The sequence below is a fragment of the Talpa europaea genome, assembly GCF_964194135.1.
Source record: "Talpa europaea genome assembly, chromosome: 8".
Lineage (NCBI taxonomy): Eukaryota > Metazoa > Chordata > Mammalia > Eulipotyphla > Talpidae > Talpa > Talpa europaea.
Genome location: NC_140075.1, coordinates 121,844,979 through 121,913,115, shown reverse-complemented (window position 1 = coordinate 121,913,115; position 68,137 = coordinate 121,844,979). Strand labels below are relative to the sequence as shown.

Below are 68,137 nucleotides of genomic sequence, written 5' to 3'. Positions count from 1 at the left end.
TCTATTGTCTTATTTGTTTTCTATTTGTTCCTTTTTTTTTTTTTTTTCATTTTCCTCTTTTTCTGTGTTCCAAAGCTCTGGAATAGTCTCTTTCTGCATTTCATTTCAATTCATTTTTATTTCTGTCTTCAGTCTTCTAACCAGCTCTTCTTTAATACTTAATGCCATCAATCAGAGTCTATATTTTTATCTCGGATGTTGTTATTTTCATCTCTAGGATTTTAATCTGGGTCCTCTTTTATACATTCCAGGTTTCTGCTTAACTTTTGGACATATGGGATCCAGTTGTACAACTGTGCTCATGCTTTCGTCTAAATTCTAGCATCTGTGTCACTGCTGGGTTGGTTTCAGTGATTTATCTCCTCATTATGGATGGATTTTCCTGCTTCTTTGCATGCTTGTGAATTTTTTATTGGATTCCAGACTGTGAATTTTATTTTGTAGGATGCTGGATTCCCAAGCTTTTTCTGAGATGAAGTTAAATCACTTGGAAATCACTGCATCAGTTTGGGGACTGCTTTTAAGGATTTTTTTAGGCAGGCTGACACAGTGCCATCTGGCTGGTGGTCCTCACAGTCACAGCAAGTGCCCTGGCCACAGCCAGGAATCCTGAGTTGTCCTAGACAAACTGCTGGGAGCAGTCACTATTCCTGACACCAGGTTACCTTCTCCTGGTCACTTCCCTGCTGGGGCTGTCCCTGCCTTCACTGGGGAGGCCCTCAAATGACCTGCTCATTGCTCAGCTGAACCCTGAGAGGGGCCCCTGTGGGTACCAGGCTCTCTGAGCGCCATGCTCTCCTCCCTGTTATGCTGGACTATGACTTGCTGCCTTGGTCCCCTTCCTCAATTCTGCCCCACTACTCAGGGCTCTCCTGCATCCTTGCTCCTCCTCCAGGGCCTGACATCCTCTCCAGTCCCACAGCTGGAGGTTGTGGGGCTCCCCAATGGTCCCCAGCCTTCATCACACTCTGTTGTCTGATCTTCCATAGGCTTCCACCCAGTTCTTGCTTATTTCAGGAGGGGCCGATTCCAGGCCACGGCACTCCATCTCCACAGAGCAGAAGTCCCCCGTTTTATTCCACTGTATTTGACTTTAACAGTTACAAGTGACTAGTGTCCACTGAATCCAGCTCATGATGGTGGGTTTCGTGGGACAGGTGCCATCTGGGCTTGCTCTCTTGGGCAGCCTTGGTTCTAGCACCCTGGATGCCCAAGGGTGATTGCATCTGGTGAATGACAAGAACAAACCCTGGACCTGGAGGGAAGATAAGAGAGCTCTGGGAAGTCTGTCCCCAAGGTCCCTGACCCTGCCTTCCCTGGACTTCCCTCAGCACCTGGAGTCTCTCTGCCATGCCTAGGCGCCGCATCTGCTACCCCCAGTCCCCCAAGAGATCCTCTAGTCCAAAGGCACCCAGCTTTTCAGGTCTCCCCTTGTGCAGGGCCTCTACCCCAGAGCCCTCAACACCTGCAGATCCAGGCCCCGTGGTTCAGACTGGAGCCAGCGAGACCCCACCTGGAGCGCTCCGCCCTTTCTGGTGCAGGGAGGGAGGCCCCGTGAAGGCCAGAGCCCCTCTCAGACAGGCCTGGGTGCGAGGAACTGCCTGGGAGAGCTGCGAGCCGGTCAGGGTGGGGGACGCCCCAGAAGCACAGGTCAAAACACAGAGGCGCCTGGGGCAAAGGCATGTGCTGGGGCTGCGTCCAAGCTGCGCTGGTGGCCACACCGGGAGGTGGGCCTCGTGGGAAAGCAGGTTCTTTCTGGGTGAAGCGTTTCCACCCCAGATACACACGTGAACTTGAGCCTATATGTGCACACCCACGTTCCAGGCAGCTTCTTTGCAGCCAGGGGAGGAGCCGGGTGGCCCGCAGAGCCGATGGGCAGCAGGGGGAGGCCTCACACGTGCAAGACCCGCAAGACCTCTGCAGGGACGCCGCCGCACAGCGCTGTGCCGGGCAAACCTGAGGACAGACCCGGGTGATGACTGGTCCAGGCCAGGGCCCCAGTGGGGTGGGGCCTCGGCGGGCGCGGTGGCACCTGCGCTGGCTGGGTGTGGTGAAGGGCACATCACCCCACAGTGGGCCAATGCCCTGCCCCTTGTGGGGCCCCGGTGGGGTCTGGGCGCCCACAGGATGCGCGGGCCATGCTCGGGATGTGAAGGGCCGATGGTTTCAGCTCTGTGCACACCACGTCCCGGCTCCTGTGGAGCTCGCTCTGCTCGGGCCAAGTGCGTCTTCCCAGAAGCATAAATTCAGCAGATGAGCAGGAAATGGCAGCTGCCTGGGCTGAGCACCCCGAGCGCGATCTCAGGGCTGCGGGCTCTGTGTAGGGGAGGGGCAGACGGGGCACTCAGCCCCCTCCTCACAGTCGTCCTGGCAGGCCCTGGCTTTTCAAGAAGGCCCCACTCTCCGCAGCTCCCGCCTTCTCTGGCTTCCTGCCCTGGTCCTGCCTCAGTTTCCCTGCTGCACCACCGAGGGTGCCCTGTCCCTGGGGGGCCCTCAGCGCTGGCCCTCCCCAACCCCAAAACAGGGTGCACACTGCCTCCCAAGCCCCGCTCTGCCCTCTGCTAGGTCCAAGCTTGGAGGACCAGCTGCCCGGCCCACTGCTGATAACCCTGCTGACAGTGTCACCACGCGCGCACACACACACAGACACAGAGACACACAGATACAGACACAGGGACACACACAGACATATAGACACATACACACAGAGACACAGAGACACACACACAGACACGCGCAGACACACATAGATACGCCCCTCCCCCAGCAAGCGGGGCATCCAGCACACTGTGGACACAGCGTCCGGCCCGCGTCTTCTGGGCAGGCGGCTCTGGGGCCCTCATGGCCCAGCCTGCTAAGCCCAAGGCGGGATGTGCGGACACACCAGCGGGGTGGGGCCGCCACAGCCCCCCCAGCAGACCAGCGGACCAGCACGGCTCCCCGTCCCAGGGGGCTGCCGGATTAGCTCTGAGATTGCCTGAGCAGACCCAGCATCTGGAGCCCTGCCTGGGGCCCGTGACCCCGCTTCGTGGGGTGCTCACCCCCACCCCCGCCTGGCCCAGGGACTGGAGGGGCCCCTGCAACCCACAAAGGGCGGCCCCGACCCTCCTGCTCGGTGGAGCCGACGGGTGGGCCAAATGTCCACGCAGACCCCCGCACACACGACGCGCACCCTCCTCAGAGCAGCCGCGGCCCGGCCTCCTCCAGGCGGGGCGGAGCTAGGGGGCGGGGGCGGGGCCAGGTTTATTCTGAAAGGAACTAGGTCATCATCCGTCTCCAGGGAACTGGAATCCTGGGGCCCAGGGGTGTCCGCGCCCCCACCACCCTCAAACCAGGGGCCCAGTGGGTGCACAGCGGCAGGGAGCAGGGCTGGGGAGGCCATCCGCCGCCCACCCGGCCCGGGCTGCCCGCTGAGCCACCAGGCGAGCCGCAGAGGTGGATCCCAAACAGAGCAGCAGCGCGGCATGGGCTCGGCGCCCCCTGCCCCCCCAGTGCTAACTACCAAGCCAGCACAGCTAATGGGCGGTCAGCAGCCGGACAAAGGGCTGCCTGCAAATTGAGCCGGGCTGTGGCAAGACGTGATAATTGGACCCTGCTTTAAGGGCCTGTGGGGGCAGGGGCACTAATGGGGAAGGAGAGACAGGACAGACAAGAAAGGCACCCCGAGCAGCTGGGCGCACCCGCGGAGGGGCGGAGGCCTGAGCTCCTCTCTGCACCCGGCAGGCGCTGGCCTCGGCCTCAAGTGGGCCTGAGGGGCTTCTACAGGCTGGAGCCTAGCCCCCCCATCACCATCCTGGGGGGCTAGATATCTGAGGAGGTCTGAGGATGGGCTCCTGGGCTTTGGTGACGCCTGTCGGAGAGCGGGGAGGGGGCATCTTCACAGAGCCTCTTTGTCCATTGTGAATGCGCAAGGAAGGACACGCGCTAGATGGCTGGATGGTGGACGGATGGTGGACGGGTGGCTGGTGGGTGGTTGGGGGACGGATGGTGGCTGAGCTGCCCACTACATGATGCCTGGCGGCCCCTGTACCCCAGGCTGGTCCTCTGCTTCGGTGACAGGACGGCTTGCATCCTGGCAGCCACCCCTGGGCCACGCCTAAGGCGCCACAGTGGTTTCCAGCCCACAGCTGGTTTCCTCTGGGGCCACGGCAGGGCGACGCTGCCTCTGGGCCTTGGGGTGGGATGGGTCTGGGAAGGAAGGGTTCCCCCCACCCCCCGCACCTGCCGCCCCCAGTGGGCTCCGCGGGGTGACGGCCACAACCATGGGACGTGAGAGTCGGAGCTCGAGCAGGAGAGGCCCTGGCGCCGGTTTCTGGACAAGGACGGAGACGCTGTGGTGCAGCTGGAGGCGGAGGGGAGGCGAGAGCCGGGGGCGCCCCACACAGCAGAGTCGCCGACCCGCCTCGGGCTGCGCCCTGCCCGCCCCGCCAGGGTGGCTCGGAGGGGCCCTTCAAGGAGGAGTGATGAGCAGGGCCGCAGAGTCCTGGCCCGGGCTGGGCCCCCATCAGAGGGACGCCGCAGGGACCAGGAGGACCCGCGTCTCCGCCCAGGCGGAGCCTGAGGGGGCAGAGGCTGCAGGCAGGGCAGAGCCAGTCCCCCCTGGGCCCCACACAGCGGCTGCGGGAAGCAGGAGACCCCTGCACCGCTCCGCAAGCCCACAAGGCCGGCAGGACGAGCAGGCAGCTCGGGGAGACACACAAGAGACATACAGACACAGACACACGGACACACAGACACAGACACACGGAGATACACAGACATACAGACACAGACACACGGGGACACACAGACATACAGACACAGACACACAGACACACACGGAGGCACACAGCGGAGCTGCCGAACACTCACCGCCCCTGGACCTGGGCCCCCACCGGGGCTGAGCGCAGGTTTCAGTGGCGTCCAAGTCCCCGTGGCCGCAGCTTCCTCTCCGCCGAGGGCCGGGACGGGCATTGCCCGGGGCTCCCAGCGCACCCGCAGAGCCAGCGTGTCCACGAAAGAGCCAGTGACGCGCTCCGTGGCTGAGACGCCTCCCCCTTCTCCCGGCATAGGGGGTGGTGCAGCCTGCAGCAGGGCAGAAGCTCTGGGGTCCAGGCAGGCCCCCACCTGCTCCCCTTCCCACCTGGGGGTGCACCCCCCCAAAACCTGCCAGTACACCCACCCCAGCCCCGCCGGCCACAGACCCCCTCCAGCCCCCACAGAATGGCCCCCACCAGGCCAGCTCTTCAGAGGCCTCCCCCCACCCACCCGCCAGCTCCGCTCCATGAGCCCCCTCTGCATGGTGGCGCCGCGGGTGACCTCCATCTTTTCTGCGCCCCACACCATGCCAGGGGCCCAGCACGGCCAGGAGAGGGCCCTGGGTAGCTCAGCATCCCCTTGGGTGGGGGCCTTGTGCCACTTTGGCCCCTGCACCCTCCTGGTCACAACCCGCCACCAGCCTGGTCCTGGCCGGGCCACCCGAGGCCCTGGCCCCTCTGAGGGCCGTGGCTCCCGGTCCCCAGCCGCCTGTGGCGGGGACAGTGGGCCTCGCTCATGCAGCGGCCCCTGCTCTGTGAAGACCATGACCTTGGGGAGCTGCAAGCACAGCCCACGCAGGTGAGCTGGGCGGTCACTGGGCATCGGGTCACTGAGCAGGGCTGGCGTGGGCGGTGCTGGGCCAGGCGCCTGTCGCTGTGGCAGTTCTCGTGAGGGCATCTCTCCGGCCCTGGCCGCTTCGCCAGGGCGCAGTGGACAAGCCCTGGGACCCTGCAGCTCCCAGCACTGCCCAGCCCTGCTCAGGGGACAGCAGAAGACCACCAGGCTGGCCTGAGAGCAGGATCAGTGTTCCCCATGACCACAGCTGGCCTGGCCCTGACGCCTGCCCCGACGGTCTGCCCAGCTCCCATGTGGGGTGGGGGGTGGCAACACCCCTCTCAGCGCAGAGGGCGCATGTGGGGACTGGGGCAGCCCACACCCCACAGCCCCCACGCCCCAGCATCTGCCACCCAAGGACCCCTGCACCTCCGGGCCCGTCCCACCTGCACCGCCGGAGGGCCTGGGGCGGGGCCACGAGGAGACGGGGCGCTGGGGCGTATTTTCGGCCCGGGCAGGAATTCAGAGTCGGGGTGAGGACTAACTGCCGCCGGACAGCTGTGCACGGGGGAGCGCAGCGAGACCCGGCGGCTCGGAGTTTGTCAGGCCCGGTCGCCCCTGAACCCCGGCTTCCAGAGAGGTGGCAGCTGGGCTGAGCCTGGAATGTGGCTCGCAGACCCGTGCCGCCCGCCCCGAGCGCGGTCACATCTGCTTTGCCGGGGAGCCTTGTCCCTGCCCGGCTGTCCGGGCAGCCGTGGGGCCAGACAGTGCGCGGCGGCCAGCTCGGGGAGCAGTGCCAGGCCAGCTCGGGGCTGCCAGGGAGCGGCTGGGGCGGGGACCAGGCAGGGGTATGTGTGTGTGGGGGGGCGTGTTGTGGGGGGACGTGGGCGAGCACTCTGCAGCTGCCCTGCGGCCGCACTGGGGCCTCCACAGGGTCGGCTTTTACGTGAAACAAGAAGGAAGGGGTGAGAAGGGCTCATTCTGGGATTCGGGCTGTTCCGCTAAACCCAAGGCAGCTCCCGCCCACGCCCAGCGTCTCTGGCTGGGGCTGCCCCGGGCAGCGTGGGGGGTCGGGCCGGCCCAGGGCGCCTGCCTCCCTGTGCCAGGACTGCCCAAGCCGGTGTCATGCTGAGCGCCTGGCCTGTCTCCCCCGCGCGGAGAGAGGTGACAAATGGCGTGTCAGCGTCACCCCAGGGTGCCGCCAGCTCCCGCAGCAGGGACCCATGCGGCCGACAGGAAGCAGCAATCAAGACGTGCTGAGCTGATCAATAATTAATCTGAACATTAAAAGGCCTTCTCTCTGCCTGACAAGGGGCTGAGCGCGGAGCCCGTCCCAGGCCACCAAGGGGAGCGGCAGCTGCCAGCTGGGGGTGGGGGGCAGCTGCTCTGCCTCGTCCAGGGCCAGAGGGAGCCTCAGGTCCCACCCCGCACTGCCAGGCCAGAGCCCGTCCCCGCCCCATACCCCTGCCCGGCTGGGTGTGCCTCCTGCGCCCCAGACCTCCCTGGCAGCGCTGCTCCAGTCCCTCCCCGGCGACCTTTGCCCGCCGCCCCACCAGCCCGGCTTCCAGGGGTCAGCTAGGAGGCCATCCCCACACGCCTGCCTCCTGGCCCTGCAGGACGAGGTGACGTGCAGCTGCCCACAGGCCCCCCGGGGCCGAGGAGCTGGGCGACCCAGGACCAACCGGGGCCACCTTTTCTGAAAGGGGGGGTCTGTGACTCTCCGTGTTAAATACCAAGGGGGACCTGTACTTGTCCCCAAGGAGGGGCGCACGAGTCCCCAGGGAGGACGTGAGGCCCGCGGCCAGCAGCCCTGGGCACGTGGCACTGGCCCCCACCCGCCTGCCCTCCTGCCCCAGTGCTGGGGCCTGGGCTCAGGGGAGGCCCGGAGGTCACCCTGGCAACAGCGTGAGGACAGCAAACCCCACGGCTCCGCTCCCAGCACCCCAGCTCTGGCCTGGCTGTGTTGGGAAGGGCCTCTCTGCTCACCGGGAGGCAAACTGGCGCAGGCGGCCGCCCACTGGGCTCTGGCTGGCGAGAAACCTGCCCCCTCCTCACGGGCGGTGGGGCCTTGGCCGGGGGTGGGGGGAGGCCATGGCGCAGACGGCACAGGCCGGCGTCCGGCAAAGGGCACCCAACGTGCCGCCAGGGCCCCGGGAGAAAGCGCCCACGGGCAGGCGAGAGCAGGGCCCTCAACACAGACCCAGCGGCCGTCACTGGCGGCGGCTCCTGCCCTGGGCCCTCCGCTCTGCTGCCGACGCGCAAACCCCGGGCCAAAGCTGAGCCCGGCAGAGCCCAGATGGCGGGGCCGGGGCAGAGTCCAGGCTGCTGCGGGCCGAGGGGAGGGCGCCGGGCCTCAGAGAACCGGTCGGCCGTGCGGGTCCCTGAGAGTCTGGGCGCTGGGCCGGGCGAGCAGAGCGGCCTCAGGCAGACCCAGCGCAGAGTGGAGGCCCAGAGGCTGGGGGGCTGGAGGGGCGGCAGCGAGAGGCCCCCCGGGAGACTGACTGGGGGAGAAGCGTCCCCACAGGCTGGTGCCGGGCCCCCCGCAGCAGACGGAGCTCGAGGCTGGAAGCTCGGGGCAGCCAGGGACGGAACCGAAGCGCGTCCCCCATCTCCCAGGGACGGGGCAAGCCCAGGCTTAAGCAGTGCGCCCCCAGCTCGCAGCGGGAAGTTCTGGGCAAGCAGGAAAACTCTAAAGCGGGCGTCGTGAAGGGGCGACCCTGTGCGGGCGTCTCCTCCCTCCACGGGACAGACAGAGCCTTGAGGGACGCTCAGCGACGTGGACGCGGTCGGCCCTACGGGGGTGCTGGCGCGCCGGGTGACACACCCTGTCCCTGCCCGAGGGGCGGTCACCGCGCCTCCAGCCGCACCCGTGGACAGAGAGCCCCGAGAGGCGGGGCCCCGGCCACAGGCGGTGCGGGTCAGTGAGCGGCAGGTCACGCTGGGCACGGTGCCGGAGAAGCCCCTCACCAGCTGGGCGCCTCGGAAGGACGGACGTGTCCTCGCCCGCCTCCCACGAGGTGGGGCCTGGGGGTTCCATCAGGCCCGCGGCCAGGCTCCGGGCTGGCCGAGGCTCAGCCCAGGGAGTGTCAGCTGCTGACGGGGGTGGGGCCGTGGCTGCCCGAGTCTGGCCCCCGCACCCCTCCCGCGGCCCCTTGAGCTGTGAAGCAGCGAAGGCCTCCCGGCACCTGAATCGGCTCATTATCATTCCTAATACGGATCGATGCTCCGGGCGCTGACAAAGCCCACCGCCCCCGCCCCCTGCACAACATAAAAGGCCCCGTCCAGGCCCCTGAACGGCCAGCACCCCCGGCCTCACCCCGCGTCGCGCTCAATCGAATCCAGGGGCACTGCGATCGACCAGGCCCCATTGATCACTCCCCGCCGCGCCCCGCCCCGAGCCAGTGGCGAGCGGGTCCCTGCCTCCCCGGGGGCCTCTTGAAGGGCGCTGGGCCGGCTGCGGTCAGGGCACAGCTCACCCTGTGCCGGCCATCGGGGACACCAGCAGCGTCCCATCAGCGCGTCGTGGGCAGCTGTCACCAGCCTCCGTGGCCGGGGCAGGGTGAGGAGAGGCCGGTGAGTGCGGGACGGCCAGGACAGGGCCAGGCTCCTCTCCCACCCCCAGCTCCCAAACACGCAGGCGTCCGGCGGAGAGCGCGGCCGAGGGGGCAGCAGCCTGGCTGCCCTTCACAGGCCGCTGGCCACACGCAGCCCTCCAGCTGGGACAGCACACGGAGCAGCCGGGCCCTGGCTGGTGGGCCCCCTTGGCGGCGTGGCGGCGACCCTCGTCCCGGCCGCCATGCAGATGCCCCACGCTGGCGAGTGTCCTGGCGGGGAGGCAGGGCAGCCTTGGGCCTTGGCAGGTACCATTCCCCTCTAGCAAGCAGGAGGGCCCCACCTTCTGGCAGCCCCAGGGTCTCATGGACGCTGTGGCCGGCCCAGCCAACTGCCCATCGTGGTGCAGGCCTCAGGCCCCGCATCTGAGCGCTCCCAGGGGCTTGGGATGCTGCCCCTGCGCCTCTCTGCCACCCCCAGCCGCAGCAGGCCCTGGGGTGGCATGACCCCAGCCCAGCCCCATCCATGGCTCAGTGGAAACACTGACCCTATGCACCTGACTGGGCGGCGTGCGCTGGGCTGCAGGAGCAACAGGCCCCACTGTCTGTGCCCCGAGCAGCCCAGTGGCTCTGGCCCCCGCAGTGGCCTCCAGGAGTGGCCGGCGGGCAGGTGGCTGGGCAGCAATGCCGTCACCAAGCTTCCATGGCATCACCCCAGGATGCCCAGGCCAGGCTGGTCAGCAAGGGGTGGGTGGGGGACACCCCCCAGTCCAGTCCCCAAACCCCAGGACCCCAAAGCCAGCAAGGCAGGAGCAGGGCCTGGCCTGAGGCTGGGTCGGGACCGGTCCATGTGGGGTGAGAGATGCAGTCTCGGCTGCCTACACCGGGGCCCCTGGAGCCCCTACATGGGTGCTGGGCTGAGGGCCCTGCCAAGGCCCATGTACCAGTGTAAGTTGGCCAAGCTCCCCACTCCAGCTGAGCCCTCCACTGAGCACCCCACTGAGCACCCCCACACTGAGCACCCCCTCAGTGAGGCCCCCACTGAGCCCCCACTGAATGCCCTCACTGACTGACCCCACCAAGTGCCCCCACTGAACATCCCACACTGAGCACCCCCACATAGAGCCCCCCAAGTTCCCCCTCACTGAGGTCCTCCCACTGAGCCCCCACTGAGCGCCCCCACTAAGCACTGCTACTGAGTGCCCCCCACTGAGTGCCCCCCACTGAGCAACCCATGCTGAGCACCCCACACTGAGGGTCCACCACACTGAGCCCCTCGAGAGCCCCCACACTGAGCGCCCCCTTCATCCTCTCTGGGCTGGGGTCACGACCTCCCCATGCTGTGCCCTGTGCCAGCCCCTGGCCACACCGTGGCAGCTACACCTCCTGCTGGTGGCTCCGGTGCGTTCCGTTGCCGATGCCCACGCACAGGAGGTGCCAACAGGAGGGGCGGAGACCCAGCGGCTCCTCCTCCCGCCGGCAGTGCACCCGGGGCAGCGCCTATGACCCTGCACGCTCCCCAGGACGGTGGCAGCGGCCACCTTGGCCCCTCCATGCAGACCGGCACTGAGTCACACCTGTCCTGGCCGTGCCCCCTGCGGGCCCCTGCTGTGTCCCTGCCATGTCCCCGCCATGTCCCTGGCTGGCAGGACTGAGCTGCTGCTTGTCATCTCAGAGACAACCTGCCCCGCGGCAGACGCCACCCCCAGCCCCCTCTCCTCCCCTCAGAAGCCCCCCACAGATGGGGCCTCACTCTGGCCCTCCTGGGGCCCAGGAATGGACTCCCCACGCCCGCAGGGAGGGAAGCAGCCTCCGGCCACACGCGCGGCTCCAGCCAGGGCTGATAAGCTGAGAGGGCCTCGGCATCGCGGCCTGGACCCGCCCACGGGGGCTCCTGTGTCCCCCGTGAAGGCCCCGTAAGGCTGCCCCCAGAGGACAGGCTGGACCCTCTTCTCCAAGCACGGCTGGGCGGATCCAGCGGGGGTCAGGGCCGCCCACCCAGGAGGGTACAGGGCCTAGCCCTCACATTGGGGGAGCCCCCCGCCCCAGCCAGCTCTGCTCCCCAAACGGGATCCTGTGCTGCCGGCCGAGGGAGGGAGTTACAGGTCGATCTGCAGGCCTGGCTCTTGGCTGCACGTGGTCTGCCCCCGCGCACCCCCAGTCCCCCCGGCCTGTGCCCGCGCACCCCACTTCTCGAACCAGGTGGGAGCGGACGCCAAGTGTCCACCCTCGCCCGGAGACTGTCGCGGCCGCCTTACTGACCAGGCGTGTCGGCCGTGCAGGCCCTGGGTGCTGCGGCCACGGCTGGGGGTCTGTGTCGCCAACCCGGGGTGAGCGGGTTTCTGCGGCCGCCCCCCACACTCCCCACAAGCGACCCCCCCGGGCTGCCTGGCCGCCGTGCAGCCCCCTGGAGCCCCTCAGCCCAGTCCCGCCGCCCCCGCCCCCCACCAGCCAGCAGGACCTCCACTGCGCCTGCGCTTGGAGAAAGCCTCCTCCCCTGCTGGGCCGACCCCCCTGGCCAGCGGCGCGGGCAGACCAGGAGGTGACCCTTGAGGCGGCAGCTGCCCAGAGCTGTCCGCAGCAGAAGGGACAGGACTCATCACCCAGCGTGTCCTCGGCTGTCATCCACTATCGAGCTGCCCAGGGCAGGGGCCAGCGCCCGCAGCTGGGCCGGGCCTGCCCCCCGGGCGCCTCCTGCCCACCCGCTGGAGCCCAGGGGCCAGGTGGGGCAGGAGCCAGATCTGCGCGCGGGCTCTGCTCTGGGGCCCGGCCACGAGGGTCTCGGCGTGGTGGGTGACTCTGCTTTGCCTCGAAGCAATCGACCTACTGACATTTCAGACTTCACGGCAGGCACAGCTGCCTCCAGCCCTCTCTCCGGACTGAGTCACAGGCCGCTTTGAGGGGAGCCCTTAAGACGCCCAGAGGACCCGCGTCTCCCTTCCGTCTGAGAAGGCGGCGGTTGGCTCAGGACAGCGCCGACCGGGCGAGGCCAGGGCAGACCCCCAAGCTGGGGGCCGGGATCCCCGCCTCGTGCAGGACCCCCGCGGGCGCGGGCCTCTGTGCAGGACACGGGGCTCCTGCCTGCGTTGGGAAGATGGGGAGGGGCTGGGCGCTGCTCGCACACCCCCGCTCTCCAGACGACGCCCCTGAGCCAGAAGCACCGGCCTTGGCGGTAGCCCCAGGGGGCTGGCCAGCGCCTCAGCCCAGCCGCTCCGTGCTGTCGTCCAAGCTGTGGAAACTGAGGTCCGGCAGCCAGCACCTGCCCCGCTCTCCCAGAAGCAGGACAGTCCTGAGCCCCTGACCTTCCTTCCTGCAGAAGGGGCCTCCTCGCCCAGCAGGGGGGTGACTGGGCGGGCAGCCTCTGCCCCACTGAGCCAGTGCTGTGGGGCCCGGACAGACGGCGCCAAGTGGCTGGCTGGCACGGAGGCCGACAGGCAGATGCCCTGGGGGCCGGGGCCACCAGCCAGGCCCCCGCAGCTCTGAGGGGATTGCGCCCATCACGCCCGGGCAGCGGCCCCGCCCGCCCTGCCTGCTCCGCCCGCCCTGCCCGCCCCACCCTGGCCCCACCCCCGCCTGCCCCGCCCTGCCCCAGAGTGGTCCCTGTGCCCACTGACCTCCTGTCCTCCTCCTCCTCGGGGCCAGCCTGGACCCTCGTACAAGCCACGGTGGCGGCCCGTAGCGCCCGCCGCCCTCACGCCTGGGGCAGTGTCTTCGGGCTGCGCGCAGGGAGAGCCCAGGGAGTGGGGGGCGCCGCTGGCCGCCTGCGGTCACTCCCTCAGCTCCTGGAAGCGGCCCTTGGAGTCTGGCCCGGTGAAGCCTGTCTTCTTCCGGAGCTCAGCGCAATGAGGAAGCAGCCACTTCCCTCCCTCCACCTGGGGGCGCAGTCACCCCTCCAGGCCCCTCAGCCCTGAACCCACACTTCCTCCCCATCCCCCACCCCGCGGCCTGCTCTGGGGTGTGGGGCTGCTCTGAGGGCTCCCCCACTGCAGGGCCCGCGGCCTGGGGTGCCCCTGCGGCCCGCCGCCCGCAGCCAAGTTCCTGGGGGCATGTCTCACCCTTGCTGCAGCCCAGCCACTCGCCTGGGGTGGGGGTGCCCAGACAGTGGGGGCCAGCAGGAGGCTGGCTGGCGGGGTAGACCTGGCGCTGGGGGGCCGGGGCGGGGAGGGGGTTCTGGTGGGGAAGAGAAGGGGGAAGAAAGGGTGTCTCAGCCCTCTGGGAAGGCGGCCAGGCCCCCCACTGCCCACCCGCCAGAGGGTCCCCCAGGTGGGCCCGCACCGCCTGCACCCCGGGCAGGAGCTGGCTGCGGGGCTGAGGCTCCAGTGCCTGCCAACCACCGAGGGGCCCCGGCAGGTGGGGGCACGTGCTGCGCCAGCTGCTCTGCCCCCTCCTCTCACCCCTGCAGGTGGGGTCAGCGCCTGCCAGCATCGTGTCCACACCTTCCAGCTCATTCCAAGGTGTTAAGAGGTTGTCCCAGCAGGACGGTGAAGGGCACGAAAGCCGCATTTCCCATTAACCCCCTGCCCTCCCGCCAGGCGCCATCCCTCTAGCAGAGATCAAGGCCTGCGCCGGCTGCCGGAATAATTAGCACAAAGCAAAGCAGACACCCCACCCAGCCCAGGACAGGGCCCCTGGGCGCTCAGGCGGGGCCTGGGAGGAGAGGCCCGAATCCACCTTCACTGAGGCAGAGACTTCAAAAGAAAGCGAAGAGTTAACCCTTTGGGAGAAGCCAGGCCAGGGAGTTGGGGTGCGTGGCCGGCCAGTGTCTGTGGCCTGCGCCCCCGGCCAAGGCGAAATCGGGTCCCTCACAGGTGCCCCCCGGCCGTCCAGCGGGCATCGGGAGGACAGCGTTTCACACAAGGAAGGCAGGGAGGGGCGGGGGTGGCGGGCACAGAGGAGAGGCCATGGCAGCAGAGGGTGCTGGACGGGCAGGCGCTAGGTGGCTCGGCCCCGGCCCCCACCCGCAGCCCCCTCTGGGCCCTGACCCCTCGGCGGCCGGCCCTGGGGAGCGCTGGCCTTCACTGCGCAGGCCAGGGGGCCCAAAGAGGCAGCCCCTCCCGCTACCCGCCTGCCTGGTGGCATGCGCAGGACTCCCCTGGGCCCCGGTGCCTGGCCCAGAAGGCCTGTGGGCGCCACACGGGCATCAGTGTCACTTCCCACAGGCCCAGGACTCTGACCCTCGCGGGTCTGCTCCCGTGGCTTCACCCCTGCCCGGCCAGCCACGCATCTTAGGGTGCACTTCTGGGGGACCCCAACTGATAGTGGGGGGCTGGAGGCAGCCCCTTCATGAATGAAGAAACTGAGGCAGAGGTGAGGGTAGTTGCATGTGCGGCGGAACCAGACGCAGGCCACCACCCCCCGCGCAGCCCGGGTCGCCCCACAGAGGCCCCAACAGCTGACCCCGTGGGAGCTCCTACGGCCAGGCCAGGCGGCACAGCGGACGGCGGGGCGGGCTCTGCCCTGAGGCGGGCGGTGCCGGGACCAGCACAGCTGCCAGCCCCTCCAGGCCTCCAGCCGCCAGTCCCGCTAGAACGCCTGGGGCCGCCGTGCAGGTGCCCGCGCCCCGGCCAGTCTCGGGCTGGGCCAGGCTGCCCTGAGTCCTCCTCGCCCCCATCCCGCCCCGGCACCTTGGCCCTCGCCTGCCGCAGGGTCCGTGCCAACGTGTTCCGCACTGGGAGGTGGCAGTCACCTGCGTCTGTCACCGGGCACCAGCCCGTCCTGTGGGGGCCCCGGCCCCATAAGAGCCCGACAGGCTATACTCAGCAGCTGCTCTGGCAATCTGCCTCCCCGTGGGGGGCCAAGCACCCCAGGTAGCAGCCACTGGAAGAGGGGAGCGTGACTGGGCCGCGGCGGATGCTAATAAGGCCCTTAAGGGCGCAGCTGGGCCACGTGGGGACAGCAGCAGCGTCGCGGGCAGCCGCCAGGACCAGGGCTCAGGGGCACGCTCACAAGCACAGGGGCATGTCTGCCCTGGGGCCCCGCCTGGCACGCCCTCACCTCCTCCCGCACCGCCCGCACCCAGGCAACTTTCCCGACCAGTGCTTTGCCCCAGGGAGAGAACTGGGGCCGGGGCCGCGGCCATCGGGCTGAGAGGAGAACGTGGCCACGGCCAGCAACGGCTCCTGGGGGCAGCTCAGGCCTCCCTCTCAGGGCCTCCTGGGCTTCACAGCGGGGCGCCCACCAGGCGGGCATCACAGACCAGTGCTGCTGGGTCCCCACACCCGCCGCTCCCCGGCCCCAGGGTCCATGGCTGAGGGTGTCCGTCCTTCGGCACCGCAAAGGTGGGGTGAGTGCGGCTGCCCAGTCGGCCAGCGGAGCCCCCCCCCAGCAGTGGCAGCCCCCCCGGTCCCCCACAGATGGGTGGAGACCTGGGCCAGGCCACCAACTGGGCCCCCTCAGCTCAGAAACCACAGGTCTCCAGGGCAAGGCCAAGCCGCCTCTGTCCCGCGGTGGAGCTTTGCTTGCCCAGTTGGGGTCCAGCCAGGAGCAGGGGATTCAGGGCCCCCACACTCACTGCCTCTCTCCTCAAGGGGCTATAATTGGACGCTCGGGAGCATCAGGCCCTGCTACCAGGACAGGAAGCTGATCCCCACAGGCGAGACTAGGCTTGGCCCCTAATCCCGTCCCTGGAGAGCGCCCAGGTGCCAGGCCGGGCCAGGCCCCGCTAAGAAGCTCTAATTGGCAGCCCAGGGCGAGGCTGGTCCCCGGGGCCACCCGCAGGCCATGGTGCAGAGGCGAGAGCCAGGCTGGGTCCGTCCCCCATCCTGTAGGCCACCGTGGGCCGGGGACTGGGGTACATCGGTGCTCGGCACACCCCAGGGCCCCTCCCCCCGCATAGGACGGGACACTCACTGTCTGGGGAGACCGACGCCCCTCCAGGCCTGCCAAGGGACAGCTGCCCAAGACAGCCAAGAGCTTCGCTCCAGACTCTACTTTGGGGGAGTCAGGTGAGGACAAGGACACCCAGAGGGAGAGACCCAGCCCGCTCCTGGCCCCACAGGGCAGCTGCCCGCGGGGCCCCGCCGTCCCACCAAGGACCTGCAGGGCCTGTCTGCCTCTGTCCAGAGCCCCGCGGCCGAGCCCCCGAGGTCAGTCTGAGCGGGTCTCAGGAGCCCCCCAGGCTCGTGCCCATAGGCCTGCCAGGCTTTCCGCCTGGGTCCCTGCCTGGCCCAGCAGGAGCCCCGAAGCTGACCAGGTGACCGAGCAGAGTCCTGCCAGGGGCACGCCAGCACCACGCACATGCACATGGGTCTGCACACGCACACATGTACACACACGGGCTTTCACACACACCAACCTGCACACACACTCACATGGGCCTGCACACACACATGCACGCACACAGGCCTGCACACACACACTGGGTATGCATGCATGCTTAGCACTCCAGCTCTCGTGCACACACACACACGGGTATGTACCGACAGACACATGTGTGCACGGTGTGCTCAGCCTCCCTGCACACGTGTGCCCAAGCATGTGCGTCCACATCCGTGTGTGTGCAAATGTACACCTGGGTGCATGCACATGAACCCGTGTGCACACATAGACCCAGCAAGGGTGTGTGTGCATGTGCGTGTGTGTGCGCATTTGCGTGTAGGGTGGTGCCCCTGGCCTGCCATGGGAGGGGCCCTGTGTGTGCTCGGGGCTGCCCCCATCACCTGTGGGGTCCGGCCCGCTGGGTCTCCACGTGGGCACACCCCAGCCCTCGCCCGGCCAGCGGCTGTGAGCAGCCCGGCGCGCCCTGAACGAGGCGTCCCCAGAGGTGACCGGCACCGGCAGCTGTGGGGGGCGGGCAGAGCGGGCCACGCTATCAATCGTGCGCTGCCGCCCAGACAGCCCCCCACGGCGAGACAAAGGCGCCACGCTCCCGCTCGCGCATAATTCACCCTCCATTAGTGCTCGCGACAAGCCGACAAATTAAATCTCTTTTAAATTTAATCTGCCTCTAATAGTGAGCCGAGGCGAGCCCTACCTGGCTTCCAGCAGCCCCGCCGCCCGCGCACGGCGAACCGGGCGGCCCATTAAGGACCCTAATGGCATCTTCGGGGACGAGACCGCGCGGCCCGCTCCCCGCTGCCGCCGGCCCGGCTTTATCTGCGGCTCGCAGGCGGCCCCAGACAGGATTAGAAACCATTTCGTGAAATGGAAACGGGCAGGATTTAATGGAAAACCAAAGACAGTCCAGGACCCATTTTTCTTTAACGATGTTTCCAGCCGGCAGATTCCCCTGAAACCACCTCCCAGGCTGCGCCCCCAGGACGCCTGCCCCCCAGAACAAAAGCCAGGCAGAGCTTAGGGGCCGCTGGGACCCGGCCCCCCAGTGAGAAGAAAGCGGTGGCCCCCAGCCAGCCCGAAGCCAAGCGCAATCGATCCCCCAGTAAAATTCACTTAGCGGCTTGGCTGGGACTCGGAGGCCGAGAACGGCTTAATCCTCCGGCCCGGGGGTCCATCCTGGGCCGCCTGGGGCCGCCCCAGCCCCGGTGCAGGAGCAGGCCCAGCCCGGAAGGCGCCTGACGGTGCGGTCCAGACCTCCCCAGCAGCACGGCCCCGCTCCAGGGCCCGAGTCTCCCACTGCGGCCACTCGGGCTCTGTCCCTGGCCAGGCCCTCCTCACCTGCACCCCTCCCTGCCCACTGCCTCCAGGCCTTCTGTCTCCATGCCCCCCCACGCCCTCCCTGTCCGCCCCTCAACCAGCTCCTCGGGCTAAGGAAGCCCCTGCCTCCCACGGGGCCATGCCGAGCCGGGACAGGTCAGCAGCCCCAGACAGCCACGTCCCTCCGCCGGCTTACCTCGGCCATGTGTGCCCAGTGCCAGCAGGGACAGGCCCAAGTGCGCCCACGGGGCCTCCAGCTGGCTTGTGTCCCTGCAGTCTGGCCATCCAAGCTCGCCAGTGCCCCCTCCCCAGGATGCCAGGTCCTGACCTCTTCCTACTGACCTCCCACCTCCTTTCCCCCTTGAGAGGCCTGGTGTCTTCCTGTGAGACAGCACAGATGCCACCTCCTCCAAGCAGCCTCCCAGGCCTGACCCTAAGCAGAGCCCGTCTTTAGCTCCTCTAGGACCACGGCCTTGTCCTGCTGGTCACCCAGACGTCAGTGGGGTGCGGGCACCTCGGGGAGCTGGGCAGTGGGTGACCGGCCCTGGTCGGAGCGCTGGACTCTCTCCTCTGGCCTCAGCTCCCCATCGGAGCCCTCCTTGCTCTACCCACGGCTGCCCGCTGACAGCCCCAGCCGTCGCCAGCCGCCGCAGTCTCAGCCTCCCCTGCTCTGCCTGAGGCCCATCCCCATCGCCAGGGGACACAACCCTGGAGGCTCAGCACCCTCCAGCCGTGCCTCGCTGGCCCAGACTGCGGGATGGACAGACGCCCCCTGATGTCCGCCAGGGAGCACCTCTGGGTCCTGCGAGGTGGAGAAGTCGGGTGTGGACTGGGAGCGGCCGCGCAGGAGGGGCAGATGCCCTGGAGGGCAGGGGGCAGGGCCCCTCGGGGACACCTACCCTTCACAAAATCAGAGCCTCACCGTCAGGTGGCCTCCTCCAGCTGGCCCGCGCCCCGTTGGGAGGAGCCGCCACAGGGGACCCAGCCAAGGCCAAGGTCTTGGGCCCACTGTCTGTCTAGCTCCTGCTGGGTACCAGCTACCCCCTCCCGCAGGGCTGCCTCTTGGGCACGTGGCCATTCGCTGGCCCTGGCGCTGGCCTAGAAGGCCCGGCTGGGAGCGGGGCAGGCACGGACACAGCCGAGGCCTCAGAAGGCCAGATCCACCCAAGGGGGCCACCCAAGCGAGGTCACCCAAGCGGGGTCACCAAAGTGGAGCCCACCCAAGGGGACCACCAAAGCAGGGCCACCCAAGCGAGGTCACCCAAGCAGGGTCAGCCAAGGGAGCCACCCAAGGGGGCCACCCAAGCAGGGTCATCCAAGCGGGGCCACCCAAGCGAGGTCACCCAACGGGAGCCCAGGCAGGGTGCGGAGAGGCAGTGGGCACTCCAGGAGGGCAGGCCCCCGCAGAGGGGGCGCTCTGGAGCAGGGCTCACGGGGTGGCCGAGCGGGGCGGGGACAGGGTAGCCACAGGTACCCTAGCAGGGTGCTCCCCCAGGGGGCCAGAACCAAGGGTTGGGGGCTGCACTGTGACCCCAAAAGCCACACCTGAACCCGGACCCCAAATCTAGGCAGGTAGAGAGGGGCCAGCAGGTGCCGAGGGGCCCCCTGGGCCTCACCCAAGGGCGGGTCTGTGTGGGGAGCTGGACAGGCTGGGTCCACGAGGGACCCTACCTCCACCCCGGGCTTTGTCCAAGCGCCCGGTGCACAGTCCCAGCCCTGCCAGCAGAGCCAGCCGGAGGGCAGCAGGCTGCAGGCCAAGAGGGGCGGTGTGCGGGCACTGGAGGGCGGGGCTCAGCCGGCCTTCTGGCAGTGGGCGAAGGGCTGGGGAGGGGGTTCTGCCGCCCCCCCCCTCGCAGGGGTCACAGCCCTGCCCCTGCTTCTGTGACTCAGGCTGCCCGTGTGCCCACGCCCGTGCCACCCGCAGCTGCCCAGAGCTAGTGGGGGAGGGGAGGGTTTCAAGTGCCTCCCCGCCCGGGCACCCTCTCCACCTCCCGCTCCAAATGCAAATTTTCTAGTTAGGTGCCAGCGCAGCTTCAGGGTTTAAACCTCCTGGTTGGAAAACTGAGCTTTCTAATGGGTTCGGCTGACGCCGGCACCATGTGTGTGGGCGTCCCTGCCCCGACCTGGGGTGCTGGCTGGACCAGGCCAGGCAGGAAACTGCCACTGAGCAAATGCCCCCCATCGTGTGCCCCCCCCCACCGTGCGCCCCCCCACCCCGGTCCCCACAGGTCCCCCTCCCTGCCCCCCTCTCTGCCCCCTCCCTGCCCACTGCGGTTCCTGGTGAGGGAGCAGAGGGGAGGGCGGCCCAGGGCACAGGAGGGGTCACTCCCTCCCGCTGCCACCCCCTCTCCCCTCGCCCAGGTCCCTGCGTCTCCCGCTGCCGCGCCTCAGGCAGGGAGAGCCCCGGGACTGTGCAGAGGTCAGCTCGGGGCCTCCACTTTGGGCCTTTCCCGCGGGAGCCGGGCCCTGCCCCCCACACCCGGCCTGGGGCCCCGCACGCCGCCCTGCTGGGTGTTCTCCAGTGACCCCGGCGCCCCAGGCCACAGCGGGGAACATTGAGGCTGCCCGCAGCACCCTCAGCTTGCAGCCGGGGTCCCGCGGGGGGCCTCCATGCCAGTTGTGGGGTTCGACCCTCGGTGGGAGACCAAGCAAGCAGGGGTCCCCAGGAGGCTGAACCCCTCTCTGCTGCCCTTTGTGCACCCGACCAGCTCCACCCACCTCTCCCTCCCACCCCCATGCCAGACCCCTTCCGAGCCATCGCTCCTCACCCCCACTGGCACTTGCTGCCTCCAGCCTCTCCGTCCTTGGAGCCGAAGGGGAGCCCCGTTCCCACACCGTGGACCAGCAGCAGGCTCGGAGGCAGGTCCGGGGCGGAGCCGGGCGCTGGGCAGCCCCTGGGCGGCCTGTGCTGCGCACGGAGCTGAAGGGGGGCCCCCGTGGGCCGTGGCTGTGGCTGGGTTCGGACACCCGGCCAAGCACCCCCACCTCCGCAGGCGTGTCCTGAGGCCATTCCCGAGGCCGCCCTGGGCTCGCCCACCCAGCGGCGCCCGCACCCCGGGTCTCGCCAGCGACAAGCTCACTCTGGCAGAGGCTGCGGTCCCCCCCCAGCGCCGTCCTCTGAGGACAGGGGCCGGGGGAGCGTCCGGCACGAGCGGCCCCGGAATCACGTGGAGACAACCGGCAGGTGCCGCGCAAGAGGGGAGTCCAGTGAAAAGAAGTGGAGGTCCCGGGCTGTCAGGGGGTAGGGCCGCGGGGCCTGGGGAGCAGGTGCGGGACCCGCAGGAGGCGGGCACCGGGCAGCAGAGGAGTGGACGGAGGGCTGTGGGCTGCGCGCCCCGAGGCCCGGACGCAGCGGGGGGCAGGGGTGAGGGGCGCTGTGTTCCCAGGAAGCCCAGACCCTGCGCATCCTCCTCAGCGGAGCCTCTGAGCTGGCACAGGCCTGCGTCCTGGGCCTTCTCCCCGCAGACCGCACCGGGGGCAGGACAAGCCCCTCTGAGGCCCCCCGCAGGGCCGGGGAGGGGGCTGCAGGCTAGAGCGCTGGGGTGGTGGGGTCGGGGTCCTCCAGGGCAGAGCTGGGCCCTCCCAGTGTCCCATGCAGGGGACGCCCCGGAGGCTGGTCATGGGCAGCTGCCAGGGCTGGGGATGGCCACAGGCACCGGCACAGTCTGAACAGTGTCCCCCACCTTCCCGCGGGGAAGGTCTGGCCATGCACCTCAGAATGTGACTGTGCAGAGGGGCCGGCCCCCCGGTGCAGAGCCGGGGAGGGGTGCGAGGGGTGTGGGCACAGACTGGTACAGCCGGGGAAGGCCCCGGTGAGGAGCAGCCTCCAGAGCCCAGCCTGGGCCCCGGGCAGCCGAGACTCGGGCTGAGCTGAGCTGCCAAGTCTGGGGTCAGTGTGGCGCCCCGTAAGTCCAGATGGGGGTGCTGGGAAGCGAGGCCGAGGCTGGCCGGCGTGGGGGCGTCAGGGCTGCTCTCAGACTGCTGGGGCCAGGCCCCAGGCCCCGCCCCGCCCCGGCCCAGCCCACCCTCCCTGAACCCCAGGCAGCGGCCCGCAGAGGCCCAGACCCCAGCGGGCCCTGCCACACGGCTGCCCTCCCCGCCACCCCCACTGAGCCCGGGGGGAGGCAGAGGCTCCCCAGCGCCCCAAACTGGCCTCCGTGTACCCCACCACAGCCCGGGGACACCAGAGGCCAAGCCCCTCCCTCCCACCAGCCTTTTGCCAAACACAGTCAATAAATTATTCAGTCTGCGCAACGCCCTGATGTGTGAGTTTACTTAATTGAATAGAATAATTTATGGTGAAACCGGGGAGAGGAAGATCGATGCGACGGCACAGAGGAGGGGCCGGGTGGCAATTTGATTTTTATCCCTCATTATAATAATGTTCAGGGGAAAACATCGTGGGTCAGAATCAATATTTGCCGAGAGCCGGGCCATGAATCGCAGCTGCGGGCGGGAGGCCGGCCCTCAGCAAGGACGGCGGCCACCCCGACGCCCCGGCGCGGCCCCCCGCGGCTTCCGAAGAGTCACCCCACAGGTGGGGCCGGGTTCGGCTCGTCTGCCCGCCTGGCACCCTGCACCCCCAGGCCCAGGACCCCGGCCGCGGGGGCCCAGCACAGAGGGGCCGCGGCTCCGCCTCCCGCCGGCCTGGGGCCAGGGCCGCGGCCCCTGAGCGGAGCTGCCCCTGCCTGTGAGGGGCCCGCTGGCCCCGCTGCCCAGCCCCTGGCTGCCCGGAGCTGCTTCCCTCGTGCCGCAAGCGCCCCAGAGCTCCCTGGACACGCGCCCTGCCCTGGCACGGCCCCGCGCCCGGAGACCTGGAGAGCAGCGGCACGCGTGGGAGACGGCCGAGGCCGGGCAGCGGGGCCACCGGGCACCGCTGCAAGTGGCCGAGCAGGCCGGGCCTCCCGACACCCATCCACCGTGCCCGGCGCGGCAACCAGACTCCGGCGAGGCCACGGCCACCGCTTTGGGCGCCTTCGGAGACCAGCGTGCGTCCGCCCAAAATGGAAGTGGCAGCCAGGGCCGCCAGGGCTCACGGGGGTGCCCCTCTCTGGCCTGACCCCCACTCTGACCTGGGCAAGCCTGGCCGGGGCGGCAGGAGCTGGCTGGACTCGCCCCCTCGCAGGCAGCGCCCCCCGCCACGCAGCAGAGCAGTCAGCGCCCTGGCACAGCGCCCCCAAGGGCCAGCCCTGGCCCCCCGACCAGGGGTCGCCTCGCGCCCTGAGCAGGCTTCCTGTGGAGCCGCCCAGGCTGGGGTTCCCAGGGCCAGGCCCCACTTCCTCGACCTGTGATCCCGCTACTGGCCAGGGCCCACTGGGGAGGTGCGGCTGGCTGGGGCGGAAGGGGGTGGACGGGTGGACGGCGGCTAGAAGGGGGCGCGGAGGACAGACCCGGGCCCCTGGCCCGTGACCCGTGCTGGGGAGGTGGGGGACGGGACTCGGGGGGGGCGGAGGAGGACTGGGCGGAGGGTGGGTGGGGGGAGAGGCAGAGGTGACCCCAGGAGGACAGGGCTGTCTCCAGCACTCAGCAGCCACCCGAGGGAGGCGCGGAGGGCGGGGGGCGGGTCAGGGACCGGCAGCTGCAGCCCAGCCAGCCCGCCGTGCCCGCCGTGCCCACCGTGCCCGCGTCTCCCGCTGCGCGTGCTGAGCCTCTCCACACAGCGGGCCAGGCCCAGGGCGGGCAGGTCCCGGGGGCAGCCAGAGGAGCGACCTGGTGTCCCCACAGCTCAGAGCCGGCCGGATCCCCCGAGCGGGCCGACGCGCCCCTCCCAGCGCTGCTGGGCAGACGCAGAGGGAGGGAAGGCTGGACAGCTGCGCCTGTTCACCCCTGAGGACAGGAAGGACAGGAGAGGGACAGGGCAGCCCGGACGAGGCGGGGAGGAGCCCCTGCTTGGCAGAGGAGATGCTAGCCAGAGCCGCCCCCACTGCCCCCCACCTTCCGGCCCTGCCCGGGACCTCCTCTGCCAAGCAGCCCTCCGTGACCACTCCCGCCAGCCCGGCGGAGGCCCCTCGCTGCGCGTGCCCTCTGCCCTCCCCCGGCCCGGCCCCTGGAAGACCGGGGCACTGCCGGCTCGCAGGCCTGGCCGGTGCCCAGAGGCCTTGGGAGTTCAGATGCCAGCCAGGCCCGGCCGCCCCCTCTCCTCGCCCACTGACCACTCACCACACCGGGCAAGTGCCGCCTAGGCCAGGGCCCTGTGGCTGGTCAGGTCGGAAGCAACGGACGCAGAGAGCAGCGCCAGGCACCAAGGGCAGCCGCGCCCCAGTCAGCCATCTTGGTCTTCGTGAGGGGATCCTGCGTGGAGGAGCCAGGGCCTAGGGTCCCCAGAGACGCCTCCTCCCACGCCCTTGCCCCACACAGAGGCCGGGGTCCGGGGGAGCACAGGGGGGCCCAGGGGAGCCCCGCGCAGCTGGAGGCGGGGTGGGGAGCCCGGGTCAGGTCTGGGAAGGGGGTGCTCACAGGAACACCACGGGGGGTGAGGGAGGGGGCATCCTTGGGCCTGGATTGTCCATGAGCGGGGCAAATGTGGGGTTTGAGGGGAGCCGGGGGCCCAGAGCCCATGGCCTCGGTGTCCAGGGGGGCACAGCGGGCAGGTGGGGCGTCTCCCCAGAGGCAGGACGAGGCACCGTGGTGGGGCAGGGGCCACAGCCAGGGTGGGGGTGGGGGTGGGGGTGGGTGGGGGCCACAGCAGGGCGGGGCGGGGCCCAGAGCACCCTGCAGCCGCCGGGCCAGGCCGAGAGCACAGCCACGGGGGGCCGAGGGCACCCCGCCGTCCCCCCTCTGCACCCAGAGCAGCCCCGCGGGCCGGCACCGGGGCGCTGAGTGCGCCCACCCCCCGCAGGCTGTGCCGGGCCCATCTGCAAGTCTAATGGCCGCGGAGCCGATCTGTGTTCGCGCCTCATACATTGGCACCTGCGGTGAGACGCTGCCCGGGTGCCGCCCCGGAGCTCGCAGGGGGACTCCACAGCCTCCCCGCACAGGCTGCGAGAGCCCCCCCACCCCGTGACACCGCCAGGCAGACGGGGCATGCGGCGGGGCTCTCCCTCCCTGCACCCCAGGGCCGGTGCTGGGTCCCCCCTGTGCACCCAGTACGCCGGCCCCTGCCTCCCTGCCCCACCCAGCCCACGGCGGGTGAGGGGAGCCTCGACCCGGAGCCTGGGGCCTCGGAGTCCAGAGGGGCTCAGCGGGCGGTGAGGGGTCTCCCCAACAAGGAGGGGGTCGGGAGCCAGAGTGGGGTGGGGCAGGGCCCATGGCACCCTGCAGCGCCCTGGGCCAGAGCTGTCGCCCGCACGGCCGCCCAGGCCCATCCTGCAGCTCCCTGGATACCGGCACCAGAGGATGATGGTGTGCGTGGTATGGTGTTTGCGTGTGGTGTGTGTGTGCTGTGGCGTGGCATATGTGTGGTGTGTGTGGTATGTGTGTGGTGTGTGTGATGTGGTGTGTGTGGTTGGTGTGTGTGTGGAGTGTGTGGTTTGTGGTGTGGTGTGTGTGGTATGTGTGTGTGGTGTGTGTGTGGTGTGGTGTGGTGTGTGTGTGGTGTGTGTGTGGTGTGTGTGGTGTGGTATGTGTTGTAGCGTGTGTGGTGTGTGAGTGGTGTGTGTTGTGGTGCGTGTGGTGTGTGGTGTGTGTGGTGTGCAGTGTGTGTGTGGTGTGGTATAGTGTGTGTGGTGTGTGTCGTGTGGTGTGTGTCGTGTGTGTGGTGTGTGTCGTGTGGTGTGTGTGTTGTGTGTTGTGTGTGTTGTGTGGTGTGTGTGGGTGTGTGTTGTGGTGTGTGTGGTGTGGTGTTTGTGGTGTGTGTGGTGTGTTGTGCGTCTGTGGTGTGTTGTGTGTGGTGTGTGTTGTGTGGTGTGTGTGGGTGTGTGTGGTGTGTCTGTGGTGTGGTGTGTGTGGTGTGTGTGGTGTGTGTGGTGTGTGCTGTAGTGGTGTGTGTGGTGTGGTGCGTGTGGTATGTGTGTGGTGCGTGTGTTGTATGGTGTGGTGTATATGGTGTGTGTGGTGTGGTGTAGTGTCTGTGGTGTGTGGTGTGGTATGTGTTGTAGTGTGTGGTGTGGTGTGTGTGTGTGTTGTGTGTGGTGTGATGTGTGTTGGTGTGGTGTGGTGTGTGTGGTGTGTGCGGTGTGTGTGGTGTGGTATGTGTGGTGTGTGTGGTGTGTGGTGTGGTGTGTGTGGTGTGTGGTGTGTTCAGTGTGTGTGGTGTGGTGTGTGTGGTGTGGTGTGTGCGGTGTGTGGTGTGGTGTGGTGTGGTGTGGTGTGTGTGGTGTGTGTGGTGTGGTGTGTGTGGCGTGTGGTGTGGTGTGGTGTGGTGTGTGGCTGGTCCGAGCTGGCACAAGGGCACCCCACTGGCCTGAGCTGCGCCCAGGGAGGGTCCCCCTGCGTCCCAGGACCGGGATCGTGGGTGCCCGGGTGTCCCCAGCACAGAGGCGGCCTCTGGGCGGCAGCTGCCTTGCTGGTCCCCCAGTGTCCCCGAGGTTCTGCAGGCGCCCCGGGGGCTTCTTGGGAAGCTGGGGTGCGGCAGCCCCAGGGTCCTCGCGCTTGGGGGCTCCCTCCCAGCTGGCCCCGGGTGGCCCCTGCCCCCGTCCCTGGGAGGCCACGCAGGGAGGGTGGCCTGCGCGGTGGACGGCGAGACCACCCCTAGGCCGCAGCCTATGGCCAGGGCGGGTGCCGGACGGAGAGACCCGGCTTGGCCCGGCCGAGTTTCCGGGCCCCGCCGGCACAGCACCCACAAACCCACGTGGGCGGGGTCGGCTCGTCCCCCCAGCCCACCGGGGGCGGCCGCTGGGGCGGAGCAGGGAGCCAGTCTATTCCAGGCGTGCGGCCCCCACCGCAGGGAAGGCCGGGCTCGGGGGCGGGGGGGGGGGGACCGTCCAGCACCCACGGGCCGCCCAGTCGCGCAGCCGGGGGCCCAGGGCTGGCCGGAGCCGGGCCCTCGAAGGCAGGACTGTCCCTCCGGCAGCCCCCCCTCCCCCGGCTATGGCGGCCCAGGCTGGGGGGTGCTCGGAGCGGGGCTGCGGGAGGGAACCCGCCGGGCCCGGGGCTCCAGTCGGGACGGGTTGGCTCTGAGGACTTCACCCCGTGGACCCTCGGGCCCCGGCCCTCAGGGTCCTTTCTGCAGGGTCACTCGCCCCAGGGGCCGGTCCAAGGCCCCACGGCCACCAGCCGTGACCCCGACAGGGCCTGTGGGGGGGGGGACTTCAAAGAGGACTGGCCCAGGGCACGGGCGCCCTGGGGCCGGGGGAGGCTGGGCGTGGCCGCATCCCCACGGAGGCTGACACTGGGGCGGCGTGGGCGTGGCCGCAGAGAACCCCGTCTTCAGAAGGGGTCTGTGAACCCCAACGCCCGCATCTGAAAGATGATTTGGAAACACCAGGGTAACAAAAGACCGAGGTCTGGGGGAGCTGGGCCCCCAGCGCCCCTCTGCCCTCGCCTCGGGGCTGATCTCACCAGGCGAGAGGGCGGGCGGGGGAGGAGAGTTCCGTCCACAGGCCCCCTTTGCCGAGAGGACCGAGGGGGGTTTCGGGGTGCAGGGGCAGGGGCATGGGCAGGACCCTCTGGCTGTCAGCCTGGAGGCGGGTCCACCCCCAGCGCCCGCTCCCCTCCCCTGCTGCAGGCCCTCGGCTGGCCAGGCCGCTGAGAGGCAGACCTCAGACCCCAGCCTGGTGAGCCCCACCCCAGGGGACACCCTGGCCTGCCCCCGCCCCAGGGGGTGTCCCGGCCTGCCCCCCCCCACCCCGCAGCGGGCACCCCCGGCCTGGGCCCCCGCCCCTCCGGGCAGGAAGCGCCTCTCCTTGGCCGCCCAGGGAATTCCTCCAGCCCCGCCCGGCCTCCGGGCTTCCTGTGTGGAAGTGGGGCCTGGACCCCGCCTTGGTAAACACAATGTCGGGGGCAGAAACCACCCCCCCAGCTTCCTGTTTGCTGGGAGCAGACAGAGGCCGAGCCCCAGGCCCCAGGGCTCCCAGCGCCTGGCCCGGGAGGGGCACAGCCGCCTCCAGACGGGCGCCCCAGGCCGCAGGGAGGCCGCAGCAGGGGAGGGTCTGGATGGCACGTGCCCGCAGGTGGGCCGTGCGCAGAGGACACGGCCCGGCCCGCCTCGGGGTCCCCCTGCGGCCCCTGGGGAGCCGGGTGCCCGAGAGGCGGCAGTCAGCAGGTGATGGCCCCTGGGCTGGGGACCCTCCCTCAGGCTCCAGGCCAGCCCCGGCCAGCTGCAGGCTCTGCGTGGACTGGCCACTTTCCAGGGGGGCGCGGTCGGGCAGGATGAGGGCCCCCGCTGGCTCCCAGGCCTGGCTCCAGAAGGCGCCCGGCTCCGCAGGCGGCCCCGCTGCCGCCCCCCACGACCCCGTCACCCACCGGCGGCGCTGCCCGCCTGCGTGACCGAGGCACAAGAGGACACCTCAGGCCGTTCCAGCCCGGGAGCCCCAGCGGGGTGGGGCGCCAAGCCCGTTCCCGGAAAAGGCCCAGAAAGCAGGGGCGAGACCCGCGAGCCTGGGAGAAGGTCCCTCCTGCCCCTCTGACCTCACCATCGGGGGGAAAGCCCCCCACCCCCCAACCCCACATCTCTAGGGAAACGGCGTCTCCGGGGGCTGCAGGGGGCCTGCGGGGAGCAGGTGGGCACCCGGCGGCCCTGCAAACCCAGGGCTCAGCGACACCCACCTCCCCCCACAGCCGCCCGTGCCGGATGGGTGGCAGGGCAGGCCCAGACGCCCAGGGCGAGCCCGGCGGGCACCCGGGGAGAGCAGGACACCTGGCCCTTCTCCCCAGGGCTCCGCCTGCCGGCTCCTGGGGCCGCCCTCCCACCCCGGCTCCGCCTGATGGGGACCCTCCGCCGGGGGCGCCCCCTCGCCCCCACCAGAGCGAGGCGCACAGCCCCGCCCAGGTCTCAGTCGCCCGAGTGCCCACTCAGCAGCTGCCCACGGGCCCCTTGCAGGAAGCAGAGCCTCGCCCCGGCGCCGGCCGCGGGCCTGCAGCTCTCCCACCGCAAAACCGCGTGGGGCTGTGCCCACAGCTGCGCCCCAGCCGGCCCAGCCCTAATGACAGGGCTGAGGGCTTTGAAGTCCCAGAGAAAAGGCCGCCGGGACGGGCTCCTGCCAGAACAGCAGGCCAGGGCCGCCCGGCCTGCCTGGATGGGGCAGCGGGCCCACGGCCAGCTCGAGACCCAGCCGAAGGGCAGGGTGCGGGTTGGCGAGGGTCGAGAGCAGGGAGGGAGCTGGGGTGTTCCCTGCCAAGGGGGGGACCCCTCCCTTCGCAGTCTGTGCCAAGCTTGGTGGTGGCCAGGGCACCCGCCGCGTGGGCCTCCCCACGTCCCTGGTCCAAGACCCTGGACCAGCAGCTGCCCCCACCTGGCAAGGCCAGGCCCCGGGTCCCAGCTGGGCAGGGGTCTCAGGAGCCAGGGACCGGTGGGCTCAGCCCCTGCCCCTCGGACCCCAGCCCTCACCGGACATCCCCCATGACCCGCCAGACCTCCCAAACGGGGAGCAGCAGGCTCGGGCGGCACCTGGACGGGCCCCTGCTGGGAAGGCCCACCTCAGGGTGAGCCAACCCGGGGCTGGGTGTGACAGGCCGCGCGGGGGGCGGGGGGCGGCCGGCTGGGGGTGGGGGGCAGAAGCCAGGGCAGCTTGGGGTCTCTCTGGGTGACGGGAAAGGCCCCGGGCACTTTGCAAAGGACCGCCCTGGGCCCGGGCCTGCTTCTGTCCTGGCTGGAGCCTCCCCCAAGGAGGGCCCACGCTTTCCTTCATTCTTCCTGCCGGCGGGGTCGGGGCGCTGCGACGACTCAGAGCCTGTGGCCCCAGCGTCCCGGGGGGCTGAGGGGAGGCGGGAAGGCAGGCAGACCACATGCAAGGCAGAAGCCCCGGGCAGTGGGCCACCCAGGGGGCCCCACTCACTCCCTGGAGCCTGGGGCTCCCGGGCGGGGTGGGGGCAGTAACTGGGGTGCCCGTAGGGGAGCTAGCACCCTGAGCCAGGGGCCAGGTGAGGGCGGGGCAGGTGCCAGATGCAGCCCTCGGAGGGCGGGGCGGTCCCCCGCACAGGGCAGAGAAGCAGGTTCTGGGAGCAGCTGCTGGAGGTGCTGCCCCCACAGGCCTGACCCAGACCAGGAGGCCACCGACGCCGGCGAGGGGGCCTGGGCCTGTTCCCCCGGAGCCAGGACACCCTGCGGGCGCCATGCCCACCAGAGCCCCTGGGTGTCCTGCACACCCGTCCTGGGAAGGGGGGCAGAGACTGAGGGCCTGGCCCTCAGGGGTGGCCGCACCAGGGCTGCCCAGCGGCTCCAGCCTCGGGCCCAGACCCAAGAGCTGGGCGTGGGGGAAGAGGAAACGGGCTTGTCCCCAGCCCTGTCAGGCCGTTCCTTGGGGTGCTGCGAGGGCGGGCCTGGGCCCGGGCCCCTGCAAAGCCCACTCCCCCTCCCAGGCCCACTGGAGTCAGGAGCCCGAAAACAATCGAGGCATCGTTTATTCACAAAAGGCTGTAGCAAGAGGCTATGTACACGTCTGTACAAAGGCGCACCCCTAAAACACGCGCGTCAGGAGAAGGGCTGGCTCCTGGTGAGCGGGCACCGCCCCCGCGGCCCCCGCCCTGCACTCGCAGGCCATCTCGGGGCACCCCGGCCGGGCAGCCCTGAGGAGCCCCAGGGACGCCCCCACAGAAGACCAGCAGCAGCCTCTGCCCTCACTACAAATGGCGCGTGGACAGGACGGTAGAAAAATAAGAACCCACAGAACCTTACAAAACCCAGACCCCCATATTTTGTGATTTTGTTTTTTTTGCTTGTGGATTTGGTAAGAATTCCTGCCGTGGAAGAAGGCATCAGCGCCCTCGTCAGCCCTTAGGTGCTGTGCCCCCCGCGTCCTCAAGAGGCAGCAGGCCCCGGAGGACCCCCTCCAAGACCGGGCGGCCGTGGGGGAACCCGCGACCAGGAGAACAGCAGTCAGGGGTGGTCCTGACTGAAGGGGAGCCCGGGGACCCCAGGCCCGCCTGCTACATGGAGCTGCTTGGCTGCGGCCACCGCCCGGCGCCGGGCACGCGGCTGCTGGTGTCGCCTCAGCACTGACCGCGAGGCGGCCAGACCCGCCCAGGTCAAAGGCACTTGCGGCGCCGTCGAGGCAAAAGTCTTCCCTGCGGTGCTCACGCCCTCGCCCGTCCGCGCCCCGTGCTGCAGGGTCTCCCCGAGACCCCGCACCCACCTCGGCAACCTCGCCCCCACCCCCAGCACATCCTCATCCACCCACACTGGGCCTCACCCCTTTGCCCTCCCGCCCGGCCTCAGACGTCCACCTCCTGCGGCCCAGGGGCGGCGGCGGGGGCCGAGAGGCTGACGTCGAAGCAGGTGACCATCATGACGTGGGCCTTGCACAGGTTCACGCACTGCTCCAGCGCGGCCGTGGCGCGCTCCAGCGCCGCCAGGTACTCGGCCGACTCGGGCTCCAGCTCCGGGCCCACCTGGACTGGAAGGGGGGGTCAGAGGCCCGGGTCAGGCCTAGGGGCCTGCAGGGCGGGGCCGAGGGAGGGGCCCTGGCGCAACTGAGCGGGGCAGGTGGCTGGCTGGGATCAAATTGCAAGTGGGGTACCCAGGACAGGGTCGTGTGCACCCCCAGGGACTGGCCTCCGGGCAGCCAGCAGGCCAAGGAGCGGGGCTTGGGGTGCCAGCCCGTGGAGGGGCGGGGCTTGGGGTGCCAGCCCGTGGAGGGGCGGGGCTTGGGGTGCCAGCCCATGGAGGGGAGGGGCTTGGGGTGCCAGCCCGCGGAGGGGCGGGGCTTGGGGTGCCAGCCCATGGAGGGGAGGGGGTTGGGGTGCCAGCCCGCGGAGGGTGGGCGAGGACTCACACTGCTCCAGCCAGCGGCCAGGCTCCACCATCAGCCGGCCCTGCGTCTGGGCCAGCTCTGTGCTCAGGTGCTGGTGCCTGGCCTGCACCTCACGCAGCCGTTGCTGTCTGCGCTCTGCCAGCCGCAGCTTCGCACTGACACACACCAGGCCCTGGAGTTGGGGGCAGCAGAGAGTGGGCTCAGGACAGGAAGACAACCCGTTCCCCAGCCTCCCAGAGCCTTGGTCCGGCGCCTCCCTGCTCCCGCCAGACCCCGGTGGTCACAGAGGAGCTTCGGGGGCCAAGGGGACCTGCCCCACACAGGTGGTACTCCCAGCGTCTGCCTGGAACCCCAGCTGGTGCACTGGGGTGCAACCTGTCCCACTGGGCCTTCGACCCCCCCAACTCCTCCCCGCCCTCTGCTCAAGGAGGGGGCGTGTCAGGGCACCACAGGCCAAGGGGGACGGCTCCTACCTTCTCCACTTCCAGGGAGGGCTGTGGACAAAAGGTGAGGTCAGTGGTCACTCCAGAGGTCCACCTGCCCCCAGGGCCTGCCCAGCCCCCACCAACCCTGACCTCAGCTGGGTCCTCCCTGGGGGACGGGCGGTGCCGCTGCAGACGCTCCACGTCATCGATCTCATACACCTTGATCTCAAAGGGCTCCTTCAAGGAGCCGGCCAGCGGTGGGGGCAGGTCCACCCACTGCCCAGGGAGGCTGGGCTTGCGGCCCAGGGCAGCGGCGTCAGGCAGAGGGGTGGGGATCAGCCGTCGCCGCTGCAGACCTGCAACAAAGGGCCGGGTGCCAGGTGAGTGGAGCCCAGGCCCAGCCGGGATCCTGCCAGGGAGAGCACAGGGCGCAACCAGAGAGCCTCAGCCTGGCCACTCCCGGCCAGGGAGCACATGGGCCCTGGCCCTGGCCCACACCCGCAACCTCTTGCCACACCAGCTGCCCTCACAGCGGTCAGCCCCCTGCCAGTGCCGCGTCCCTGCTCACCACCTCTCTCACGCCCGCTGCCCAGGACAGTCCTCTAAGCCCGGCCGCCCGGGCCAGCCCCAAAACCTGCCCTGCCCACACTTGGCCGGGGCTGAACCCCCACAACACAGCGCAGGGCCCGGCCCCTCCTCTCTGGGCCCCAGAGCAGAAGCCCTGACGGGGTCTTGGAGATTGGGGTTGGAACCCCAGAGACCACAGCTTGGAACCCTAACCCAAGTCCTCTCCTGCTCCCCAGGCCCGGCCCCCGCCTGCCCCCGGACAGCGTGGGCTCCAGAGAGGGCAGGGCCAGCCTGTCTGGGGCCCGGCCTCCCGGCCCCGAGTGGACGCTGAGTCCGGCCTGCACCCCCACCTGTGGCCCTCTTCTTGGGAGACTTGAGGCTGCGGGAGCGGGCGCCCGGGGAAGCAGCGCCGCTGTCGCTCAGGGAGTCGGGGGCAGAGGAGGCGCTGCCCGTGGCCTCGCTGTCCCGCACCACGCTCTCGTAGCCGCTGCTGCCCCCGCTGTGGTAGAAGAGGGCGGTGCGGCCCATGGCAGGCGGGAGCTCGCCGCTCAACACGCTGCTGTTGTCGCTGCCGTGGCCGCTGCTGTGGCGCTGGGGCCGCCGCGGGGCCGTCACCTTGCTGTACGGCGAGGGCAGCGCCGGCCGCTCCTCACCCAGGGTCACGCCGCTGTCGTTGCCACTGTCCGAGTCGGCTGAACCCCATGAAGGGCCACCCCTGCCGGGAGCTCCGCTGGACACCAGCTCGTTGACGCGGCTGTGGGCCGCCCGGAGCGCCTGCTTGGTGCCCATGATGGTGCCCCTGCCGGCCTTGGCCCCCATGCCAGGTACTGACCGAGGGGTGACCCTGGGGCCCCCCGCCGGGCTGCCGGGGGCCCTGCCGGCCGCAGGGGGCAGTGGTTTCACCGGAGCAGCCAGAGCCCTTGACCCAGCGGCCACAAGGCTGCGGCCCTTGCCTCCACCAGCTGGGGACTTGGGGACCCCCACGCCCTTGGCCAGACCGCCCCGGCAGGCAGCAGCAGGGCCAGTCGTGGGGCTCGGGGGTGGCACACCCAGCCTGGGCACAGCCCGGACGGGCCGCCCGGCGGCTTCCCTGGCCTTACCCCCGCCGTGCACCAGGCCCTCCCACCGCTCCAGAGACCCATGGGCGGCAGGACGGGGCGCTGCCTCCACCTTGCCAGGCCGGGCCTTTAGACTGGACGTGGCCCTGGACACCAAGTGGTCTGCCCGGCCGCTGGGCTTGGCGTCCTCCCCGCCCCGGGCAGGGGCGGCAGGCGGGGGAGATGCGGGCGCCGGGCTGCTCTTGCTCTGCAGGCTGGACTTCCGCACAGGTGGGGCCGGGGGGGCCGAGCCACTGGGCCTGGGCAACGCACCCCCCTTGGGGGCCGTGGCCTTCTTGCTGCTAGGGGTAGCCTTGGGGCTGGCCGCTGTCTCGGTCAGGGTGTCGCTGCAGGCTGCCGCTGGCGTGGTCACGCCCAGGGTGGTGGCTCCCCTCCGCAGAGGTGTTATCGGAGCCCCCACCTCCGGCCTGGGGGCCACCCTGGCCATCACTTCACAGCCGTCCACCACCCGCCACGTGCTCGCCGGTGGCGGGGCCGGGCTGGGGGCCCTGCCCGCAGAAGCCGCCTGGAGAGTCCCGCCCTCCTCTGCCCGCAGCCGCCAGGGGTCCTCGAAGGCGCCCCCGGGGCCGGGCGGGCTCAGGCCCGGGTGGGGGCAGCCTGCGCGGCTGGCACTGCAGGTAGTCCTGGGCTTTCGGGGCAGGCTGGAGTGGATGGTCTGGGCGGGCACAGGCCCCCGGGGAGACCAGGCCCGCCGCTCCCTGCCGCCTTGGGTGGGGGCTGCAGTGGCGGCCTCCCCAGGGTGAGCACCGAGGGCAGGCCCAGGGCTGTCCTGTCCCTCCTGCTCTGAGGACCGAAGGCTGCCCACCCCCGGGGAGCTGTCCAGGGTGGGGGGGCTCAGGGGGCCGGGTCCTGCCGGGGAGCTGGGGCAGAGAGGGTCGGGGCTGGGCCGCCGCGGGGGCTGCAGCAGGGGGCCGCAGCTGTCAGCCGTGCAGAGCCAGGCGCGGGCGGGGGAGCCCCGTGGGCCGCCGGTGCAGGCTGCCCCATCCGGGGTCCCCCCGGGAGCCTGTGAGGTGTAGGCGTCATACTCGTCGTTGATGCTGCTGATGATGCTGACAGGCCTGGACCCCGAGGCCAGGGCTTGCAGGGAGCAGTCGCTGCCGAAGCTGGCCAGGCTGGCGGGGCGGCCGGGACCAGCGAGCGCCCCCAGCGACAGCTCCTCCACCACCGTGAACACCAGCTCGTCCTCACCGTTGAGCTCCACGGGCTGCTGCAGCGTGACTGTGGTGGTGAGCAAGCCCCGCTCCAGGCAGTGGCCCTGTGCAGGGGGGCGGGGGCAGCCCACAGGGGGCGTCCGGGCCCCTCCGCCTGCACCCCCACCTCCGTGCTCCTCGGGGACCCTGCCCGCTGCCGGCGGTTGAGGGGGCGGAGGGGCCGGACTGGGCAGCAGCCTCTGGCCTCTGCCCCCCGTGTCCTTGTCTGGCGTGGGCAGCTCCTCTCTCTGGTCACCCCGGGAGCTGGCCACAGAGGGCTCCAGGGCACCCCAGTGGGGGCCCGGGCCGGGGCAGCCAGCAGAGCCGGCCGCCTTCCTGGGGGCCGTGGCCTCGGGCGGTGAGGGCTTCCTGCCCCCTCGGGCTGGGCCGGGCTGGGCGCCCTCGGGGCCCTCGCTGCCGTCGATGCACTCCAGCCGCTCCTGCAGCTCGGCGAAGGTGCTGCAACGGAAGTGATCGGCGTCCCGCGGGCCCTCGGCGGGCCGGCGGCGGCTCAGGGCTGGGACGATGGGCAGGAAGTCGGGCGGGCCCTCGTTGTCCGTGAGCTCTCGGTCCGACAGCGCCGCCCCGCCGGGCCCCACGTAGATGACCGTGTCGCAGGACTGCTCGCTGCTGGACGAGTAGTCGGGGTCGCCGGGCAGGCCGGGGCCTGGGCGGTCGGGGTCTGGGACCAGGGAGCGTGGGTGGAGGGGCCGCAGGGGCGGGGGGCGGCGGGCGCGGCCTTCCTCGCAGGAGCTCTCCCCGCCCGAGGAGCTGGAGGCGTACTGGGGGCAGAGGGCGCGGGTGAGCGGCCAGCCCGCCCTGCCCCACTCCCTCGGCGCAGCGGGCCCGCGGGCAGGGCCCTGGGGGGGGGCAGGAGCGGCCCACCTTGACCCTCCTCCGGCGCAGGCGGTGGATGCGCGCTGCCAGCTGCACGGTGCTGAGCGTCTCCGCGTGGCAGGCGGGCGAGTCCGAGACGTGGGCCACCATGGTGGCGCGGCAGGCACTGGCGGCCAGGGACTCGCGCAGCAGTGCGGTGAGCCGGTGGTCCCTGGGGGCGAGGGGGCTCAGAGGCTGCGGCCGGGGTCCGTGGGGGGATCTGGGGGCCCGGGAGGCGGTCTCTCCAGAGCGGGGGCCCTGGGCGGGGTATGGCTGCCGCCTCTGTGCCCCCTGGGCACCAGAACCCTGCCCCACCCTCAGGCAGCGAGGCCCACGGAGTGGCAGTGGGGCTGGGGGCCGCTCCCTAGCACCCCTGCCCGCGCCCAGCTGGGCCCGTGGGGCAGCCCCGCTCACCTATAGGGGACGTGCTTGGCCCCACTGACCAGAGCCATGATGACACTGCCCAAGGCTGAAAGGGACAGGCACAGGTGGCCCCCGGGGGCCTCGCTGACTCTGCCAGGCGTTCCCTCGCAGCTGCCCAGGTCAATGAGGTGCAGGCGGCTACGGCCTCCGGACACTAGAAGCACAGGCAGGAGGTGGCGCGTGACCCCGCCAGGACCCTGCCCGCTGCCCGGCCCCTCCCCGCCCCGCGCCCGGCAGGAGGCACCTACTGTGCCCCTGGCCGCCCTTCTCCACGCGGTGCTGGTACACATGCAGCGTGAACAGCATGTGGGAGCTGCCAGGGCTGCGGGCCGCCAGGGCTGCGTCCAGGTAGAGGGCTGCCTTCTCCGCCGTGGGCGCCCGCAGCTCACTCTGGCTCTGCAGCTGCGGGCAGAGAGCAGGCCCGGGGGTCAGGACGGAGCCTGCCCAGCCCGCCCGCTGCCCGGCCTGCCCCCGAGGCAGCCCACCTGTGCCCCACAGACCGGGTCCTCCCACAGGCACATGCCCGGAGACTGGGCATCCTGTAGGCTGCCAGCGGCCACCTCGGCCAGCAGGTCCCGCAGGCTGGCATCTCGGCCGCACACCTCCACGGCGGAGACGCGGACGGAGAAGCGGGCGCCGCCGCGCTCCCTGCACCCGTCGATGAGCCGGAACAGCCAGGAGATGGCGCAGGGCACCACGCCCAGGCTCTGCGGAGAGCTGTCCTTCCCGATCATGGTGTAGGCCGTGCCTGGGGCCGCAGCAGGTCAGGCCACCGCCCTCAGGGCCTGACCCGCCCAGCCTGGGCTGCCCCTGCACCCCGCCTGCAGCACCCTCCACCAGCACCCCCTAAAGTCCTTCCCCAGACCCAGCCCCGCCCCCGCTGCCAGGACGCCAGGTGCTTACCCAGGCTCGTGTGGCCAAAGGAAAAAATGCAGCCATCAGCGCCGCTGACAACCGACTGCAGCACATCGGCCACGGCCCCCGAGCAGACCTCAGCCTGGGTGGGCACCGGGAGTCAGGCAGGGGGCGGGGCCGGGGCCGCCACCCGCCCCCTCCAGGCCTGTCTGTGGTCACGCAGGCAGCCCGCAAGGAGGCCGCAGCGCAGGGCCAGGACAGAGCTCTCCACGCGCCGGCCACACCAGACAGGCCGGCAGCGCACCCCTGGGCCCAGGGCTGCAGCACACGCCCGCCTCTCGCTGCCACCGCGGACACACCCGGGACCCAGGCCACATGGCCGTCGGGGGCCCTGCTCGCCCCTACACGGGAGCACCGCACCCAAGACACCCAGGGGACACGGCAGGACGGGGTCTGCACGCCCGGCCACGGAGACGGGGGCCCATCCCAGGACGCCGCCCCCCTCACCTGCTCCGAATCCCGGGGGAAGACAGCATCGAAGGCAAACATCCTGGGGGCGGCGGCCACGGCGCGGCGGGCGCCCAGGCTGCCCGGGGGCCCAGCGGCCGGGTCGTAGAGGGTCACCTGCTTCTTCCGGGGGTCCACCTTCAGGAAGGTCGAGCACTCGGTCCCCTGGGCCGGCCATATCCTAAGCATGACCTTCACCTGGGGGGCGGAGCGGGCATCTGAGCAGCCGCCGGAGGCCCAGCTGCCACTAATTACAGGGCGGAGGAGCCCGTGCGAGTCGGGACGGTGGGCCAGGCCTAGGGCGGGCGCCCCGCGCAGGAATGCAGACGCCCGCGCCCCAGCCCCTGGCCACGGGACCCTATGAGGTCAGCGAGGCCGGCAGAGACAGAGCCTGTCAGCACAAACGGGGCCCGGGGACAGGATGGGTGGGGGGGGGGACAGACACAGCACAGGGAGCTGGGCCCCAAGGCAGCCTGTGAGAGCAGAGCCGGGCCACACGCACCCGCACACACGTGCACACATATGCACACGTACATCCGGGCATGCACACACGTACACTCATGCACACACACTCGTGCACACCGGGGGAGCAGCACAGCCAGCCCCGGAAACCACGTCCTTCCTGCAGGTCTGGGGTGGGGGCAGCCCCTCCCGCGGGTGGGGGTCTCTGAGAATGGGGAGATAAGCAAATGCACAGTTTCAGCCTCAGAGAGCGGTGAGGCCCTCGGGGGGAAATGTGGACTCCTGGGGCTTGTGGCCCCAGAGCCCACTCAGAAGCCGCCTCAGACCCGAGAGCAGAACCAGGGCAACTGCCCCCGGAAAGAAAGGGGTGGAAGAAGAGCTGACAGCCGCACCCAGGAAAAGACAGGAGCTCTGACCCACCCAGGACAGGAGTCGGGCCGCGGGCAGGATGAGGGTGGGAGTCGGCATGGCGGAGGCCAGGCAGCCTCTGCCCAACCCTGTCCCCAGGCCCAGAGCTGGGGGAGAGCCCGGTCCTATGGGGGCTTTAGGGGCCTCTCCCCCCACCCCAGCAGGCTCCCAGCAGTTCGGCCAGGAACCAAGAGCGACAGCCTCCAGCAGCTGCAGCGCCCCAACCCCAGCCCCAGAGCAGGACACCTGAGAGCCTGCAGGGCGGCTCAGGCTGGTCCTGGCCGGTGAGTGCCCGGCTCAGGCCCCGGAAGGCAGCAGCCCCGTCTGACCGAGGCCCCATGCCCGCCCGCTGCAGTCAGCTGGCTCCTGCCTTCTCCAGGTTTGACACGAGTGCCACGCGGGGCGGACAGGCCCGCGGGGACCCTTTGCGCGGCCTCGTCCCCAGTCCCTTCGGTTGGTGGCAAATTGACACGCACACTGGCTGGGCAGCAGCGGCCCCGGGGACGCCAACACTTTCCTCCGCGCTCCTCGGCGGCTCCATTAGGCGGGAATCGATTCCTTTATTCCCCGACGACGTGAACAAAACTATTTCATTTCCTAACGCTGCTGCCAAGCAGACGGAACGTGCACTTCCCGGTAATTTTTGGCAATTTTTTTTCCAGCGTGAACTCCCAGCACTTCAGGAGCCAAATGGGTTCTGCAGATTGGAGAGGGTTTCCTGGGGGGCCAGGCCGAGGCCCCCCCACGGCTCCAGACAGGCTCTCCAAAGGGTCGGGGCTCAGCACTGCTGGGGGGACAGAGGCCCCCCCCCCATTGTCTGGCTGGGAGGAGCCGGGCTGGAGTCTCTGCCCTGAACTGGAGTCTCTGCCCTGAACATTCTTCCGCCTTCACAAAGGCCTGAATAGGCAGCTGCCTCGCAGGGAAAAACACATTTTGCATAAAAAAGGGCTTCCACTCCGGAAGAGGTGGCCCAGGCAGTGGGGGAGGGGGGTGCTCACAGGCGAGGAGAGGGGCGCCCAGAGGGGCTCCATCCTCAGGACCCACTGGGGAGCACAGGCAGGTGGGGCGCAGAGATCTTGCCTCTGCCACCAACCACCTCTCAGAGGGCATTTCCGACTGTGACGTCCTGCACGCAGCACCCAGGGGCCCGGCGATGCGGCTCTGGGTGGGGACCCCGCAGAGGGGTCATCAGTCCTGGCAGAAGGGAGACCCCAGTATCTGGGGGGCCCGGGTCCAGGAGCAGCTGGTGGAAGCCACAGGCTGGGCGGCCACGGCCACAGGGAGCGTGGGGCTGGGTGGGGGTTTCTGAGCTTGAGTCCGCCAGCCCCCTCCCCCCACCCCGGGCAGATAGTGTCCTCTCCAAGGTCTCGCCAAGGCCTGAGCCTGCAGGGACCCCATGTGAAGTGGCCCGTGCTGCCCGTGGGGCCAGGAGCCCCACCAGAGACACCAAGAGGGAGGCTCCCTGGTCGGGCGGCCAGGGTGGAAGAACCCCCCAGACCTGGGCCTGGGGTGGGCGAGCCCGCGTGGGTGGTGGGAGCCCCTCACTAAGCACAGGAGGACCAGGCCAGCAGCCAGCAGGGCCAGCGTGGAGCCGGTCTCAGCAGCCGCAGAAACAGGGCCAGCCCCCCCCCCGGGGACAGCAGGGTGGCGAGGACCGCCAGCCCGCCCTCGGCAGGCTGCAGGCCCCACTCGCCTGGACTCTGGCGGGGAGGGCCCACCCCGCACCCCGCACCCCGTACCCCGCTCCTGGAGCCCCACTCCAAAGCAATCTCCCAGGCTCCCTGCCACCTCCTGGAGCCGCCACGTGGGCCAGGCCTCCGTCTCCCCGGGTAGCCCCGCTGACCGCTGACCATCCTGCCCAAGTTGGAGGAGGGCCCCACGCTGCCCCGTCCCGCCCGCCCCGGCAGGCCTACCTTCCCCGCGCTGCCAGCATTCTCCTTGACCTTGGAGGCAGCTCTGAGCAGGCAAGGCGGTGCAGGGGGCGGCCACAGCTGCAGGACCCCGCTGAAGTTGGTGGGGTAGGTGGAGGTGCCGCGGGCAGGGGGCGCTGGCGGCGGGTGGGGCTTCTTGCGCTTGGAGGCCAGGCTGAGCTTCTGCGCGGCCCTAAGAAGGGGGGCTTTCAGAGCGGCTCAGTCACCCGCCCCCCCAAACGACCCTGCGGCCTGCACCTCACCCCCCTTCCTGACGCCTTGTCCCGTCCCCATCCCCGGTCCCTGTGATCTGGGCAGCACAGGCCAGGCCAGGGAACAGAACATCCAGGCAGATGGGGGCCCGAACCCCCACAAGTACCTCTGCACCCTGTTCCCTGCAGCCTCTGCCTGCCCTGCACCCTGAGGCGCGGGGGGCATGGGTAGGGGCTGCTCATGGCCATGACAGAGCCGCGACTTCACCTCTGTGCCTCAGTCTCCCCACCTCTCAAAGGGGGCGTGGGTGTTCAGGCCAGCTCAGCGCCCCAGCCAGCATCCCAGAAAGGCTGGCGCACTTGGGAGGGCCAAGCCCCTCTCCCACCCCCACCCCCCCGGGACAGCGAGCGCTGATCTGCTGCCCGCCCTGCCACCTGCCCTGGCATCAAGGCCCAGGGTGCCCGGGCCTGAAAAATCGTCCTGCTCAGCCTGACCCCGTACCAGCAGTGAGTGCCCCGGGGCCCTCCGGCCCACGACCTGGCCCAGACCACAGAGCCCCAAACTAGGAGTCAGGGGACTCAGGAACCGGGGTGTCAGCCCAGACCAAGGGGTCCCTTGTGCATCTAAGAACCGGCGGTCTGGATGCCCGGGGCCCCTCAACACACCAGCACATGCCACGCTCACATCCAGGGCCCTGGCCGGGCTGGCCTCCACTTCGGGGACACCCCGGGGCCTGCGGCAGGGCCCCCTCCAAACCAGACCATGTGTGTACCCCAGCTCCCTCCCCAGACCAGGCCGCATGCCCCATACACACCCCACACGGGGCTCAGGGCCAGGCACCCTGGCCTCCCATGAGGGGCCCATGGGGGACTGCAGGGCAGACCCTGCCCACCGGGCTCTGAGGGCAGCCCCCCCAACCGCCCCCCACATCCTCCAGGGCCCCAGAGCCCTATCTCCTGCCCTGGAGGGGCCGCGAGCAGCAAGGCCTGTGGCAGCAGCTCAGCCCTCCCGGCTCTAATGGGAGCTGTCTTTGAAGGGCCCCCAGGGACAGCTCTCCTCCGCGCGTCATCACAGAACATAAAAGTGAGCTACGGTTGTGCGGGGCCTCAGCGAGGCGGCGTGGGGGGCGCCCTGGCCGGGCGGGGCAGGGCAGTCCAGCCAGGAGCCGCCGGAGCACTCCAGATCTGGGGATGCAGAGGCCTGGCCACGCAGGCGGCGGGCAGCGGGACCTGCACCCTGGCGGGCAGGGCCTCGTGTCTGAGAGCCTCGCGGGGGGTGGGAACCCCAACTCCCACCTGGGCCTTGAAACCCCAGCACCAGAGCTCACCCCTGCCCGGAGGCTGCGCAGGCTCAGGGCGGACGGCACCGCCCAGCACAGGGCCAGGTCTGGCCAGGGCCAGGGCGCCACCCACAGGGCGGGGCATGGGGGGGCTCCCAGCTGGTCCCCGCCCCCTTGGGTGACTCCCCAGCTTCCCACCCACAGCCCATAGAAGAAGGGCCAGTGCCCGCCTGGCACGCCCACGGCCGGGACAGCAGGCAAGGCGGGGCTCCACAGGTTGGGGCAGAGGTCCCGGGCCGCCTCCAGGCCACCTGGGCAGGCTGGCTGGGGGTCCCAGCGCCCACGGTGACCCCACAGGGGCTGTGGCCACCCCGCCCTGGCCGTGAGTGCTGCGCTTGGGGCAGCCTGGCCTGGAGGCGTGTGGACACCCCACGGGGCAGCACAGCAGGCAGCCCCTGCCCGGCCAGGCGGAGTGACTCAGGGGACAGCCTCCAATGCGCGCAGGCCAAGGTCGAGGGGCCACCCCTAGTCCAGGCCGCAGCCCAAGAGCAAACAGGCACCCCAGGCTCTGGGGCCGCAGCCCCGCCCAGGGCGCCCTGGACCGGGCCCCCTGCCCGCGGCTCGGCTCGCCAGGCCTGACTCACAGGCTCCCCACCTTTACGAGGCCCTCGGGCCCCCAGCCCTTTGATGCCATGGGGCCTGGGAACGGGCCTCCCGCCCTTGCTCCCCAGCTCGGCTCACACGCCCGTGGGGGAGGGGAGCCCGAGCCAGCCTGGGGCCCCAGCTTTTTCGGTTTCTGAGCAGTGGGGTGGGAAAAATGGGGGTGGTAATGCCAGGCCCATGCGGGCACCACAGGACCAGGAGTGCCCGCTGCAGCGTTGCCGGGCAGGGCACAGGCAGACCCACAGGCCGGGCGCGCAGGCGGGACCCTCAGCCTCCCCGCATCACAGCCCTCCCTGCCGCAAGGACGCCTCCTCCAGGAAGCCTGCCGAGACCCCAAACAGGGTCCCCAGACCCTGCGCCTCCTGTGTCCATGGAAACACCCCAGCCGGGAGACACCCGCTTACCCAGCCACGCCCGGGCAGGGCTTGGCCACCCAGGCCTGACCACCGGTGCCCTCGGGTCAGCCATGAGTGAGGGCGAGGGAGTGGGGAGGACGAGCAAGGGAGCGGGGGCGGGGGGAGGTGTGGGGGAGGAAGGGAGATGGGGTGGGGACAGGCTCCCTGAGGCCCCCTGAGCCGCGGGTGCCCGCTGGCCCTGGCCCTGGCCCACGAGAGCCGGAAGGGCGCACCGGCCTCTCACCAGGAAACCGCTGCCCCAAGCAAGAAGCGCCAGGTCTGGCAGCAGCCCTGGGGGCGAGGCCCTCGAGACGGGGTGTCAGGGTGTGGGGTCCGGCCCAGCCAGCCCAGCCTGCCAGCAGGGCCATGAGACGGTTCCCCTCCCCCAACCTCGCAGGCCGAGAGCCTGGGACCTGGGCACCCACACCCGTGAGCCATCCTTGGAACCAGGGGCGCTGGGGGGGCCAGGGCAGGCCGCAGCCACCCAGGACTCCCAATCCCACCTCGTCTGCCTCCACCCGAACGGCGGACTCCTATTTAGCCCTCAGAACCCACGCCTGTGGCCCGCACCTGCCCCTGCACGGGTCCCCCACCGCCAGCCAGGGCTGCCCCAGACTCACCCCGGCGGAGACGCTGCTGAGGGTCTGCCCTGCCCGCAGGTCCCAACAAGGCGGGGAGCAGAGCACCTGCTCCAGCGAGCCTCTGGGCCCCACGGGCAGCTCCAGATAAGCCCCGACCCCTCCCTCAGGCTGGCCTCCCACCCACAAAACCAGAGAGCACCCCCATCCCACCCTGTGGTCAAGGGGTCTCCACCCACCGACCCAGCCCAGTCACTGCCGCTCAGCAAGGGGGTGCAGCAGGGCCCCCACCCCCAACTTGGCCGTCATCTGCAGGCAGCTGCTGCGATTCAGGGCGTCCGGCCGGCTGGAAGTAACAGCAGCCGCGGCGCCCCCACCCCCACACACTTGTTGCTATGGCAACTTCCCAAGGTCAGCAGCAGCCTCACTCAGCTCAGACAAAAGGCGGCAGGCGGCCACTCTGCCGGGCCAAGGGTCCAGGAGCCGCCGGGTGCGAAGCCGGACCGGAGGGGGCCGCGGGTCCACTCAGAAGCCCCGAGTCAGATCCTCCCTCCAGCCGGAGCCGCGCAGAGACCCTGGGCAGGACCTGCCCTCTGGCCACCCCGGGCAGGCCTCCACCCACCCCAGGCCCAGCCAGGGCCCGGCACCCAGGGGGCTGGGCATCCTCAGGCCCCCACGGCCCCAGGAGGCGAGGAGACGGTGGCACCTGCAGGCCGGAGCCCGCGGGGCTGAGCGGGGCTGCCCGAGGGGCCCGCAGTGGGACAGGGAGCAGGCGGGCTGCCGGCACCGCTCCCCGCGCCATCACCCCTGTAACCAGGCCGGGGCGGGGCCCCTCTGGGGGCAGGGAAGACCCCTGCTTCCACACTGCTTCCCACTGCCACCCTCCGCCTCCCCGCCCGAGCTGGTGCCTGAGGGCCCGGCCACGCACGCATGGGGGCCCAGGAGCGTGAACTGCAGCCCAGCACCCACACCCAGGGCCCCCGCCGGGCCGGGAGGCAGAGTGGCTGCCACGGAGCCGGCCCTGGGGCTGGGGCGAGCGGGGAGCCCCCATCCAGGACGCCTTCCCAGTCCATCTGCCCTGGTCCGGGGGCTGCTCTGGCCGCTCTGGCTGTCCTGCCCCGCACATGACATGACACACGCCTGTTCCATCAGCCAGGCTGGGGGTTCAGGTCTGAGACGCTGAAAAGACGCAGGCCCGTCCTGGGCCCGCCCGCCCACCCGGGGAACCAGCCTGCCGCACAGAGGGGCCGCGCGCCTGCCTGGACCGGACGCTGCTGTCCAGGGGCAGGACCTCTCGGGGGCAGCGGGCAGCAGGCCGGAGCCGCCCCGCAGAGGCGAGGCCACAGCCCCCAGCAGCCCGTGGGCAGCGCGGCCCGAGCCGCCCACCCCCAGCTTGGGCTCCGGGGCCACCTACCTGAGGAAGAAGGAGGCCGCCGCCGAGGTGCCCGAGGGGGCGCCCGCCGAGCCCCCCGGGGCCCCGCCGCGGCCCCATGTCTTGGACACACCATCAGGGCCCACCGTGGGGGGCGCCTCCCGGACCGTGTCTGCCACCGCCACCGCGGCCACGGCCGCCTCGGCCTGCAGGGAAGGAGAGCCGGGTGAGCGGAGCCCTCGCCGGGCTGGGGGGGCCGGGCGACCCGCAGACGGCGCCAGCGGGGAGGGCGGCCGCCAGGAGGGGGGGGCCGCGGCGGAGCCCCCACCGGGTGCCGGGAACGCGTGGCCACCGTGTTGGGAGAGGCGGACGGGCCCCCGTCCCTCTCCCACCGGCTGTCCATCCGGGAGCGCCCCGAGGCGTCATGAGAGAAGCCGCACGATAAATACTTGTCACCAGCGCTCGCGGCCGGGGCGCGACGACGGCGGGCGGCCGGGTCTGAAGTACCGCAGCGCGCGGCCCGCTAGTCAGCTGAAGTAAATTCCAGGGTGGGGGACGGCCTCGTAATGAGGCGTGAAGGGGGTCAGATGCGCCCGAGCGGCGCCAGGGTCTGCGAGCGCGTGCGGGGGTGGACGCCGCGCCAGACCTGGCCCCCGGGGAGGGCGAGTGGTGTGCGCAGCAGGGAGGTGAGGGGCTGCCTCAGCCCCAGCCCACCCTCAGGAACCCACCCGCCTCCAGCTCCCGGCTCGGCCCAAGGGCGGTGGACAGCAGTGTCCGGCAGGGGCTGGGGTCCCCAGGTGGACGGGACACAAGTCTTCTGCTGGCCCTGCCCAGCTTATGGCCAGACTGGTTTCCAGACCCTCTGGGAGAGTAACCAGGGTGCAAAGGGTGGTCACAGGTGGCCCCAAACCCGTGGCATGGAAGACACGCACCCCCATACAGCCTCTGCCCGCGGGCCACGGGGGCAGGAGAGACGGGCAAATGTGACACAAACCCTCATCAGGCAGGGGGACGGCACACCACACCCGCTGGGCACGAACTCCTGTGCATCCCTCAGAACCCAGCCCAGCCAGTCCTGCCCTTGCACAGGCCACGTCGGGCCCCTGACCTCCCGTCACAACCCCCAGTCTGTCCAGTGCCTCTCGCCCAGTGTAGGGCTGGTCTCCACCTGCCTTCATGGGGCCCTGGAGGTACCTCCATACCCGCCTGGTCCCCCCATTCTGGTGCCCAGCAGGGCACAGACACACAACCGCAAGCCCACGCTGGCGGCCCCGCGCACAGAGGAAACTCCCAGAACCGTCCAGGAGTGTCGGCCGGCCCGAGGCTAGGCAGTGAGAACCAAACGCTGCCTCTTTCCCAGTGGCTGGGCAGCGCGGGCAGCGCGCACCTGCCCGGGACGTGGGTCCCTTTCGCCACCGGCTGCGTGTGCTCCCAGGGAGGGGCGAGAGGGCTGGCTCGGGGCGCTGCGCCTGAGTCGCCCCAGCCTGGGCTCCCGAGCCAACACCCACCAGGCTTGTGGCCAGCAGCCCCGGCCGAGAGGTCTTGGGGGCAGAGGACCTGCCACCTGCAGGCCTCTGGCCCCATGTTGGCTCCCGGGACAGCCCCGCCCTCGGTCCAGGCCCGGTCAGGTTCAGTGAGGTCTGGACGGCAGGGCGAGGCGGTGGCCACAGCGGGGGTCCACACTAGCCCCCCCCGACTCCCCAAGCTGGCCTGGTCGCCTCAGCTGGATGCTCTGGCCACACCTGCATGCCTCCCGGCAGAGCCCACACTGACCTGTCTCGCATGGGCCGGCACCTCGGCTCCGCCGTTCCCGCGCGAGTCCCGGCGGAAGCAGAGCCCAAGCGTGCCCAAGGGAGCCGCCCGGCACAGCGGGGGCCAGGGGGAGGGGTGGGCCGGAGGGGGACCACAGCACAGGAGGAGAGGGGGCGGCGGCCAGACAGAAAGAGGCGGAGGCCAGCGCAGCAGCGGAAGGCAGAGGCGAGCGACGGTCAGTCGGCTACAGCCCAGCCCGGGCTCTGAGGGGGCAGCGGCACCAGGACCGCGGAGCCCAGAGCAGAGACCACCCGGGGCTCCCACCCTTGTGGGGCACAGGGTGTGGCCCCCAGGCCTCCACAGGGAGACCCCCAGGACCCACGGCACGGAAGCAGTCTCCCCGCAGCCTCGCCTGGAGGGGGGTGGGTAGACTGAGGCACGAGCAACGGGGGCAGGGGAGGCCTGGCCACGCTCCCTCCACCCAGAGGACGGGCCGGCCGGGTCCCGAGAGCAGGGCCGGCCGAGCACACCTGTGCCTGCCCCCAGCCCACCCGCCTCCCGCCCCCACGCCGCGGGGCAGCCCACTCAGCGCCTCCTCTCCGGACTGGGGCCCGGGCCCCGCCTGGCCGGTGCCCGGCGAGTCGGGGTGGGGGGGACCACTGCAAGGGAGCAGGACAGGGGGCGGCGTGCCACCTCCAGTCTGCGCCAGGCCAGGCGGCCCCGTCTCCCGGCATCCGGCTGCAGGACGGGCGCAGGCCAGCGCAGAGGAGCCGGGGCCGGCGGAGACGCCGGAGGGTTTGATCCGGGGCTCAGGCGCGGCCTGTCGGCGGCTAGGGCCCTCTGACGGCGGCGCCCTGGTCCCGGGAAACCACCCGCTCTGAGCCTGGAGCCCTGTCTGTGGCCTCTGCGTCGGCCATTGGTCGCCGGCTGCTGCCTAACTATAAAGCCGCCCCTGCCACGTGGCGATCGGGCGGACAGGAGCAGGAGAGGGCAACTGAGCGCCCAGGGTCATGGGGCACTGGCTGCCGGCAGGGCCAGCGAGCACCACCTTGGTGTGGACCCCGGTCACTGCTGGAGCCCACACGGGCCGCTCGACGAGGGAGGAGGGGAAGAGGCCCCCCTGTAGTCACAAAGTCCCTCTGGGCACCCCCCAGAACCTTCCTCTTACTCCCAAGCACCCTCAGAACAAAGGCTGACTTCACTCGGCCCAGCGACGCGGGCCCCTCCCGGGCAGGGGTCCCCTGTCTGTTCCCAGCACCTCCGAGGTCCCAGCCACCCACTCCAGGGCCCCCCACGGGCACTACCTCCAGAGGCCCCCAACGAGGCCCCCTGCATGCAGGACCCCCCTTTCAAGGCCCAGCGAGGCCCCGCACCAGGCCGCCCGGGGCCGGCTCTGGCACATCCGCCAGAGAGGAGCGGCTCACAGCTGCACACTCCTCCCAGCAGCACCGCTGGGGCCGGCGAGCGGGTGTCTCCTGCGTCTGCAACGTGGGAGACCGACCCGGAGCCTCCTCCGTCTGCTCCTCTCAGCCCCACTGGCGCGAGCGCCGGGCGCCAGCCTCACCCTCACTGCAGAGCATGCGGGGCTACCCAGGGCCTGCGCCCGGGATGGCTCAGCCACGCGTCCTGGACTGGGCCTGCCCTGCCCCTCACCCGCCTCCGGCCTGTCGCCCTCCAGGCCCCACCAGGCTGTCACCCCCCCGCCCATCCGAGGCCTGCCTGCGTGAGCTGGCGGGGGGGGGGGGTCCCACGCGGGGCGTGGCCCCAGCCCTCACCGAGCAGGTGGATGCCCTGAGGCCACAGCACCCAGGGAAGGTCCTGGGGGACAGAGCTGCCACCAGAACCGTGGCATCACCCACAACCTGGGAGGCCAGCACAGCTACCCCTGCATCCCCAAAGCCACACCAGTGCCCGGGAAGCCCTGACTGAGGCCCCATCCCGGCGCCCCTTCTCCTGCACGGAAAACGGTCGCAGGGAGACCCCAGCGACAATGCAGCCAGCAGACAGGTGGCCGGGCCCTTTCGGACGACCGCCGCCCGGGACCAGCCACCCCAAGCACCACTGGCCAGGGGCTGCTTCCGTGAGACCAGGCCCCAGCGAGGGCCGAGGACGGGGGCTGCGACGGGGGCACCTCCCACCGCCCACCCCGGGCAGCGGGCGTGGAGAAGCTGGGGGCCAGGCAGCCGTCAGGGCCCTCCTCTCCGGCCAGGGTAAGCCCCCCAGCCCGGCCCTTCCGCCAGCTCCGAGTCGCGCGGCCTCCAGAGCCAGGCGGCCTCAGCAGCAGCTGCCACACATGCCGGCAGCGTGGGGAAGGGCCGCAGCACAGGGCCTGCCCAGCTGCACCTGGTGGGCAGACTCAGGCTGGCGGACATCTGGTCCTCCCGGGTCGTCCACGGTGCCCTCACTGCAGGGCACCCCGTGAGCCCAGGTGGCCATGGGGAGACCCAGGGGTGCCCCGGAGGGAGCCCCATTCTGACCAGCCCTGGTGGCCGAGCGGCCCACGTGGGACTCACCAGGCAGGAGGCCGGCAGGAGGCTGCTGGCCCTGGATGCGCCCCACACGCCCTCCAGGCGTTGCTGTGCTTGGATGGTCACCGTGCTCAGTGCGCCCCCCAGGCCGGCGGGCACCACCGACACCTGGACGCCAGGCCCGGGCGGCCAGGCTGACGCCCTCCTCTGCTCCAGGCCGGCAGTGGGGCCGGGCGCAGCATGGGGGCCAGCGGGGTCCTCGCGGCCAGCTGGGACCTGCAGCAGCCGCAGGGCCTCACGGGTCAGCTGGCTTAGGTGGGCGGCACAGGCATCACAGGCGCGCTCGGCCTCCGGACGGCAGGCGGGCAGCTTGTCCAGCAGGAGGGCGGAGAGGCAGGGGTCCTGGGGAGCAAGGGACAGAGGTCAGTGCCCAAGCTGATGCCACCCGGTCGCACACAGTGCTGGGCCGCAGAACCCACAGATGTGCCAGGCGGGGAACCAGGAGCCTCCTCCTGGGCCACAGAGCCCTCGTCAGCTGCCAGCCTCGCCCAGCCCCTGAGGTACCACTATCTTCCCGGTCTGCGTCCCTTCTAAGGCCCCAGCGGAAAGCAGAGGGGAGGGGGTCAGTCCCCTCCATAAAGGCGCCAACGGGGCCCCCCAGGGGTGAGCAGGTAGCTCCACGCCCACCTGGACCACAGTCTAGGGAGCTGGGCAGCTGTCCCTGAGCCAGTGTTCCCGCCCTGTGCTGGCCACATGGGTCGCCCAACCGTGTGCCTAGTGTCCAGAGAGGGCTAAGGAACAGGGGAGCACAGAAGGGGTCCCTCGCAAGCTGTGAGAGCTTCCTGGAGGAGGTGGCACCTCTGGGAGCAGGGGCAGCCCCCTCTGCATCTTCACACCTTCTGGGAGCATCAGGCCAGCCCCGCAGTGGCCTGGACCACACAGGACTTCCCAGGCGCCAGCCCAATGTGTCCACTGCTGCCAGCTGGTGGGCTCTGCCAGCCCGCAGCCCAGGCATTCCGGGCAAGGCCTGGCTCCAGCCCAGCGGCAACATCAACTACAGAGGGGCCACAGTCTTCCCCACACACGGACACTGAGCAGGCCAGGGGCTGGCCCGGCCAACCTCCACACGTCTGGGGGGGCTCTCGTGGGAGACAGCGGGGAACGGGTGGCCAGCAGCGCGAGGGTGCACTGTGTGGCCCAGCACAGCGACCCCCACGCCCTCATGCCCACCAAGTCAGACAGGTGAGGCCGGCCAGGCTGTTGCCCAGCTGCCTCACCAATGGGCACTCAGGAAGCCTGGACCTTCTCAGCCTGCGGGGGGCCACAGAGCCACTGACCTGCTCGGTGGGTCCTACCCCCCAATGGACACCCAACTGCACCCCAAGGGAGATGCACTAGATGGCAGAAGGGCCCCACCGGAAGCCGCCAGAAGGACCGGCCTGGAATGAGATCCAGATGGCCGGCCCTGGGCTCCCCGCCCCCCCAGGTCTCCCTGCTGACTCTGGGTTTCCACTCAGCGGGAGGCGCTCAGGGGCTGGGGAGAGGCAGGAAGCGTCTGCTAAAGCCATTACCGACTTGAGAGGCCCAGGGCCGAGCACCCCCAGGCCCCCGAGCCCACTACACTAGGGCCTCTGCCTGTCTTGGAGATTCCTGGGCACCCCCCCAGGCCCCCACAGCAGGGTGCAGGAAGGAAAGCGGGAAGAGCAGGGTCTACCTGACCTGAGCGGGGACGAGACCCCCAGAGACCCCCCAAGCCGAGGCAGCTCCGCGGGGGCAGGAGGCACGGGCAAGCGGAGGGAGCCCGCCTGGGCGCAGGCACTGAGCCTCAAACCCCCAAGGAGCCGGGGGGCTCTGCTTTGGGGGTGCAAGTCCTCCCCACCCACCGGGGGAGCAGGTCCAGGGTGCTGGTGACCTGACGGCCCAGGGGCCAAGCACTCACGGCCCAGCCCCTCCTCTCGCCAGCGCCCCAGGCCCACCCGCAGCAGCCACGCCCACCCTGCTCTGCCAGCCTCCTCCCGGGACTCCGGGGCCCAGCTGGGGGCTGACCCAGGTCCCAGTGCAGGGAAGGGGCCGTCTCTGGCCCTCCGTCTGGTGTCAGGGCCGCTGACTGCTGGGGTGCCAGCGACACGGGGCTCCAGGGAGGGGCACCAGCTGAGCCCTGGTTCCCCGAAGCCTGTTCACCTGCTGCCCTGGGTGACCCTCTCGCCCCAATAGAGGTGCAGCCCCGTCCCCCTCTCCACAGCCTGGGGGCTCCTGAGGCCTCACCCCCAAGACCCACCCTTTGCGGCCGCCCCGCGCCCAGCAGGGGGCAGATCCTGGCAGCTCTCGGCCCACAGGCTCAGGCCCCCAAGGGGTCAAGGCCCGAATTTACGAAACGGCCACCCTGAAAACCAGAGCCACCCGAGCCTCTCGCCGACCCTGCCCGGCCAGCCTCTCAGAGGCAGCGGTCGCCGTGAAGGAAAGTGCCCTTCACTTCCGCTTAAGTCCCCGCCCGGCCCGTGCGGGGTCTGGGGGGGGGGGGCTTTGGGGGCCTTCACTTTCTCCCCCGGGAGGCCCCAGCCCAGCGCCCAGCTGGGGCAACCGCCCTCCAATTCAGCATAGCCCGATCCTCAGGGCCGAGACACCCCTGCTCTGAGCCGTCACCTCTTCTAGAAAGGGGCAGCTGCCCACTGGCAAGGCACCCAGGGCCCCAGGGTCGGGCAGGGGGGCCCACCTGTGCCGCTGGGCTGAGTGCAGGCCCCGAGGCCCCCTTCCTTCCACAAACAAAGCGGGGGAGGGGCTGCCTCTGCTTCCGGAGGCGGCAGCAGGTCAGGAAGGGCTGGGCGGCAGGGCCAGCGCTGCCTGGGCTGCTGGCGGATGCCCCATGGCACACGTGGCCTAGCAGGAGCTCGGTTTCCAGCTGGAAAGTGCCACAGACATGGGGACCCCACCTGGGCCGCCCAGACCCTCACCGTGCACCCCGCAAGGCCCGAGCCCTGCCCACTGGCCTGCCGGACCCCGGGGAGACCCGGAGACCCTCCAGGGGACCCTCACCCGCCACTCAGGGCCACCTGGTGCCAAGGTCTGCAGGCCCCAGCTGACCCGGCCTCCTCCCCAGGGGTGGGAGGGAGAGCCCGGCACGCCCCACGCTGACCGGCACACGTCCCCGCCCTGTGCCAGGCGCCGGCCAGCTGGGCCACACTAGCTCACTGAGACCCCCTCAATGGCTCCCCTGTGCTCTGCCGAAGCCACACTGTGGGGGGGGCCCACGGCCAGACGGGCACAGACCACCAAGGGCGGGAGGAGCGGAGAGGCCACATGGCCAGGACACCACACTCAGGACGCGCGGGGCAGGGGCTGGGCCAGCCAGGTAGGCAGCCACGGACGTGCCGTGGCCTGGGGCCTCAGTTTCCCCGCCTGAACAACGGGGCCATGCACAGCTGCGGCAGATGCTCACCTCCAGGGTGGTTCTTGAGGTTCCCCGAGATGCTCACCCCCTCTCTGTGGGTCCAGTTCTAATGGAGACCCAATGCCTCCTCCAGGAAGCTCTCCTGGACACCCCTTCTGCCGCTCTCCCAGTGCCCCCGCAGGGGGACGGTGATGACTCAGAGGCTGCCGCCCGCCGGCCCCATCCCTCCCCACATTCCCAACCACGGCACGACCCCCAGGCCGGGCGGGTGGCGACCCCTGCGGAAGGAGGACCGGCCCTGCCTGCCCGAGGACCCTCCTCCCCGGGTGTCCTGAGCCATGAGGGACCCAGCCCCCTGCCCACAGCCCCCCCACAGCCCCTGGCCGCCGGGCAGCCCTCCAAGCGCCAGGGAGACGGCCCCCAGACGGGCAGCTCCGGACCCTTGCTGGCCCTGCGGGCTTGCCCTCCCCAGAGGAGGCCCGCGAGGGCCATGCAGCTTGGGCCGCAGGGTCAGGGCCCCGGGGCGGGGTGCGGGCGAGGCCTCGGGCTTAGGACAGTCATGTCTGCAGGCTGCTGCCCCATGGCCACAAGGGGGCAGGGATGGGGACCCGGGAGAGGACAGGGCCAGCGCCCCCCAAAACAGGCGGCAGCAGGGCACACCCGTCGCTGGGGCGGGAGGTGAGCCGCAGTCTGGGCACTGCAGGGGCAGGGAGCTCAGCCCCAGCCCAGGAGCCGCGGCCGCCCAGGGGCCAGTCACGCTCCTTCAGCCCACAGGGAGTGAGGGGTGACCCGCGGAGGGGTGGCCATGGGGCCCCGCGTCCCGCCACCCACCGTGTTCACCCAGCAGGGCGCCCCGGCCAGACACTCCACTCCCGCCCGCCTCCCGGACCAGCGCAGAGAGCAGCCTCAGCCAGTCAGGCCGGGGAGGCAGTGCGGGCCGGGCGAGCAGGACCCGCCTTCAGGGCGAGAACCTGGTCTGACTCCACAGCGAGTCCTCTCAGGACCCTGGGGGGCCCGGCCACCCCAAGGTGTGGGTGCCCCCCAGCTCGCGGTAGGGGTAGCCTCGGCTGGGCCCTCCCTCCTCAGGGCAGATGTCCAGGAAGTGGCTGACGCTTGAGCCAGCGCCGCTGCTGGGCCCCAGACCAGCAAAGAGAAAGGCAGGTGCAGGGACGGGCGGTCACCCCGTCGCCGTCGCTGGCGCGGGATGGACTTGGGCTGCGTGGGCACGCGATCGGCGGGGGCACCGGGCAGGCAGGACGGCCCCGCCGCGGTGACCGCGCTGTGCGGGAGCTAAGTGAGGCGTGATCGCTTCCCCTGGAACGGGGCGCTCCCCGGAAGTCGCAGGGTCTCCCGGAGCCACCCTCTGCGTGTGACGTCAGGTGGAGACTGCAGCGGGTGCCCTAGCGTTTTGGACCCCTCGGGGCAGGGCCGGGGCCACCCCAGGGGCTACACTGGGCAGAAAAAGAGCCAGTGCCGGGCCGGCAGCCCCGGGGTGACCCGGCGAGATGTGGGGACTGTCCCTCGGCCATGCAGCACACGTTTCGGGTGACCTGCCCTAGCAGAGCCCCCAGGGGTGTCAGGCTACTACTCGAGGAATCGCCCACACCCCCAGAGGGTGAGGGGGCAGAGAGGCAGGCGTCTCCCAGGACAGGAGCCCGGCGGCAGGTGCAGACCGCATGACGCCCACGCCCCAGGCAGAGCGCCGAGAGCTGGGCGTGCGCGCTGTGAAATGGACACAAAAGGGAGAAACTGAGGCCACGGCCCCCCCATTGTGGGGCTGGCCAGCAGGAGGGTGGGCGCGGCGCCAGCTGGCCTGCAGGGACACAGGCAACGATGGGGACTCGGGCTGCAACCAGCCTCACCCGAGACCGGGCAGGCACCCAGGGCACCCCATGTGGCTCTGACCTCAGAGCTCAACATCTTGTAGGAAAACCAGGGCTCCCCAGGAACTCTGGACCCCATGGCTCTGGGAGCAAGGCAAGCGCCCTGGAAATGGGCGGGCGCCAGGAGGACCGTGGGGCTCCCTCAACCCTAGCTTGTCACACAGGAGCCCCCGTGGGGTCACACCGAGACCCCCCAAACCCACAGCGGGACAACGGCATCCTGGCCACACCCTGGCTCCCACGGGAGGCTCTGGGGAGCCCCCACCCGGACCACCACACCCAGCACGGCCCCTGCTGGCCTCGTCCTCTCTGGGGAAGGACGCCTCTCCTCGGGAACCCACCCCGCAGGCTGGAGACTGCCCCAACCCAGGAAGGGGGGGCCAAGCAGAGGGGTCTGCAGCAGGGACAAAGCAGGGACCCTGGCCAGCAGGTGCCCCCCCAGGGGCCTGGGGGAGGGAGACAGCAAGTGCTCGGTGCTGGAGTGGCTTCTCCCATGAGGCGTCCACAGGAAGAGACCCTGGGCGCCCTGGAGGAGGCCCGGATCCACCCCGAGGGCTACAGCCTGCAGCTCTCCCACCAGGACCCCGGCCCACCTGCCCCAGGCCCCGCGCCGCCGGCAGCACCCAGCTCATCACCAAGGGCCCGCCTCTCCTGGCCTCAGTTTCCCCAGCGGGGTGAGACGGCTCTGCAGCTTGGGCAGACCCCGGAACCCACCTCACCCGCCCCTTGTCAAGGGGCGCAAAGCCTGGCAAAGCTGCCCCGGCGAGCGGCTCAGTGGAGGGCCTGTCCATCCCAGCCAGGCACCGGGGGAGGGTGCCCAGGAAGAGAGCAGACCCACGGGCGCCTGCCACGCCCCAGGGCCACCGCAGGACCCGGGAACCTGGGTGCTGGCCCAGCCCAGACCCGGAGTCTCCTGGAGAAACTATATTTAGACGCGATGGGGGCTCTGCGCACTTCCCAGGCTGAAGGTCCGGCGGGGGCCAGCTTCCTCTGCAGACCCCCACCTTCCCCGGCAGTGCAAACTTCCAGGGCCCATTGTTCCCTGGAACAATGGCCCCAGCTCCTCCCAAGACCAGGGCGAGCCCGTCAGCTGGAGAAGTGGGGAGCCCCCTGCCCGGCCAACACCTTGGCAGTGAGGGCTGGGCCCGAGACCGGGGGCTGGACACTGCACTCCCAGGCGGGAGGCCGCGGCACGAAGGCACAGGCAGCAGCGCCCCACACGTGTCGATACCCAACTCCTGCCCACAGCGGGCAGGGGGCTGGCAGCCCACCCAACAGCGGCCAGTCCTCGGGGGCACCGAGGAGTGCATTTCCAGCCCAGGCGGAGCCCAGGTGCCCAAGGGCCACAGCGCACCCAGGGTGACCTCGGCGGCTGGGGAGAACGGGGCTGTCCCAGGGGCCCTGCCCCACCCTCCCCAACGCCACAGAGCTGCCAGCAGTGGGGTATCCGCCTGCGCCCAGCCCCCTCTGGATCTGCCTGCGGGACCCTGTTGGGGTGAAGGGCCCCAACTCACACGCCCCGCATAAAAGCCAGGAAGCAGCCCCGGAAAACAGGGGCGGGGGACCGGCCCGACACCGGTGGCAGCTCTGGAAGCTCCTGCGCGGCGGCCTCCCCCGTCGCGGGCGCCGGCCGGGGCCAGCTCGAGGCAGGTCACTTACCCGGAGGGGCGGCCCGGACCCGCCGACCAGCTTCCACGCCTGTCGCTTGAGCTCCGCCAGCTTCGCGTGGCAGTGGCGGCACCAGCCGCCCGCGCCCGCCGCGTGGCCCAGCTCCGCGCACGGCCCCGCGCCCTCGGGGGCAGGGCGGCTGCCGCGCGGGTCCCGCTCCGGCCCGGGCAGCCTCCGGCGCGCGGACACCTCCAGCAGCTGCAGCGGCTCGCGGGCCCGGCCGCCCTCGGCCACCTGCGGGGCGGGTGAGGGACAGTGAGCCGCGGCCGCGGGTCGGCGCCGCCCGGGCCCCGCCACTCCGGATCCCCGCGCCGGGCCCCGGGGCCGCGCTCCGAAGTTGCCTGCGCGGGGCGCGGGCCGGCCGCCAGCCTCCGGGGCCCCGGGGCCCCTCCCCGCCCGGGCCCCAAGCCCCGAGCCCCGAGCCCCCGCCCGCGCTGCGCTCCGGGCCGGGTCTCCGGGGGGCCGCGCGCCCCGCAGCATCCTCGGCGCGCGGGCTCCGTCCCGGGGCGCCCCAGCCGCCCGCCTCCCTCCCGGGCACGGCCGCGCGTACCGCGGGGGGCGCCGCGCCCCGGGGGGCACCGCGGCCGCCCATGGCCGGTCGCGGGAAGGGCCGGAGGGCGCCCCGGGACCGCGCTGGCTCGCGGGGGGCCCGCTGCTCCGCCACCCGGCCCGGGAGCGCCCCACCGCCGGGCGCCGCTCGGAAGTTGGCGGCGGGCGGCGCGCGGGGCGGGGCGGGCGGCGCGGGCGGGCCGGGGGCGGGGCCGGAGGGGGAGGGTCCCCGCGCGCCGCCGCCCCTCCCCCTCCCGGACCCCAACCAGTTCGGCGAGTCCCCGCCGGGGGAGGGGCGCGGGGCTCCGAGGAGGGGAGACGCGCCACACGCGCGCATGCGCCCGGCCGCGCCTCTCCGGGACCCCGGGGTCCGCGCGTGCCCCGGGGGGCGCGCCCGCTCGCCGCCCCACGCGCGACGGCCGAGCCGCGGGGGGCGGGGTCCCGGGCGCGCCGGGGGCGACCTGAGCCCGCGCGCCCGACCCCGGCCGCCGCCCCCGCAGGTCCGGGCGCCGCGAGTCCGGCCGCCGTCGGGCCCTGCGGCCGCGCGTGGGCGGGTGTCCCGGCCGGTGTCCGCCCGGGGCGCGCGAGCTGCAGGCGGTGCGCGCCGAGCGCCGGCCGCGGGACCTGTTGTGGCCGCCCCGGCAGATGGACGCGGCCCGGAATTAATTGCCCGCTGGTCCCCGGCCGGGAGGCCGCCCCGCCCGCCGGCGACCAGTTGCTCCCGCTCCAGCCCGGCCCTCGGCGCCCCCCGGCCCCGCCGCCGGCTGCCCGAGGTCCGCGCGCGGGGTCAGCCCCAACCCGGGTCGGGCTCCGTGGGCGCCCGCCCGCTTCCCGGGACGCCGGCGCCCCCTGCCGGCCGCCGCGCCCCGCGCCGCGAGGCTGAGGGGGACCCCGCGCCCCGCGTCGGGCGCGCATCCCCGCCCGGGACCCGGGGGGCGCTCCGGGGCCGGGGCCGGGGCCAGGGTCGGGGCCGGGGAGATCCCGCCTCCGCCCGCACGCCCGGAGTCCCCCAAGGCTCGAGGCGCGCCCCGCCTCTCTCGAGCCTCCCCGTTCGACCCCTCGCTTCCGTTTCGCGCGCCCCTTCTACTTGGGAGGCTGCCCTGCTCCAGCGCGCGCCCCAAAAGAGAGGGGCGCGTCACCGCCCCGGGCTTTCCGAGGGGTTGTGACCTGCAACGTGGGGCGCGGGGGGGACAGCGGGCTCCCCGCGCGGGGGGGACAGCGGGCTCCCCGCGCGCGCCCCGCCACCCCACGGCCGCCACCCCTTTCCACGCCACGAGGAGCCCGGGGAGCCCCTCCGCCCCCCAGGGAGCTTCCCGACGGAAGACGGGCGTCAGCGCCCTTCCGATTCTGGGTGTCCCCGGACGTCTTCCCGCCACACCCCCACACTGCCCCCACGCAGCGCGCCCCCCGCGCGCCGACCGCTGTGGGACACCCGCGCGCACCCAGCCCGGAGGCGCGGCTGCGGCCCAGGCGCGCCCAGCGCACCCCAGGAGCACGCCGTCGCCGGGAGCCCCGCTCCAGGGCCGCTGGCCGGCCACGCCCGCAACTTCGGCCGTCCCGGGCGGCGGCGCCGCGGGAGGCGCCCGCGTGCGCCCTCGGCGGAGGCACAGCCCGCGGGCCCGGAGTCGCCCCGGGGGCGCAGCACCGGCCGCGGCGCGCCGACCCGGCCTCCCCCGCCCGCAGGGCGCGCGCGGCGGGACAGGAGTCCTGGGGCGCGCCGCGGGCGAGGGCAGAGGGGCCCGCTGGCCGGGGAAGTGCGCAGGGGCCCCGGCCCCGGGCGGGCCCCGCGGACCCGCTGCCTCCCTCCGGCGCCGCAGCCCGCGCCGCGCCGGGTGGCGGGACGGAGCCTCCGCCGCCCGCGGGCCCAGCCGCCCGGCCTCACCTTGGCCCGCCGCCGCAGGAGGTGGCTGGTGAAGCCCAGGATGATCTCGGAATCCAGGCAGAGCGCCCCCATCTCCAGCAGGCTGGGCGCCTTGCGGGGCGCGCCGCGGGGCGGCTCGGGCGGCCCGGGCAGCGCCATGGAGGAGCGGAGCGCGGAGAGCGAGCGCGGGGAGCGGCCCGAGCTCCTCCCGCCGCCGCCGCCTCCCGCCCGCGCGCGCACAGGCCGCGCGCCCGCCGCCGCCGCGCCCCGCAAGGCGCAGGGCCGCCCGCCAGGCCCCCCGTCCTCGGCGGCCCGCGCCCGCGGCCCTGCGCTCGCTCCGCGCCGCGCGCCCCCGCGCCCGGGCCCCGCCTGCCGGCGCCGACAGCGCCCCTTCCGCCCCGGCGGCGGCGAGCCAGACACCCGGCCACGCGGACCGCCGAGGGGGGCGAGGGCCCCGCCCGCGCTGGGCGGAGATTGAGGGGCGCAGGACGGAGCCGGTTCGCACCCCCTGCGGGAGCTGGTACCTAAGGAGGAGGCGGCTCTGCTTAGCGGGGGGCCCCCCCACGCAGTCTCCCCCATTCCGGCCGGTCCCGGGGACTCTGCGCTTCCGGGGCCCAGGCCCTGGGGACAGAGGTGCAAGGGACACGGTGACCTTGTTCTTCTGACACTGCCCACGCTCCCGAGCACCCCAAGAGAAAGCCCCCATCCCATGACCCAAGTAGGCCATGGACCCCCAAAGGCCCCTCCACCAGAGCCCCAGAGCACAGCAGCGGGACCCCGGGGGCCCAGACGCCACCACCAGCAGCCCCAGGCACTGGGACCCGCCAGCTGCTCCGGGACGTCCGCTCGGCCTGGAGGACCCCTGCTGCACCCCCCTGCTTCAGCGCTTGGGACTGGACCTGGCAGAGGGAGGGCGGCCCCCCCCCCAGCTCAAGCTGAGATCCCACCCTGCAGCCGCACTGTGCATCCCCCAACCTGGGGACGGTGGAGCAGGAGTGTCCCCCAAATAGCCTAGACCCCAGGGGAGGGACTTTGGGAACAAAGGGGCACTGCCCTGGGCCTGGCAGGTCAGCGGGCCGGGAAGCCTCTGTGGCCGTGACCCCTGGGCCAGCCCGCAGGCCCTTTGGCAGGTGCGGGCAGGGGTGGCCGGCCAGGACACTGTCTGGGCACTAAGGCTGGGCCGACCGACGCCTGTCACCACCTGTCACCGCCTCCTCCTCCGGCTCCCCCCAGCGGCAGCAGGACGACATCGGCGCCCCCACCACACCCCAGGGGCTTAGCAGGAACACCTGCTCTGTGGCCCGCGGGTGTGCAGCTGCCCTGCCCCCACAAACCGGGGTCCCGAGAGGACGCAGGCCCGACCCCTCCCTGCCCCCGTGGCCATCCTGGCCTGGCGCCCGCATCAGGGCAAGGCACAGAGCCAGCCGGACGCCTCGGCTCCAGGAGGCCACACTGGGGGCCTCACGCCTCCGGCAGGCCCTGCAGGGGACAGTGCCACCCCCAGGCCCCGGAGCCGGGCCTCCCTCCTGTGGACCCCGCTCTTCTGCAGGAGGCTGCGCGCCTCTCAGAGGATTGATTAAACCATCACGGGGATTTTTTTTAACATTTAATTTACCAGGCGCGGCCGCGGTCAGCCCCGTCCCCAGGGAAATCCAGGCTGGGGCCAGAGCAGAGCCCCACGACGGAGCGGCGCCGCGGGGTCACTGCCAGCCGGGCTCGCATCAGCCGCGAGGCGCCCCCGGGGACGCCGGGAAACCCCCCTTCCTCCACACGTGCCGTCCCTCCTGGGCCGGCCCCGGGGAGCCCCAGCGCACGCCGCCCCGCGGGGACCTGCGAGAAAGCCTCGGCTGTCCTCGGGCGGCGGCAGCAGGTCAGCACCGGGACTCCCCGGAGGGGCCTGGGCGCCCAGAGGGTCAGGCTTGTCAGGCCTGGGCATCTGCGCCTGGGGGCGCGGGGCAGGCCTCACTGGCCGCGGCCCAGCCTTGCGGATTCCGCCGTGGTTGGCTGGGGCCCGGGGCCTCCGCCAGACAGCGCGTCCTGTGAGCCCACGCCAGGGCCGCGGCCCTCCCGGAGCAGTCTGGGGGGAGGGAAACACCTTCCCCCAACCCAGGGTGCTCGGGACCCCCTGCACCCCAAGCCCGGTCAGCCCTCAGGCGCCCTCTGGGAGGGTGGGCCCCCGTCTGAGGCGGGGGACGGGTGCTTCAGGAGCGGCCGGGGGCGTCCACTGGACACCTCCGTCCAGCACAGGGCTGCCCGGCCTGCCGCGCCCCCCCTCCCGCCAGCCGGCTCGGGGGGCGCTCCCGGGGTCCCGGGCGGCTCCCCGGCCGGGCAGTCGTTCTTCATTTCACCCTGGCAGCAGCGCTAGGCGGGGCGCCCGGGTCCCCACCCCGCAGGAGAGGAGACGGGCACAGGTCCCAGGCCGTGGGGGTCGAGAGTGTGGGCGGGTGACCCCGCCTCTCCCAGCCGGGGGCCCGCCGGGGAGAAGAGAGACGGGGACCCTCACTGCTCACCGGGGCGGCCCACAGCCCCTCCCGCCCGCCGGACGCCCCAGGAGGGCCCGACCTGAGCGCCGCGCGCGGGGTTTCAGCACCCTGGCCAGCGCCCGCAGAGGCCCCGCTGGGCGGGAAGGGCGTGGAGGCGGCCTCTGGGGGCGCGGGGTTCTCCTTCGCTCACCCACCCACTCTAGGCAGCCGCCCTGGAGCTGCCCTCGACTCCTGCTGCCCGGCTGCCCGAGGCGAGTCCACCCTGCCCGCCCCTCCGCGGGCGCCAGGAATCGGCGACTCCCCGGCCCGCGGCGCTGGCCCCGGAGCCCGCAGCTCTGGCCTGGCCTTGGCACCGCCGGGTCGGCTCAGAACTCTGCTCCGCCACAGCCGCGCGGGGCCTGCACCCCGCTCAACCCGGCCGCTCCCTGCAGGGGTCTCCCCAGACACCCACATCTCTCCAGCGCCCCCGGGCCTGCCTGGAAGGGACCCCAGCAAAGTCTCCCCTGCCCTGTTCTAAGGCGTCCACCCTCGCACACCCCAGCCCCATCCGCAGTGTGACCCGCGCGCCGGCCCGGGACCTCACCCCAAGCCCCCCACCGCCCCGGCCGCTGCCCGTCACCCCGAGACTCACCGTTGGGCGCCCGTGTTCCCAGGCGGACGTGGGCGCCCGCGGGCGGGGCTCGTGCGAGAAGCAGGTCAGGCTGAGCGAGCCCCGCCGCGCCCCGCGTGGGCTCCTGTCCTGCGCCGCCGCCGGCCCCGCCCGGCCCGGCCCCAGGCGGTGGCCCGGCCCGGCCTGTGCGCTGCCTCCCGCCCGGGCCAGGGCTGCCGGCCGCCGAGGACCCAGCGCGGGGCCCGCCCTCGGGGGCTGCTCTGCCTCCGGGCGCCGCCGGGCCTGGCGAGTCCTTCCGCGCCCGCCGCGGCCCCCGCCGGGCCCCGCGCCCTGGTCCCCGAGGGCGCAGGCCGAGCACGCCCCGACGGCCGCGCTCAAGGACGCCAGGCACCGGGAGGGGGCCGGAGCGGGGCTGGGGGGCGGGGGGCGGGGGGCGGGGGGCGGGGTGGGTGGGGTGCAGCCGCCTCCGAGCGGACGGGCCACTTGGGGCCGGCAGAGGGCGCCACTTGGCCAGTGCGCTGGAGGGGAAGTGGATCGGCAGGTTCCGCTTCCCTCTCACACACGGGGAAACTGAGGCCCTGGGAGGGGAGGGGCCCGCCCTCGGCCCCCGCGACTGAAGGGTGTGCTAAGGGGCTCTGCAGCGCTGTGGTTTCCCCAGCGCCCCCTCCTGCACCTCCCCGCCTCCCCCACAAGGCACCTCCTGCACCCCTGCCCCAAACCCTCTACCCCCAAGGGCCTGGAATCAGCCTGGGGGGGAGGGGGGCACGTGGGGGGGCCTCCCGGGGCTGCCACCTGCCTGCCAGGACCCCTCGGGGGTGAGTCTTCCACACACACGCAGGCAGAGTCCACGCGGCTCTGGATTCCTGGGACCAGGACCAGCTAGAGCGCAGCCTTGTGAATGCAGCTGGGCACGTGTGTGTGCGCGCGTGTATGCACATGTGTGCATCATGGCACGTGTGTGCACACACCTGTGCTTTATGGGCACGGTTAATGTGTGTGCTCTTGTGTGTGCATTGCACTGCACATGCCTTGTGCACATATGTGTGCGCGTGTGCGCATATGCGGTGACTTTGGCAGCAGTGTGTGCCTTGGCGCCTGCACACTCTCCACAAGGACCGCGCACGCCTCTGGAGCCACCTTCCAAGAGCCCCCAGGGACAGGGCACCCCCCCACTCACCCTCAGAGAGAGAAGCAGAGGCACAGAGCTCTGTGCAGGAGCAACTTGGGTCAATAGATGAGGCTCCTGGGAAATAAAAATACAACAAAAGTAAAATTCAAAAGAAGGACCGAGAGAAAGTTAAGGAAATCTCCCAGAAAACAGAGGCAGGAAAGCCTGCAGGCTTGGAGCAGGAAGCTCAGCGTCTGAACGAGAGAATTCCAGAACAAGAAAACAGGAACACAGGGGCGGGGTGGCAGGAAGGTTCCGGGCCGCAGGTAAGACGGCGCGTCCTCGATGACCAGGGCAGGGCCCCTCCTGGGCAGCGTCACAGCAGCCAGGACAGATGGTGCCGGCGGCTTTGGGCGCGGGCTCCGCGTGCAGGGAGGGAAGCGGGGGCCCTCCAGCTTGTCCACCCAAGCAGCGGCGGCCAGAGGATGGCGGGAGACTGTCCTCCATGCTGAGGGGAAGCGAGCCCTTGGGAGGGGCAGCTGACAGCAGGCTCACCCACCCCGAGAGCATAAGGACCCCAGTGACTGCTGACCGCGCCCTTCCTCCCAGCTCCTGGCTTGGGCATGAGGCAAGAAAATGGGGTCCAACCAACATAAGAAATAGGGAGTGTCTCCAGGGGTGGCAGAGCCGTGCCGGGCCAGCTGAGGGGTGCAGCTGGGAGGACAGTGGGGAGTTAGGGGGCAGGCAGGGGGGCAGGAGGGGCTGCTCCCAGCACCCAAACATGCTTGGGCGAGTTCTAGCATCTATCAGAGTCAGGGGGGCTGCTCACAGCTCGGGGGCGACGGACACCAGGAGATCGGAAAAGGGAGCCAGCGGGCTCCTGCAGAGCAAACTTGGGGCGCACAGGGCAGGCTCCGGGCAGGAGGCTCCTGGCTTCTTTTTTTTAAGATTTATTTTTTTATTTATGCATACAAGAGCTGGGGTGCAGGCCGGGGGTACGGGGGTGAGAGGACTCCCCAGAGACATACTGGGGAGCAGAACAGGCAGATCCACTGTAACCTACTGCTGAGGGGAGCAGCAGGGAGACCGGAGAGGTCTATTGTGCCCTGTGGGTAGCTCCCTGGCTGGGGGTCACACTCAGTCTGCAGTGGCTGCAAGTGTGACTGCGCAGAGACTGGCCCCTGCGCCCAGGGAGGCCTCGCTCCTGGCTTCTTAACAAGCTGCATAACTGTTGCTCCATTTTTTTCATCATGTAACATGTCTGAACTTCATTTTTATTTATTTTTTAAAAAGATTTATTTATGCATGCAAAAACTGGGGTATATGCCAGAGGTGTGGGGGTGAGAGGATTCACCAGAGAGAGTGGGGAGCAGAACAGGCGGATCCACTGGAATCCACTGCTGAGGGAGCAGCGGGGAGCCAGGAGAGGTCTGCTGCGCCCTGTGGGCAGCTCCCTTGCCGGGGTCAGACTCAGGCCACAGGGGCTGCGGAGACCTTCATAGTGCTGAGACCTAACCCCCACAGCCCCAAAGAGGCCCCGAAACTTCATTTTTTTGAAAAGATTTATTTATTTATTTATATGAGAACCGGGGTACAGGCCAGATGCGCGGGAGGGTGAGAGAATCCACCAGAGCCAGAGCCGGGAACAGAACAGGCAGACTGATGAAATACACTGCTGAGGGGAGCAGCGGGCGGCAGGAGAGGTCTGCGCGCCATGTGGGACTCTCACCTGGTGGCCGGGGATCGAACCTGCACTGCAGAGGCTGCGGGCAGCTTTGCAGCCCAGCGCTCAACCGCTGCGCCACAGGCAAGGGCCCGAAACTTCATTTTTTTTTTTTTTAAGATCTATCTATCTATCTATCTATCTATCTATCTATCTATCTATCTATCTATCTATCTACACAAGCACTGGGCACAGTCAGCAGCGCGGGAGGGTGAGAGGATTCACCAGAGCCAGAGCGGGGAGCAGAGCAGGCAGAAGGACCGAAGGACACTGCTGAGGGGAGCAGCGGGCGGCAGGAGAGGTCTGCGCGCCATGCGGGACCCTCGCCGGCGGCCGGGGATAGAACCGGTGCTGCAGAGGCTGCGGGCAGCTTCGCAACCCAGTGCTCAACCACTGCACCACCAGGGAGGCCCCGAAACTTCATTTTTAAAGACAGTATTGGTCTAATTTAGAAATGTAGAGGAAAGTAAACACATGCTCTGAATGACTCCGAGAGGAAGCGCCTGGCATGACAGCACCAGGGCAGAACCAGGTCCTTGCGTGTATTCATTATGAACCAGAAGGGGGAAGCGATCAGGCCAGCCCAGACTCCTTTGGCCGAGGCTGTCTCTGTGACCTGTGTGTTGGGGTGTCTTCCCGAGATGCTCTTGGGTCAAGAGGAACCGGAACTGTGAGTGGGATTTGGCCTGCAGCCAGAGGGGGCACCCAGAAGGGGCAGGCTCCGCCCAAGCCCAAAGAGACCACCTCTGGTGGGGCCTCTGCTGACCGTGGGCCTGGGGACAGTTTGTCGATGGGACCTGTGATCGCCTGACGCCTGGAGGATGGACCTGGATGGCAGGCATGAGGCCCAAGGGGCTGGCGAGACCAGCAGGGTTTGTCTCTATGACAGCCGGGCAGTGTCTGGGGGTGGCCAGGACTGGCCAGTGGGCCTCAGGAGAGCTTCTGGGGAAGGAAGGGGCTTTACTTTGGGATGAGATGGAGTGTCAGGGGCCACACTTAGCCCCACCAGCACAGCAATCTGTAGGAGAAACTACATGGGAAGTTCGGACATTGGGCAGAGCGGGGACCGCAGAGGGGGGAGTCAGCAGGTGAGTCCACCCCGTGGCCTAGGGTGGGGTGGGGGGTGCAGAGGCCACAGGCCAGGAGCAGGATGAGGAGAGGAGGCTGCACAGGACTGAGACGTAGGGGTCTGGAAGGGCCCCAGCCTTCAGCTGACCTCAAGTGAACGCAGGAGGAGAGGGAACCCCAAGGCCGGGAGCAGAAGAGGGAAGGGAGAGGCCTCTGTGGGACTGAAGCGCCCCCACCCTCACAGTAGCCGAGGGCGAAGCAGCCCAGGAGGGCCCGGGGGACAAGCGGGTGAGCACAACACGACCGCCAGCCCTGGAGCACTACTCAGCCCTGAAAAGGAGGCCCCCCTGGTGCGCCGCGGCGGGACGAGCCCTGAGGACACTGGGCTGACTGCTGACCGAGGCCCAGCCGTGGCCTGAGATGGGGGCGGGGGGCGGTCGGTTCCTGGAGACAGACGCCGGGAGGACGAGGGCTCCGGGGCTGAGAGGGGGACAGCAGCCGCACCACGGTCACATTGTTCCAGAATTAATTTTCTTACATTTTGAAACAGGCTGGGGACGGCGCACGGCGCACCAACAGAGAGGCGGCCCGGTCGCTCCTGAGACGGGCAGGGCCGTGCCCGGGAGCAGGACGCGGCGGTGCGCGGGCTCTGGCCGCCGCCGAGGCCGCAGCGTGCACAGGAGGCCGCGCCTGGGCGCCGCCTGCCGGGGGCGGGGGTGCGGGCTGGAGTCACGCCGTGGGCTGTTACACAAAAAGACAAGGGGGGGCCCCAAAGACTCAAGGGAGGCTGGTTTGCTCACCACCCCACCTCCTGCTGGCTGCCCAGAAGCCCATAGCGGGCAGCCGGCCTCAGCCCTCCCCGAGTGGACGGAGCTGCTTGCCGGGCGCCCCGGGTGGGGCCGGGCTGGGGCGCCGGGAGATCGGCGGGTTCCTCTCCCCGGGGACCAGAGGCCGGAATATCTCCGAAGCCACCAGTCAGCCGGGGGTCTGTCCCCTTCTCCCAACCCCTCTGCCCAGCCTGGCAGGCGGTGGGCGTGGCTGCCCCTCCCGCTGCCCCACGGGCTGGCAGTGACCGGCCTCCCGGGGAGGGGGCGCCAGGCCCAGCCTGACAGGCGGTGCCCAGCGCACTGGTTCCGCCACCAGAACAGGGCCCGGAGGGCAGCGCCTTTCAGACAGGCTGCTTCTCCCGTGGCAAAGGCTGGCAAGGGGTCCGGGCGCGTGGTCTCCGTGCGGGTCCAGGATAGGGACCCGCCACCCGGGACGCCAGGCTGGCCATGCTAAAAATGGGCGTTCAGGCGAACCAAGCCAGCGGGCAGCCCGCGCTGGGGTGCTCTGTCCTGCCCCGGCGGCGCGGCGTCCCAGGCAGGTGCGAGGAGGCCAGCCCGCGGCCCCTCCCAGCACCGGGCAGAGCTGGGCCGCGCACCGCCAAAGCCACGGGTCCAGCTGACCCCGGGCTCCCGTGACCACAGAGGAAGGACACTGGGCCCTGGGGACCCTCGGGGAGTGGGAGGCCAGAGGAGAGGCTGGGGCGGGCGCAGGGAGGGCAGCACCTGTGCCTGGCACCCCACCCCAGGGACCCGGCGCAGAGGGCCAGATTCAGCTGGCCTGCCTGCCCTGGCCCTCCCACGGGTGAGCCCCGGAGGCGGCCACCACCCACCGGCAGAGTGAGGCGGGTGCCGGGGCTTGCGGGGTGGCTGGCCTGCAGATGGCAGGCTGGCATCTGAACCCACAAGACCTTCTCAGTCGGTGCCAGGTTGGGGGCACCAGGCCCTGCCCCTCCCAGGGCCAGATCCTCCAGTGGGCAGGGATGGAGCGGGGTGGGGGCTGGGATAGGCTGAAATGAGGATCTGGTCATCACCCAGCCCAGCAGGCCCGCTCTGGCTAGGAGAAGGCTGGGCAGGCACTGGGGACCCCCGGGAGACTGAAGAAAAAGAACTTGGCCAGAGTGAGGCACCAGGCCCCCCACCATGCCTGGCACCAGCAGGAGGGAGACAGCGCAGGACACCCCGAGGCTCTGGACTCGCTTTATTGTCATCAGCCGCAGCCGCGCACAGAGCAGCCTTGACACCCGGCCCAGCAGGCAGCCCCCCAGCTGCTCACAGGGCCCCCCACACGGGCCCAAGCGCAGGCGGGGCTGAGAGAGGCAGGTGAGTGGCCCAAGGCCCCCCAGCCAGGTGCTGCCCTCGCGGGACTGAAACGCGCAGCACCCCAGCGCCTGAGCACACACCCCCCTTCTCCCGCGCCGCCGCCTTACCTTCCGGGGCGCCCCTGGCGCAGGTGGCCGCCCCCTGCTGGGGGTGGGAAGGGCCCCCGGCTGAGCCCCCCAGCCTCGCGCACGGCCCCGCCTGCGCCCGCGGCGCTCTCCCCTGGGCCCCCCGCGCAGGGGCCTGAGGCCGAGGGGCCGCGCCCGCCCCGACCCTCCGGGCGCCGCCGCCTTCCACCCGGGCAGCCCGTGGCCCACCGCTCCCTGCAGACCCGGCGGGGCCCCCGGGCCCAGGCCGCGACCCGGCCCCGCCGCGCAGCCCGGGGCCGGGCGTCCCTTGCTCCGCGGGCCCGTCGCGGCCAGTCCGGGGCGCGGCGGGGCGGGGGCCGCGGGGCCGCGGGGCGGCGGACGCGCAGCTCCCGGGGGGCCCCGGCCCGGGCCCCGCTCTCGGGCCGCCGCGGGGCGCGGGGCGCGGCGGGGCCGGGCGCGGCGTCTCCTCCTCCCCGGCCGACGCGGGGCGGGCGGGCGCACGTGGCCGCCGCCGGGCGCGCCGGGGCTAGTGGTCCTAAACATTTCACAATTGCGCTACAGACTGTTGAACTGTCAAGAACCACTGGCCCCAGCGCGCCAG

At 70.9% G+C, this 68,137-nt stretch overlaps 1 protein-coding gene across 1 annotated transcript; it reads right to left on the bottom strand.

Moving 5' to 3' along the window:
• Positions 1 to 30,962: 30,962 nt before the first annotated feature.
• KIF26A (kinesin family member 26A) lies at positions 30,963 to 58,470 on the bottom strand (the record flags this gene model as incomplete). Its single annotated transcript, XM_084239798.1, has 16 exons — positions 30,963 to 31,144; positions 31,523 to 31,673; positions 31,975 to 31,995; positions 32,077 to 32,282; positions 32,844 to 35,583; positions 35,687 to 35,849; positions 36,092 to 36,254; positions 36,349 to 36,502; positions 36,586 to 36,848; positions 37,004 to 37,097; positions 37,463 to 37,660; positions 40,246 to 40,435; positions 44,785 to 44,948; positions 49,008 to 49,364; positions 55,893 to 56,135; positions 58,333 to 58,470. The coding sequence occupies 16 exons, from the start codon at positions 58,468 to 58,470 to the stop codon at positions 30,963 to 30,965; spliced, it is 5,427 nt and encodes a 1,808-aa protein (XP_084095924.1).
• Positions 58,471 to 68,137: the final 9,667 nt, after the last annotated feature.